At 33.3% G+C, this 66,273-nt stretch overlaps 3 protein-coding genes across 3 annotated transcripts; 2 read left to right on the forward strand and 1 right to left on the reverse strand.

Annotated features, from left to right (window-relative positions):
* Positions 1-1,671: 1,671 nt before the first annotated feature.
* Positions 1,672-17,623, reverse strand: LOC132713296 (peroxidasin homolog pxn-2-like). Its single transcript, XM_060695821.1, has 14 exons — positions 17,505-17,623; positions 16,081-16,386; positions 15,361-15,594; positions 14,607-14,646; positions 13,253-13,362; positions 12,399-12,506; positions 9,713-9,814; positions 8,165-8,339; positions 6,372-6,491; positions 5,713-5,898; positions 5,124-5,324; positions 4,508-4,662; positions 3,658-3,760; positions 1,672-2,493 (listed from the first exon to the last, which is right to left on the reverse strand). Exons 2-14 carry the CDS (start codon positions 16,370-16,372, stop codon positions 2,448-2,450), a joined length of 1,872 nt encoding a protein of 623 aa, XP_060551804.1. The 5' UTR covers positions 16,373-16,386; positions 17,505-17,623; the 3' UTR covers positions 1,672-2,447.
* Positions 17,624-19,004: 1,381 nt separating this feature from the next.
* On the forward strand, positions 19,005-27,354 carry LOC132713297 (heat shock 70 kDa protein 13-like). Its single transcript, XM_060695823.1, has 7 exons — positions 19,005-19,160; positions 21,290-21,379; positions 22,746-22,851; positions 23,348-23,495; positions 24,118-24,337; positions 25,162-25,332; positions 25,975-27,354. The coding sequence occupies exons 1-7, from the start codon at positions 19,136-19,138 to the stop codon at positions 26,520-26,522; spliced, it is 1,308 nt and encodes a 435-aa protein (XP_060551806.1). The 5' UTR covers positions 19,005-19,135; the 3' UTR covers positions 26,523-27,354.
* A 6,439-nt stretch (positions 27,355-33,793) lies between these two features.
* LOC132713298 (cytochrome P450 2B1-like) lies at positions 33,794-49,663 on the forward strand. The gene is made up of 11 exons (XM_060695824.1): positions 33,794-34,065; positions 36,316-36,475; positions 36,990-37,211; positions 38,163-38,283; positions 40,943-41,047; positions 41,479-41,602; positions 44,437-44,590; positions 45,834-45,970; positions 46,390-46,486; positions 47,179-47,388; positions 48,092-49,663. The coding sequence occupies exons 2-11, from the start codon at positions 36,340-36,342 to the stop codon at positions 48,271-48,273; spliced, it is 1,488 nt and encodes a 495-aa protein (XP_060551807.1). The 5' UTR covers positions 33,794-34,065; positions 36,316-36,339; the 3' UTR covers positions 48,274-49,663.
* Positions 49,664-66,273: the final 16,610 nt, after the last annotated feature.

Consider the following 66,273-nt stretch of genomic DNA (forward strand, 5'->3'; position numbering starts at 1 on the left):
TGTTATATGAATTTGGGGGAGTTTATGTCGACCTTGACATTAAATGTTTGCGTCCCCTTGACCGTGCTACAATAAAATATTCTTGCATTCTAACACCGGAACCTTTCGAGCACAGTGCAATGCTCTATAAAATGCCATATATTTTAAGTACCGCTTTAATGCTGTGCAGGCCAAAACACCCTTTCTTCAAACAATTAATTGAAGCACTTCCAAAATCAGCATATTTAAGTGACGTCATTAAAAGTACCGGTCCATTATTCTTGACACCTCAATTCAACAAATATATAAAGAGTCTGCAATATAAGGACATCAAGCCAAAACCATCAAGTTGGAGTAATACACCGTATTTTTACAATAATGTTCCCTCAAACGAGCATAATGACGCACTTTTTGTAGCCAATACACAATATTTTATGAGTGCGTACGACCCTGGACAAACGAGTTTCTTTCAAAGTTTATGTTATAGAAATAACAATGGAAATGACATTGTGAATCGCGGCTGTAAATTATGGAAGAGCAAACGAACAGAAGGTTTGCAAAACCCGTTTGTTTTTACTGACCATGACTGGAAACATTTATATTCAATAGATATGTCAACTCAAATGATTTCTATACAGACATTAATTCCGAAGATAAAGGAATTCAAAAATAAATAGATAAATAGACACGATTAAGAACGATATTGTGAAAATGATATTACACGACCTGTCAAATTGTCAAAAATGGAAAAACCTTAAAGAATGTAACAAACGGCAAAATTGATAATTGTTGTAGACTCGAATTAACTAAGCCTATTCATGGACAGAAGCGGAAAATACAAGCTACCGTCCACGCACCCTAGCGCCGGGTTTAGCGGAATTCAATATTTAAGCATGAAAATGGTGAAATTCGGAAATTATAAACATCCGCAGATGTGTCGATATTATTCAATTAAGATATACATGTATATTAATTAAACAGATATAGGGAAGTGTAAAAAAGTGAGGCTGTTTCTCCGAGCCTCATAAAGTTTTATGTTGTACAAGCTAACTCAAGACAGTTTGTTTTAGATTTTTTCTACTACATATAAAAAGAGGAGTATTTGTTATGACAGTGGTATATTAGGGAATACAGTACTATGGGGTTATTATGCATTGTTGAGTACTGTTAAAACTATATTGGACGAGGAGGTAGCCGAGCTCGATATAGGTTTTGCACCTATGTACAAGTCCAATAGAATCAGTATTGTTCTCAACCATGTTTAATGACCTCTTTATTTCACGTCACTCTTTTTGCCATTTTGTCAGAACTTTGTAGCTTCAATTGCAATTGGAATTTGATAAAGATTTTTGACTCTCCAAAAATAAAAACAAGGCTAGATGGGGGGGGGGAAGGGGCGATATGGAAAAGATATGAACCTTTTGGACTCAGGAAATGAAAATGAGAATAATAAGGGGTGTAATATGGATTTGATATGGACTTTGTGGACTCTAGAAAAAAGGCTAAATTGATAAGATTGGATCCAATATTGATTTCTATTATGACATCACGTGATGCAAATGCTGAAAATGCATTGATTACATTTCATAAGGTGTGAAATAAATGTAACCCTAACACTACTCACATATATACAAATGTACATGTATATTAAAAACAAACAGACACGCTGCGATTACAATATTCTATATCGAAATGAAAATTCAATTAATAATAAGAATATTTTAGAGTTCATATGTTTATTTTATCTTCAAATAATCTTAATTATAAGCTTTAACAAAAGTTTAATGAAAAATTAGAATAAATGCCGAGGTTATGCCAAAATATATTGAGTAGTCAGTTTTGCCATTTTACTATCCCGATTTACATTATTAAAGACCCATTATGCTCCAAAAATGTTATTATTTTTATTCCTCAAAAGCATTTATTTTATTGTTATGTTATAGTGTCAAAAAAAGTTTCTTCTTGATAAATTAAGTGAATCATCTTTGGTTCTGTTGCCTTTTAGCAATTAATACCCTTATAGTGATTTAGTATTTGTGTGGAAATGAAAATAGTACTTTGTTATTTTGTTACTGTTATATTAACTATATCCACATTCAACATTCGTTGCAACTTTCTTCATTTCTTCAGGTGAAAAGCATCTAACGTGCTCTTAAATCATTATTTAAATGTAAAAAAACAATGTGTGCCCTTTCTAAAGAAGGTAACAAATATTCATTTATGATGCATAATGAGTCTTTAAAAAGAGCCTACCTAGAACTGATAATAGTTAATAAGATAATAGTAAAGCTCAGTATTGCAATTTTACATTGCGTATCGATAATACCAAATAAAACCTAAAATGTGCTTTGAATATAACAACAGGGGAAAAAAGAAGATATTCCTGTTTCAAACTTTTTAACAGACACAGTTAGAGAGAGTTTCTGGGAGAAAATCGTTGTTTGCTTGTTTGCTTTTTCCCTCATTCTTTACCACAAGTTTAGATCAACTTCTGGAAACGAACTGCAATTAAGCCTAAAAGATGAAAAGAAAATATACAATTATTAACATCTAAGTGTATGTTTTTTGGTGGGAGGGGTAGGGTTAATTTAACCTTAACTGTATATTTATAAGCGACATGAATTTATTCATAAGTAACATGAATTCTCAATAACTCAGGAATAAATTTGACTTAAACACGTCATAATACACGTATAAAAAGTCAATATAACTCTAGCAAAATCTTTTGCGCAGACTATTTTGGATGGTTTGATTTTAAATACAATATGTACAACTGGACACGGTACATGCAAAAATATTATACAGGATTCCTAATGAAAATATTAAAAGCGGAAAAAGAAAAGTAATAATTTAGAATTGTCAATGAAAACCAAAATCGGGTTTAAATTTCGGCATGGAATATACATGTATATAAACTTCCGGTATAAATCTGGTAAACCCTTGCGACTTTCACACAGCGCATGAAAAACTCCGATTTAAAAATGTATTTTTATTCTAAATAATAAGTATAACACTCCGCTGCTTTCAACATTGTGTGAAGTACAGACCGAGCCGACTTGCTCCGAAAATTTATATTGTACAGAAAATCTCTGACTACACACAGAGTAAATAAATTAATAACAACCAAAACAACAACAACAGAATAAAAGTTGATGCAATTAGTTAGAAGAAACTCTATCAGCAGTCATTATTGAAATTTATCTTTTCAAAGACCCTTACAAATCGCGGTTATATTTAGAATGTTTCTCTTTGTCCATTAGTTACGTGGCTTTGTCGGTGGTTTTACTCAGGTGCGGGTTCGATTCCCCGACGGTACAGGCCATTTTCGTTGTGATTGATCAAATACATTTGCTCTGGCATGTACAGAAGTTATCAGCTCTTTGCGGAAATGAAGGCACTAGTACCGATAAATTGCTTGACAACCTGCCCAGCAGCGATGTGGTGGCTAAACTGGGCTCTGGTGAACTAAAAGCGGCTTACTACCGAGGTACCAAGAGTAAACTACCAACACCAACAACCTATGGTCTTCCTCCACCAGTAAAGCTTGATTGTCGCCATCTGCCTTTTACTGTGTTGGTGCGACATAAAACACAAATAAAAATCCACAATCCGGGTTAATGGACCGTAGTTAACTTACTTATGTCTCTTTAAAAATAAAATTATAAAATATCGTCTCACCATGTTGATCCTGTATTGAAGACATTTTCTGGCATTTTTGTTACCTTCAAGTTGTCACATAAGATCTTTCCCAAAGATACCTTTTTAATCTCTGCTAATTGGTCTACAATGCAATGAAATAACGATTGTGACATCCATTGACAAAAGTCAATATATCGGGAAGTTTTATATCACCCTTAAAGTGGATTTGTCTACAATGGGCACATTCTTTTTATAAGTATTTCAAATATTGATCAAAACAATAGAAATGTATCATTTTGATATCCCTACAGTATACAATATAATCCAGAAAAAAAATGTTTATAGAGTTTAAAGCAAATTATTATGAACATTTATATGATGAAAATATTAATATAAATATGTTGTCCAAGAATATTTTATTGTCCTATGTATATAGATATGTAGTATTGGATCATGTATCTCACAATCACCAAGATCATTTATATATATTTCTTCCATGGTTTGTTGTCATTTTGCAATGACAATCGGTAATGCCTCGTTACCGCCCTTCGAGCTAGATATTCCGATCTGTACCGGCAGCCGGTGTAAGATCCTTATAGTATTGCATTCTCTTTTATTGTATTGTAGTATACGATATTGTACTATTTTGTATCATATCGTATCGAAGTATGTCTTGCGCATTGTGTACTGTATTGCATTGTTATATATTGTATTGTAATACGTGGCAATATATTGTATTGTTTTGTATTGCATTACATTGCATTGTATTGCATTGTTTTGTAATATTGTATTGTATTGTTTCGTCTTGCCTTGTCTTGTACTGCACTGCACTACACTGTATTGCACTGCATTGTGTTGTATTGAAAGTGTTTTGACCGTTTGTACTGACCTTTTGAAAGCCTTGATTCGTACCAGAATCTGTCGCCATTTCTGATGTTTGCAAATTGTTTGCCTATCAAACAGGATTGGGTTGCTCCGGATAGTGAAGTTCCGATTACTTTTTCAGTAACAATACCTGTCCATAAATCTATGTCACGTGGGTCTCTGAAAAAAGACTTGTGGCGCTTTTTGTCTGTTTGCTTTGTTGGGCATTATTTCAGGCACGAGCGGGCACATGTGTAGCACCGCCGACCTTCCGTTAACTAGTTGGGTAGCTTCCTGGACATTAAAAACCTGACGGGTTTCGAAACCACAGCAATGTGTGGCCAGTGATGTAAAATTATTTTGTTTGTGTTCTCGTAAAACCTAACTTAAACATCATTATTACATATAAATTGATTGATACTGACCATATCAGTTCAATTTAAAGACTTACGGCTATCAGAAGAGAGATAAATTGAAGTGAAGAAAAGTCCTTAAACATGCTAAAAATAGTAAAAATGCATTGGAAATGCTATACCAAAATGTTTGATTATGTGTTTGACCAAGTCAAAATAAATTATTTTACGAATATGTTTTATGAATAAATATTTCCACTAATATTATACATGTATACGGATACTTACGCATAAACTGATTTTAGCTTGTCAATATCACCCTGGTCATGTGTACTCAACAGATCAGACCATTCTCTGGCGTCTCCAAGATCACAAAAGGACCTGAATTGTGTGTAAGACGGCGTGCCCCACTCTCGCCCTCTCTCAATATCTAGGGCTGCTAGATCTACCGCTCCAGGAAATTTGTTTCTTGAGGCACCATTCATCATGCTGGGACGAAATGATAAAAAATAAATATATCTTTTTTTCGACGTTAAAAATATTCAATTTCAATTTTAATCTATTTAAAATAATATTCAATTTGTATAATTTATAAAAACATGAGCAAATCAAATATTCAAACATAATTATAATAGATATAGGTCACTGCTGTGCTTAAGTATAGCGCAGACATTTCATATGTTTATATTATTCTTTAAAGATTTTTTAAATGAACATATGTTACAAACATCTTCAGAAACATTATACAATGTATACAATTTCCGTGAATTCAATGTTGTTTCTTTTGTTTTGTTTTTGTTTTGTTTTTTGTTGGAAAGCGTAACAGTTGCCATAAAAGATACGTAGGATAAAGTTCAATTCATAACCATTTTATTACCCGTTTACATAGGGGCATTTATTCAGTGAAAATCCAAGGGATATTTCGTCCACACCATGGTATCTGTTGTTAAATACATTAGATGGATCGTGGAAAACATCTTCTTGATTCTTGACATCAGTGGTAGTTGCAGACGATTCGGTTTCCATGGCAAAATGAAACTTCGCTGGCATCAAGTTGTGAAATCTGCATCGTACAATTAACATACATATATTCATCAAATTAATGAAAGTGCATATGTCTTAAAAAAATATTTGATATGATATTCAAAAGGAGCATATATGTTTATTTATTTGTTTGTTACTTTGATTGCTTGAAATGATCGATTAAAAGCTTATGTCATCAAAAACTTGTAAAATAAGAGTAAGAAATTCAAAAAAAAAAAAAAATACGTAATAAAAATGATGATGATAACACCTTAACAAGAAATCAGCATTGTGTAATGGACTTGTCCAGCTTTGAATTTGGAACAGTCCATTTAAAGGTGAAGGTATTTCAATATCAAAATATAAATATTGAACGACAATATTCTAGGGCCTGGTCAAACAGCACGAATATGCAGTCAGATCTGTCCCTGTAATCTTGGACAGTCCCAACTGTAAAAAGCAAGGTCTAATTTCTTTCGATTTTAGCGGGGTAAGGTTTGAATTCTAATTTACCTGTAAGCAATTGCGAATGCTTGTATAATAGTAGCGTCGGTGGCTGGGTCATACTTATGTGCATCAGATAGTCCATATTTTGTCATGGTACTATCACTAAGCATTGCTGGCAACATCTCACTGAAAAACAACAACAGACAACGTAATAACGTTATAATCTCGGTCTCGTTAGTCTCGCGAGAATAAAACATTGTCACAATACTTACTCTCACTGTTACTTAAAAATATTGACATAAAACGTAAATTTCTCTGGTATACGGTTAATTTTAAACTTTCATGGTACCTCTTTCAACGGATAAATATATTATAAGTTAAGCATCAAAATATCTGTTCCTATTCCTGTAACATTTACATATGATAGAAAAAATACCACCCAAAAATAAACAAACAAAATGTAACAAACACCAACATATTAGTAAATGTTCAGGTTTCATCAGTATATCTTACTTAAATGTTCAGGCTTAATCAGTATATCTTACTGAAATGTTCAGGCTTAATCAGTATATCTTACTTAAATGTTCAGGCTTAATCAGTATATCTTACTTAAATGTTCAGGCTTAATCAGTATATCTTACTTAAATGTTCAGGTTTCATCAGTATATCTTACTTAAATGTTCAGGCTTAAGCAGCATATCTTACTTAAATGTTCAGGCTTAATCAGTATATCTTACTGAAATGTTCAGGTTTAATCAGTATATCTTACTGAAATGTTCAGGCTTAATCAGTATATCTTACTTAAATGTTCAGGCTTAATCAGTATATCTTACTTAAATGTTCAGGCTTAATCAGTTATATCTTACTGAAATGTTCAGGTTTCATCAGAATATCTTACTTAGATATTCAGGCTTAATCAGTATATCTTACTTAAATGTTCAGGCTTAATCAGTATATTTTACTTAAATGTTCAGGCTTAATCAGTATATCTTACTTAAATGTTCAGGCTTAATCAGTATATCTTACTGAAATGTTCAGGTTTCATCAGAATATCTTACTTAAATGTTCAGGTTTTATCAGTATATTTTACTTAAATGTTCAGGCTTAATCAGTATATCTTACTTAAATGTTCAGGTTTCATCAGTATATCTTACTTAAATGTTCAGGCTTAATCAGTATATCTTACTTAAATGTTCAGGTTTCATCAGTATATCTTACTTAAATGTTCAGGCTTAAGCAGCATATCTTACTTAAATGTTCAGGTTTCATCAGTATATCTTACTTAAATGTTCAGGTTTCATCAGAATATCTTACTTAAATGTTCAGGCTTAATCAGTATATCTTACTTAAATGTTCAGGTTTCATCAGTATATCTTACTTAAATGTTCAGGCTTAAGCAGCATATCTTACTTAAATGTTCAGGCTTAATCAGTATATCTTACTTAAATGTTCAGGTTTCATCAGTATATCTTACTTAAATGTTCAGGCTTAAGCAGCATATCTTACTTAAATGTTCAGGCTTAATCAGTATATCTTACTTAAATGTTCAGGTTTCATCAGTATATCTTACTTAAATGTTCAGGCTTAAGCAGCATATCATACTTAAATGTTCAGGCTTAATCAGTATATCTTACTTAAATGTTCAGGTTTCATTAGTATATCTTACTTAAATGTTTAGGCTTAAGCAGCATATCTTACTTAAATGTTCAGGTTTCATCAGTATATCTTCCTGTAATGTTCAGATTTCGTTAGTATATCTTATTTTAATGTTCAGGTTTCATCAATATATCTTACTTAAATCTTCTAGTTTGATCAGTATATCTTACTTAAATCTTACTCAAATGTTCGGTATATCTTACGTAAATGCAATATGTTGTATCTCGGCTTCAACAACTCGTCTTGTCTCTTGAAATATTTTTTCGTCAGTCCACTCTGCGTATTTTGAACCCAGGATACTGGCTATTCTATTATGCTCTCGAAGAAATGCGGTATGCAAAGATGTTTGACTTGGATGTATATTCGATCGTTTGTCACCTGTAATATAGGGACAGATACTAATCAGATATAAAGAAAAAAAATCACTTGAAAAAAAATGAAGTAAATTAGCTGTTACGTGGTATTAAAATAGCGCAATTAAAGTTTATGCAATTGTTTCAATGCATGTTCAACGTTGGTATTTGCTAAAGTATTAATAGCGTAACACACAGTGAATTTTAAAACCGAACACCAAAAGGTTCTAAGCATAGTCATTTTATGGGTTTATTCTTTTTTGCACACATTTTTGCAACTTTGTAAGTCAAGTTAGTTAAAAGTTTATTCAATGAAATGTGTGATATACAGTTAGCCAATGAATGAAGAAAATGAAAGAAAAAAAGAAAGAAAATGAATTTCGAAAATGAAAAACTAACACCCGGCCCAATCGACCTAATGTGTGCCCTGTATACATACAAACATATATAACCGAGTGCCCTGATACATACCAACATATATAACAGAGTGCCGTGTATACATATCAACATATATAACAGAGTGTCCTGTATACATACTAACATATATAACCGAGTGCCCTGTATACATATCAACATATATAACCGAGTGCCCTGATACATACCAACATATATAACAGAGTGCCGTGTATACATACCAACATATATAACAGAGTGTCCTGTATACATACTAACATATATAACCGAGTGCCCTGTATACATATCAACATATATAACAGAGTGCCCTGTATACATACCAATATATATAACAGAGTGCACTGTATACATACCAACATATATAACCGAGTGTCATGTATACATACCAACACATATAACCGAGTGTCCTGTATACATACCATCATATATAACAGAGTGCCCTGAATACATACCAATAGATTTAACAGAGTGCCCTGTATACATACTTAGATTTATAACCGAGTGCCCTGCATACATACCAACATATAAAACAGAGTACCCTATGTACATACCAACATATATAACAGAGTCCCCTGTATACATACCAACATATATAACAGAGCACCTAGTATACATACAAACATATATAACCATGTGCCCTGCATACATACCAATATATATCACAGAGTGCCCTGTATACATACTTGCATATATAACCGTGTGCCCTGCATATATACCAACATATAAAACAGAGTGCCCTGTATACATACCAACATATATAACAGAGTGCCCTGAATACATACCAACATATATAACAGAGTGTCCTGTATACATACCAACATATATAACAGAGTTCCCTGTATACATACCAACATATATAACCGTGTGTCCTGAATACATACCAATATATATAACAGAGTGCCCCGTATACATACTAACATATATAACCGAGTGCCCTGCATATGTATCAACATATATAACCGAATGCCCTGTAATAACTCATACCTGCTTCAAAACAAAAACCTGGCGGATTTGTGTTGCATTCGATATCTATCGGGTCTTCGTTCGATTCTGGCATGAACTCAGCCGTTGATGTTTTCAGAAAACCTTTATAATATAAAAATTTAACAGTTTAACAGCTAGTGCATAAGATTACACAAATTACAATTTGCTTAAAGTTGAACAAGAATAATTTTAAGATTTGAAAATAGGGGGAAAAAGAAGAAAAGGATCAATGTGTACGTAATTCAAAGCGGCTTCAGGGAATATAAAAAAAAAATAGTGAAATACACAATAGTTCTATTGGGCTGTTGGCTCCAAATGATAAAGAACATTCGAAACACCTCGACAATTATTCATAAAATGTCCTTATCCGAAGACTGACGAAAAGGGCCAAAAAGTTGCGGTTGGATCAATAAACATTTCTTGCATGTGTAATGGATTTATTGATATAACTTAATACAACTTAATCTTACAAATGTAAAATACAAAACATTTTCCTGCAGCTCCTCTCCAGTGGAAATCATTTCAAAGTTTATTTACAAATTATTTTCATAATCGGTATTATATCACTGAATTTTATCCAAATTTTAAAGATCAGCTTTCCATAGGAATAAAAACAAGAGGGCCATGATGGCCCTGGATCGCTCACCTGACACAACCGCATCCAAGCATCATGGCCAAGTTTGATGACAACTGAGTCAAACATGTGACCTCAAGTGTGTTATAAAGATTTTTCCATATTTGGGCAATGTGACCTAATTTTTGACCGAACACGACCCATATTCAAACTTGACCTAGAAATCATCAAAACAACCTTCCTGACCAATTTCCAGGAAATTTGGATCAAAACTGCAGCCACTAGAGTGTTAAAAAGAGTTTTCTATTTTTAGCTCCTGTGACCCTAGTTTTTGACTGGACATGACCAATCTTAGCACTTGACCCAGAAATCATCAAAACAACCTTCCTGACAAATTTCCAGAATATTTGAATCAAAACTGCAGCCACTAGAGTGTTAACAAGCTTTTTTCTATTTTTAGTTCCTGTGACCTAGTTTTTTGACCTGAGATGACCCATCTTCGAACTTGATCCAGAAAATCATCACAAAAACAACCTTCCTGACAAATTTCCAGAATATTTAACTCAATACTGCAGCCACTAGAGTGTTTACAAGCTTTTTCTATTTTTAGCTCCTGTGACCTAGTTTTTGACCGGAGATAACCCATCTTTGAACCTGACCTAGAAATCATCAAAACAACCTTCATGACAAATTTTCAGAATGTTTGGATGAAAACTGCAGCCACTAGAGTGTTAACAAGCTTTTTCTATTTTTAGCTCCTGTGACCTAGTTTTTGACCATAGATGACCCATTTCAAACTTGACCTAAAAATCATCAAAACAACTTTCCTGACAAATTTCTAGAATATATTGATGAAAACTGCAGCCACTAGAGTGTTAACAAGCTTTTTCTATTTTTAGCTCCTGTGACCTAGTTTTTGACCAGAGATGACCCATCTTCGAACTTTTGACCTAGATATTATCAAAACAACCTTCCTGACAAATTTCCAGAATATTTGGATGTAAAACTGCAGCCACTAGAGTGTTAACAAGCTTTTTCTATTTTTAGCTCCTGTGACCTAGTTTTTGATCGGAGATGACCATCTTCCAACTTAACTTAGATATCATCTAAACAACCTTCCTGACAAATTTCCAGAATATTGGATGAAAACTGCAGCCCCTAGAGTGTTAACAAGCTTTTTCTATTTTTAGCTCCTGTGACCTAGTTTTTGACCGGAGAATGACCCATCCTCGAACTTGACCTAGAAATCATTTTCAAAACGAAGAACATCTTCAACTTCCTGACTAATTTCCAAATAATATTTGGATGAAAAACTGCAGCCCTAGAGGTGTTAACAAGCTTTTTTCTATTTTTAGCTCCTGTGACCTAGTTTTTGACGGAGATGACCCATCTTCAAACTTGACCTAGATATCATCAAAAACAACCTTCCTGACAAATTTCCAGAATATTTGGATGAAAACTGCAGCCACTAGAGTGTTAAACAAGCTTTTCTATTTTTAGCTCCTGTGACCTAGTTTTTGACCGGAGATGACCCATCTTCGAACTTGACCTAGATATCATCAAAACAATCTTCCTGACAAATTTCCAGAATATTTGAATGAAAACTGCAGCCACTAGAGTGTTAACAAGCTTTTTCTATTTTTAGCTCCTGTGACCTAGTTTTTGATCGGAGATGACCCATCTTCGAACTTGACCTAGATATCATCAAAACAACCTTCCTGACAAATTTCCAGAATATTTGGATGAAAACTGCAGCCTCTAGAGTGTTAACAAGCTTTTTCTATTTTTAGCTTCTGTGACCTAGTTTTTGACCCGAGATAACCCATCTTCGAACTCGATCTGTATTTCATTGAGACAAACATTCTGACAAAGTTTGATGATGATCCAATCAAAAATGTGACTGCTAGACTGTTAACAACCCAATTGTTGACGACGAACGACGCACGACGACGGACGCCGGACATAGCCCCATCACTATACCTCACCTTGACGAAGTGGTCAAGGTGAGCTAAAAACATGATTCTTTCACACCCCGTGTGTATGGTGTTTTCCTTATTTTTTCTACCCCTGTAATAAGTAAATGTAACAATTTTGCTTCTCGAGTTGTTTTACCTGCCACAAAAGAGCGGAGAAGTTTTTCTTGTTCGTCACTAGAGCCGTACACTCCGCTACCATCAATGTAGGCGGTTACTTCATTAAATTGGTTTTGGAAACCTGAATCTGAAAAAAATAATTCAAAGGTATATTATTGAAGCAAATTTATTATACAAGTATACAATAGTATAGATAAAAACACACTTCAGCATAAAAGGAAAATTAAGCCTTGAAAATGCATATCTTTTTTTTTCTAGTTTTCTCAAGCTTTAAATCTCTGGGGTCCTGCTACAGTTTATATTCTTTCAAAACAGCGTATATTATGTTTAATGGATAAATACATAAATAATAGGTGTATGTGCTGGGATTAACAAATATACAATTTATTTGGATTGTGTTGTGTTTGAAGTTCCACAACTCAAGCAACTGTTACACGTGTGCTGATAATTTGGTCCAGATTCTTCTTGTTGAAACAAATATGTGTATGTGGAATGAGAATGACTGTTACCCTGAAACTTCTTTTGCTTTCTTTTTAGAGGGGGAAGGGGCACCAACACACAATAGGTCATTCTTTACTGGATTATCTTTTTTTCAGACACGAACGGGCAACGTAGTAGAACCACCAGCGTTCCGGTTTCTTCAAATGAAAGAACCCAAAGTCCCTGTCAGGATTCGAACCTTATGCGGTGAAGGGCAATTTTTTTAAATTAACGACCTTAATCAAATGAGAGTGTTCGAATCCTACTATGGTCAAGGATGACACAAGAAATGATAAGTACCCGGAGCTGAAATCAAAGGTGATCAATACAAGTTTGAAACAACCTGTTTCACGATCCAGCTAAATGAATATTTTTATAACCATAACTGTTTACCGTCGTTACACTGAAAAACTGTTTGCGACCGCCTGGATTCCATACAATGTCCAACCTCAAAGAAACTGTCATTGTCACTGGCTTGAATTATTAATGGTAAGCAAAATCCGCTGGAAAAAAAAAAGAAATAATAATAATAATAATAATAATAATAATAATAATAATAATAATAATAATTTGATGTTATAACTTATAAGATTGTTGTGTTGTATTGATAACCTTCATCGCCTTTCAACATGTATAGACAGTAGACATTTTATTTTGTATAGCCAATAAGGACACAAACATACAAAATAACGAAGTTTATGACATCAACATATATACACTTTATCAACAATCATCAAATGTTTGGAAAAGATCAATTTTGATCGATAAAAAGAATACCAGCCAATTTTTTTCATAGGTAGTTCCATAATGTATATTTTCATATCAAAATTATGAGCCACTAACTTAAATATCTCTTTACTATGTGACCAATAATGTATATTCAAATGACTCGAGAAAGTGCTGGATTTTCCCAATGTAAACTAGTAACTGAATAAAATGTTCAATTAAGTACAGAAGATTATCTGGGCAAATGAATATCTTTATGAAAATGATATTAAATGCAAACGAAACATTATTGCGCGTATTTCTGTTTCCATTTTATATAATGTAACTAAATGGAAAGTTAAAAAGTCCAAATATGATAGTCAGAATTTAAAACCCAATGTTAGATTTCAAAATAACCATATTAGCCGCGTCATGACAAAACCAACATAGTGCGTTTGCGACCAGCATGGATCCAGACCAGCCTGCGCATCCGCGCAGTCTGATAAGGATCCATGCTGTTCGCTTACAAACCCTATAACAAGTAGAGAAACTGACAGCGAACAGCATGGATCCTGATCAGACTGCGCGGATGTGCAGGCTGGTCTGGATCCATGCTGGTCGCAAACCCATTATGTTGGTTTTGTCGTGACGCGGCTCAATTATCTTTAGCTTATGGTTAATTACGTTTTTATTAATTCCTGGAGGCATGTTGTCCGCCAAATTATATCAAAGTAATATCTGTTATGTCTTTATATAAGTTGTGGTCAGAAAATGATTTTATTACGCAAGGTAAATAAATGAACGTCACAAAATGGTAAATTGTTTACAGTTAGATTGACTTTTAGATTAAATACATGTTAATGTCATGTACTTTCCGTAAATAAACCGTCTTATTATTTTAAAGATTGAAATAAACTTAAACAAACTATTATGAAGATGGACTCTTAATTTTGATTTTAACAGACATTTATAACATTTTAAACATACATGTACTTCACTATAAAAATGTTTTATTCATGTAAATTGAATGTATATAACTTACACTGGTTCTAAACAGCAATCAACGTTTTTGCCAACGGTGCCTGAAAAATAGTCACACTATCTGATAATTAAAGATTTAGTAACTTTGATCCTTCTTCAGCTTACTCTATTATGTAAATAAACATTTGAGCCGTGTCACGACAAAACCAACATAATGGGTTTGCGACCAGCATGGATCCAGACCAGCCTGCACATCCGCGCAGTCTGATCAGGATCCATGCATGCTGTTCGCTATCGGTTTCTCTACTTGTTATAAAATTTGTAAGCGAACAGCATGGATCCTGATCAGACTGCGCGGATGCGCAGGCTGGTCTGGATCCATGCTGGTCGCAAACCCATTATGTTGGTTTTGTCGTGACGCGGCTCATTTCTACTATTTGAGAAAGCATCAACAGTAAAAAACTACTTCGTGGGCTGATTATTTAGCCAATTACTAGGTTATTTTTAAAGGCGCATTTCCATGTGTGCATGATTGATTTAGAACACAATAAACTTTATACCATTAAAATGTATTTTATCCAAAAAAAATCGAATATTTAAATCAACCATATTCAACCTGCTGGAAGACAACGTAATTAGTCTATGTCACCAGTATAGAGCCAAACCAGCCTGCACCTCAATGTTGTCTAACCATGCTATACACTGCTGGCTAACTTAGTTTAAATCTTCAACTTGATACCCCTAAATTGATAATGGACAATTCCAAAAATGGAAACTGGACAAGTCCTTTGAAATTCAGCAGGAAATATTATTACCTTTAGGGGTGTTTGTTATGTCATGGTCAATAAACTGCATGAAATAAAACAATGCCAAAGACGCGGCCACGTCGTTGTCGGGTTTGACAGATGGGGTAGCATGGACTGCGTTACTAACACTGCGTGGCGTTGGTAATGGAACGCGCTCTCTCTTCTGTCCTTTTTTCTTTGAACCCTTTTTCTTTTCATTTTTCTCTGTACCGGCCACACTATATTTCCTTGGTTCCCATTTACCTTTAATACGAAGTGTTATTCCACTTACTTTTGATATAAATAATGTATAAGCATATTCTGTCAGCTAATGATTCTTTTCTGGAGTACTATGTATAGTAATAAAATTGCTTCTTATTATAATTATATCATTTCTTATAATATTACTGTGAATATTTTAATCATTTGATGGCGGATTCCATGTAACACGTATATCTTTAAATATGTGCAAAAAGAAAAATGAAAAATGAAAAAGAAGAAAAGAAAACAATAACTTACAAAACCCAATAAACATACATTTGAGTCGAAAATGACAAGCACTTAAAAAATGCCACCAGAATTTAGCCAGACCGTGAAGTATGACCTGGCAAGCTCATTTCTTTTTGTATTTTGATATTGAAATCCCTAAATTTTCAAAAGAACTGTTCCAAATTCAAAGCGAGGCAAAATCATATCACAAATTCAACAAATAAAGGATTATTAAGGAAACGAACACAAAATGATACATACCGTTGGCATACGCGTTTGTAACCACACGAATATGTTGTACACCGGCATTTCCCCATGAAAAATTGTCCAAATTGTTACATTGTCCGGAACTCATTCTATACTCAGTACCATCGATGATTTTTCTATTTGCAGCATTGTTACAATCAACAGAAATCGAGCAAAAAGAGTCGACAGGGACCTTCGGGGGTTTGTCCTTTTTGCATTCCTTCTTTCTACATTTTTTCAACTCCACGTCAGTAATCAAAACTATTAGAATCAGACATACAAGCGGCATGCATTTTGCTGACGTCATCACTTCACTGAAAGCTGACAAATTTTAGGCATAAACCAATTATGTATTTGCAACTACATATATTTACTTATCACATAGCCATGCAGCTTCATCATGAAGTATGAATAATTATTGTTTAGAAATAGAGGATATTCAAGTTTTTTCTTTTCTTTCTATTTTTTAAAATGCGAAATTTATTTTCATTGAGTATGACGATAAATATTTCAAGAGTTGCGCTAGACATGAGTGAAATGTGATTATTTTCATACCAAAACTGTAATTACAGAATGTTTTTGACGTAACAATTTGAAAAACTTCTATTTTAGAAGAAAGTAGTCCTGCAAAACACAAGTAAAAATATGTTTAACTGTTAAATATGTCGGTAGAAGGAATAAGATTGAGAGTGAGTATACTTAAGACTAAGATTCATTGTAATTCAAACATCTAAAACTCTCTTACAGTAAATAATGGTAAAAATGTGAGCCGCGTCACGACAAAACCAACGTAGTGGGTTTGCTCCCAGCATGGATCCAGACCAGCCTGCGCATCCACGCAGTCTGATCAGGATCCATGCTTCGCTTATTAACCCAATAACAAGTAGAGAAACTGATAGCGAACAGCATGGATCCTGATCAGACTGCGCAGATGCGCAGGCTGGTCTGGATCCATGCTGGTCGCAAACCCACTACGTTGGTTTTGTCGTGACATGGCTCAATTATATTGTTTTCTCGTATCTTTAGCGCATTAAGGCATGATTAATTGTCTAGAATTGAAGCTCGTATTTAATACTACATGTTCATGTATAACGCTGTCGAATGGCAATATTATTTTATTATTATTTTTATCACATTTACCACACCTATATACAAATGTACGTAATGAATTAAAAAGTTTCGAACTTTATTGCAGGTGTTTTTAAGGACAGTTGATATAAATAGGTTTGAATTCGTGTTATTGCCTTTCATTGGTAGTCTTTTGAGGCGAAAATGCGGAAACACGGAGACACAACAAAATTTGATTTGTCGCCTATTCATGTGTACGCATTTCAGATTTTATTTCGAAAAGGAGAAAAATACGACATGGCGTTAAAAGCCACCATGGTAAAGATTTAATTTAGAACAGTATTATCAAAAAAAAAAAAGTATTGTCTTACCTTTAATTCTTTTTTTCTGCTCTACAAGTCCGTCTGTTTTTCAAAAGTGCAATACTTCTTAAATAATAATTATGTTTTGATGAGGGCGAAGCAATATATATGTATTGACTGCGTTGTCTTTTCGCGTGGTTAACCCGATACTAAAAATAGTATGTGGTCAATTCAGCAGTCGTCATTTGAAAAACAACATAACTGTTAATTAATGTGTGGAGATAAAAATCTACAAAGTTGTTTATTATTATTTTGAGTGAAAATTTTCTTTTAAGGTAAACATCCAAGTTAATAGTTACAGCTCACGAATTATATTCTTTAGATTTCATCATAATATTTTTGCAAAGTATATACAATTTTGTCTAGATGCTAGGTGTCCTATCTCGGCACATGCATTTGAAATTTACTTTATTTCAGCAGGAATTCATTGCAGTGAAACTGAGCGGTGCCGGTCCGCTAAACGTAAAACCGGAGACATATTGTTGTTTTCGAGTCTTTGGGCTGAATTGATGATTGTTTTACTGAAATCAGTTAGACAGGCAAACATGGAGGCAGGCCAAAGAATATAGTTTTGGGGAAACCATGTTAGTAAACGATGTTTCTACAATGGACTCAATTTCGTTACCTTCAATTTGTATAAAGCATCTTCGAGGCAGGAACACAGGAAAAATTGAACAACTTTAAAAACGAAATTTAATCCACTCAATCAATTGAAACTATTTGGTATAAGCAATAAAAGTCAGTTTTTCAAATGTAAATTCTTCGTAGCCACTGTGTTACTCTTGAGATGAACTGTTTTAAATAGAGATATCACTTCTGCAGCTGCCCCACGTTAGCTTCATGTTTCCTTTGTTACGTTTTTTAGCACAAAAGATCTTACTTGTAAAAATAATATAAGTTTACGCGTTTTTTGTGTTTTTTCCTCCTTAAGATCTGTCTAAGTTTTAGCAGAGACACAGATACGTACATCTCTGGTTTTAGCACGGATTTGTAATTAAAGCCGCGGTTTTAGTAAAAGCCAAAGGGGTACGGCTCATTGAATGTTCACAAAATATGTATTTGATGGTAGAAAACATTTATCCTAAGTCAGAAATGAATTCTAAGTACATTCCCATTACACTATATACTAATATATAGACAAGGGTAACAACTCCCATAAGAAGGTGTCTATGCCCAATCAGGATAGTGTAATGGGAATGTACTTAGAATTCATTTCTGACTTAGGATAAATGTTTTCTACCATCAAATACATATTTTGTGAACATTCAATGAGCCGTACCCCTTTGGTAAAAGCTAATTAAATAAGCCGTACATTCTTGGAAAAAGTTATGTCAAAAGTGTTTTTTTCCCCCATTATTATTAGAAGCTATATCTGCATTAGCTAACTAATTTAATGACATACGATAAGTTATAGTATATCCCAGGTAGACGTAACACTGCTCTACTATAGCAGACGGGCATACGCAAATGGTTTCAGATACCGACAGTTATCATACACAGTTACGTCCCTTTTATCTGAGCCGAAAGACACGTCAGATTTTACTTCCGGTTATTCATTACTGACAGCTGTTTGTTTTCATCTTTATTTTGGGCAATTAATTGGGCTATGATGTGAATATTAAAACTAACATACATTCGATATGGGTTCTACATTTATAATTTTAGGTAAATATTATCAAATTTGTATCTTTTATTGAGGATAACGATGATTTTAACGAAAAAAATATGATTCGCACCTCATACGATTCGACCCAACGTTAATGACGATTTGTACCGTGTAAATGACGATTCTCAACACGTTATTAAAATTGTGTAATAATTATTTTCTTTAAGGAAATGTTTAAAATGAATGTTTATTGTTTTGTTCTAAGTTTACAGTAGAACTTCTATGAGTCGAACTTCGATTAGGCAAACTTTTATTAGTCAAACTTCTGTTGGTCTATTTTCTCGATATGATGAAGTAAACTGAAAGTCCTGATTTTCTCCAATGTATTCTTTATAAAAACCAGTACTTGAGTCGAAAATTTATGTGTCAAATTTTTCGATGTGTAGAAGTTCTAGTGGTCAGTATTGAATGAGTCAAGTACAACTTACCATAAATAAAGTAAAGTCCTTCGATTAATTTGACAGCTTCGATTTGAAGATACATGTATTTTTCACACTTTAACTGCCCGTGAAGATGATTTCCGTACAACTTGTGTGACAGTTGTTAATTAAACAACCCTGTGTTCAACTTCTAACATGCCTTTGTACATGTATGCGTTCACATGTGTGATAGAATTCTCCAATTGTTATCACTTAAATTGTTGTAGTTGTATTTGAAAATAGACAGTTTGAGAATTTCCAAATTCAACTTGATATTATTAAAAATTGAATTTTTTCTTGATAAAAAAACCCCAAAACATTTCATGATTTGGTGATGAATTGGTAATCAACATAGACTTAATTTTTATACTCAAGTTTGGTTAATCAGACCATCCAAACACATCAATATTTAAAAGGCTTCTAATGGTATAGTTGGGCCTTTTTATGCCCCCACAAAGTGGGGAGCATATAGCGCTGCACTTGTCCATACGTTGGTACGTCTGTTCTGCTGTACGTCTGTCTGTCCGTACGTCCCGAAATCTTGTGAACGCAACTCCTCTTAAACCGGATGGCAGATTTTGCTAAACTTCCAGGGATGAACAACCTTAATGTGTAGATGGTCGTAAAGGAAGGAATTTTTGCTGTGACCAAATTTAACAGAATTATGGCCCTTTGTTGATTTTTTTCACTATATACTATGTAGAAATTTTGTGAACGCAACTCCTCTTAAACCGGATGGCAGATTTTGCTTCAACTTCCAGGGATGAACAACCTTAATGTGTAGATGGTAGTAAAGGAAGGAATTTTTACTGCAGCCAAATTTAAAAGAATTATGGTCCTTGATTTTTTCACTATATACCATATAGAAATTTTGTGAACACAACTCCTCTTAAACCGGATGGCAGATTTTGCTTTAACTTCCAGGGATGAACAACCTTAATGTGTAGATGGAAGAAAAGGAAGGAATTTTTGCTGTGACCAAATTTAACAGAATTATGGCCCTTGATTTTTTCACTACATACCATATATATGTCGTCAGTGGGGGCATCCATGTCCTTTGGACACAGTTCTAGTTTGTTTAATAGTTAATACAAATGTCACAGGGTGAGAAAAATGTGCAGCCTGACCGGGACTCGAACCCGGAACCCAAGGAAAACCATACAACGGCTCTACTGACTAAGTTATCTGGCCACTTACACATCTTCTCCCCTAAATAGTGAACTGTTCTTAACTGTGACATACTCCCCTGCTATATTGAAATTCGTCCTCGAATTTCACAGAGTTACAGAGCAATGTGCAGTCACGGCCCCACGTTGGGCGCCAAATGTCACAGGGTAAGAAAATGTGCAGACTGACCAGGACTCGAACCCAGGACCCTCAGAACACTGAACTGTGGCTGTACTGACTGAGCTATCATGTTGTTTATACATCATCTCCCCTAAATTATGAACTGTACTGAGCCCTGACACAGAGGATTGTGAAAGTCTTATGCCAGTTGGCTTTTGTAAATTTCTCTAGCATTGTTTCCTAAAAAAAAAAAAAAAAGAAAAAAAGGAAGAAAAAAAACATCTCTGAATTATAAATGCGACTAAAGTCAATAAAAAATAAGTATTTTTGTACAGCCCCATATAGACTTTTTTCCATACCTTTGCTATTATGGTTTATATTAAATGTGTTATATAAAATTATTGTTTAATTTTCTATTGAAGGAACATCAGTCCTAGCTGTGTTACTGGCTGGCTACTGGGCACAGAGATATCTTCCTCCACCTAAACCTAAAATTGTAGGGATAGATCTGGGTAAGTTTTTATTTGCATTAATTGGAATGATTATATTAAAGGCCCATTGTGCCTATAAATGATTTTTTTTTAATGTTTGGTATCCTGTGTTATAGTTTCCCTTAAGTTACTCATAGGTCATTTATTACCTGGACAATCTTTTGCTTCTGTTTCTTTTTGGCAATTAGTAGAAATATAGTAAATCGATATTGGTGTATCAACGATCTTTGTTATCAGATTCCATATCGATTCCATTTTTTAAATATTGAATATCAAATGCACATATATTTCTAGCTAAAGAGACTTTAGTGAACAGGTTTTACAGTACTAATAGACCTGTTTACTATTGCAAAACATCAAAATAAAAGCAACATGGAAGCCAGAACTAACATATTTCAAACACTTTCTTTTTTCTGAAACAAAAACTGAAATCAAAGCCAAAGTTACCTCCCAGTGTCTCTAACGAATGCTGCCGAATTTCGTTGTAATCTTGCACGTCTGCTAAGTGGGTGTCAAGACCCCTAATTCAGATTTTAAAAAGGGAAAATGCCCAGAAAATTATCGTCGGTGTTTCTTTTTAAAAATTATGATTACAAAATGTTAAACTTTAAATAATTATTCAGGTTCTAAACACTATAATTTGCCAATTTAACCCTGGTTTACTTGGAACGGCAAGGACGTATGTAATAGCAGCAACAACAACAAAATTAAAATGGAAAAGGCTTTAACTTTATTGCTACTAGTCATTAGTTGTCATTTATAGTTATATAATAAAAAAGAAACAAATTGTTCAGTTTTCATAGTTTATTTATCTTTTTTGCATGTGTTTAAATATAACTGCATAGTCAGTGTTTTTACAAAACATTAAAAAAGACTTGAAAGCTAAAATTTTGCCTGGCAATTGATATATCGCTGTATCGCCAATAATTCCTTACCGATATATCGATACAAAAATCCTTATTGATGACACCTGACACCTGACACAACATAGCTCAGCCAGGGCTTTAGTTAAAGGGGCTCTACTGATGTTTTTTGACATGATGGGAATAGAAATAAATTTTTCGAAATTAATAATGTTCCATTTGATATAGGTCAAGACCAATAACTTACTATATTTTTCTGGAATTATTCTAATTTTTGAAAATGACCCAAAATTGGATTCAAAGCAGGTCTAAAATTTCACTTACGATCTTCAATTTATTTATTTCTGTGTATATAATTATGCTTTGCATGTCTTTCTATGTAAGAAATTAGAATTTTATGTCTTTAGGCTTTTGGACATCAGTAGAATCCCTTTAAAATATTATCAATTGATCAAGCAGCTGAGTGTTTCTTGTACATTTAAAGCTGATGATGCAATACTTATTATTCTCATGCTACTTTTCAGGTACAACATTTTCTTGTGTTGGAGTATACCATGCAGTTCTGGGTACAGTAGATATCCTAGAAGTACAGGATAAACACAAATGTATACCAAGTGTGGTAGCATTTAGGTATGATCATGATCAACTTGCATCTTGGTTAAATTTCTTTATTTCTTTCGGTCCATGATTTCTGTAAAAAAATATTTACAGGGGTGTAAGGAGGAACTACATGCCAATGGTTAATAAGTAAAAGGAAAGTAAAAGTAAATGTTTTTCCAATCATTTTCCATGTCTAAATTTTTAGATATTTGAATTAAAAAAGTTACATTACGATATGCATAAAGTCACCATTTTGTTAAACTAGTGTGTTTGTAAAATTAAAGTACATGTACAGTTTTGCTCATCTTCTGTGATAATTGATCCTACTGGGCTTTTGTCTCCCACTGCTGATTCAGAAGTCATGTGGGATTAGCAGTTAGTCGCTTGCAGAGAAATTTGAAATGATGGTTAGTAATCAAGACAAGCCGGTAGGTGAAGGGACTGCCAACAAATTACCAAAAATGTGTAAAAATCTGTCTTAAAACCTAAAAAGCATGAATACTTATTAAGTTTTACTTGTATTTAGTCCAACAGGTCAAGTGCTTGTGGGATATGATGCTGTTGCTCAAGAGGAACACAATCCTGACAATACCTTATATGATGCTAAAAGGTTCATAGGTAAAACATTCACTGACTCAGAGATAATCCAAGCACAGAAACAGTACCCATTTAAGGTGAGATTTTGATTTGTTTACAAATTAGGGCAGTAGCCTATTCAGAAGTACATTGTAGTATATGTTAATTCCCTTAAAAGTGCATAGATTGTGGATTTTGAGTCTTATTGCAATATGTCACAAGCATGTTATTTCATATGACATCAGTGTTGCTTATTCTAGGGAGCAGATGAAAAGTGATTAAACTACTAAACACTTTTTTTTCCTGAATCAATTTGTTATAAATATATTCAAGATTGAAATGATTATTTGAGTGTTAATTGACTACATGTATGTACTGTATGTATGCATAGCTCTAAATGTTAATGATTTATGTACATTTATGAAGCATATGGCAGCAGTATAGGGGAATAGTAACAATTAACTTTCCAAATGTTATTTACATATTACATTTTGTATTTTTGTGCCATTTAAATTTCATCTACCCTGTTCACCAGTCATTATTTACCTGCAAATGATGAATGGGTTTTTTTTAGACTTAAAAATGGACAAGTTCATTTGAAACATATAGCATAGGAAGGTTTGATGAATATTTTGACCAAGAAAAAAAACACGCTAGATTGTTATATGCTATTTTATCATATTAATCATATTGTATTTTTTATCCCCTAATTTTACACAGTTAGAGGGAGATCAGGATGGTCTAGTTCATTTTGTTGTAAAGGTAAATGGATCATCAAAGATACTTTATCCTGAAGATGTTGGCGCAATTATAATCAGTACATTACGTGAGGCAGCAGCTAACAACCTTAGTGCACCTGTACTAAAGGCTGTTTTGTCTGTCCCGGCAGAGTTTGATGCAAGACAGAGAAATTATACAAAGAAGGCAGCTAATTTAGCGGGTATAGTAACTTTAATTTGGTTATCTAAAGATTCCCAGTTGACATAGATAGTACTTTTTAAGAAAATTAAATGTTATTCTTACCTTATTTAAAAAAAGTGCTAATATGTAAAAAACATGTTTAAAGGGAGTGGTGGCTTAGTGGTTAAGGTGTCTACCTCTCAACCTAGTTATTGTGGGTTTGAGCTCAGTTCTGGTTCTCATACCAGGGTGCATGGTTGTAAGGAGTTTTTATTACCAGTTCAAACTCAGATCTCAGGTATTTGATTGGTCAGAAACCAGCACAGAATATATATTGACCAATGAAATTCCTGAGATCAATTATAAACTTAGGAAAAAAGTCTGACCGACTGTCATATAATGCAGGTTAGTTCCTTGAGGCAAACTCATGAGTGTTTCAAATATGCAACAAGCTGTTTCAACTATCAAACTTAAATAAAAATGTTTATTTTTGTCATTTGAATGACCACTCTTAGTAATAAGAGATGTACATAAAATTTAGTACTGTTATTTTTAGCTTGTCTGTCTCGAAGTAAAAGCGGAGGTATTATGATGGCTGTGCCGTCATTGTCGTGGAAAAATGTAGCCTATTACTTAGACAGTTTTAAAGATATGAATATGAAACTAGGAATGTTTGCTTATCATGACAAGGTGCAGTTGTTAGACAAGGGGCATCATTCTGAAAGCTATTTCATTGGGTTATGCCCCTTTTTAACAAAGATTTTTTGTCAAAAGTGGTTATTTTTACAGATGAATGTTAAAACAGCATGCGATGCTCATGTTTGATTGATAATATTTAATAAATAAGATTTTATTGTTTCACAGGTTTAGAGGTATTAAGAATTATCAATGAACCTACAGCAGCTGCCCTGGCATATGGTCTTCACAATAAACTGGGACTAGAGAATGTAATTGTGGTGGACCTAGGGGGAGGAACTCTGGATGTCTCATTGCTAAATGTTCAAGGAGGAATGTTCCTTACACAAGCTATGGCAGGTGAGAAAGGTTGATTTAACCCTTTACCTACTGGAAGTTAAAGTGATAAGTCTTTGTCACCAGAATAAAGCCAGGCCAGCCTGCATTTCCATATTTTGATTATTCGAAGAATAGGGAGAGCTATTGTACTTGTCTTGGCATCAGTGTTAGCATCAGCATTGCCTTAAGACTTAAGTTTAGTTTTTGCATGCAAGTAGGTATCGCCAAAACTACTAAAGGGAATGGGCTGTAACTTCACACATTTGTTCTATGTGATTATCTAACATCATGATGGGCACAGATTACCTTTTCTACAGATTTATGTCCCTTTTCTCACTGTCCAGCACTGAGAATAGATGTGAGTGCTGTCTTATATAGACAGTTCTTCTTGTATTTTGATATTGAAATACTTTTAGAAATGGGCTGTTCCAAATTCAAAGCTGGGCAAGTCCATTTCACAAATTCCACAAGTTATGGGTTAATGTTTTAACTGTGAAATACTTTAAAAAGTTATCAATAAATATAGATGTAACTGTATTATAGTATATAGGTTAAAACAGGACATGGGAAGTAGGCTAATATCAGACTTATTTTTCTTGTATGAAATTTAGTAAAACAAGAAAAATATGCATGTTTCAATAATTTGATTTTTTCAATATTCAGGGAACAACCGACTTGGAGGTCAAGATTTCAATCAGAGATTAATGTCTCATTTAAGAAAGGTGGTTGAGCAAAGGTATGGTAAACCATTGACCGATAGGGAGGACCTTCAGGGGTTATTGTTACATGTCGAAGACCTCAAGGTCAACTTGACACGAGAAAAAGAGAGTGAAATAATGTTAACTCTTCATTCATTGACCGGAAAAGATAAAGATATAGTGTTCAGTGAAAAAATAACGAGAGATTTATTTGAAGATTTAAATAGTGATCTATTTAATAAGGTTCTAGAGCCTATTGAGATTGTTTTAAAAGCCGTGGATTTGACTATAGAAGATATAGATGAAACTATTCTAGTCGGAGGCTCTACAAGAATTCCAAAAATAAGAGAATTAATTGAAGTGTTTTTCAAGAAAGCACCGATTACGTCAGAAGATCCTGATCTTGCCGTTGCTACAGGTGTTTCTATACAGGCAGGTATTTTAGGTGGTATGTGGCCTTTGACAGTGAGTGCTGTAGAATTACCAACACGGGTCAAGAAGATTCATGTTTAAGTCAGCATATAGTATTCACTAGTCTAGAGCTGTCATTGATAGAGTCATTACTGGTGTATGGTCGATATTTTTCTGCCGATCAGTTATTGATACACATCAAAAAAAATAAAATAATTTTGATTGATTTACCGGGGTATGCCTAGAAATTAGGAAAATTCACCCAAAACATATTGACAAGCAGGTGTCCATGTCTGAAACTATGATGTAGTAACATCATAATGGACATACTGGTATTTTAGCAGTAATACAAAAAAAGTCAGAAAAAATCATGCAAAGGGCATTAATAATTATTATATGAACAGGATTTTTATTTTTTGAAATCATTGAAATTGGTATGAAAGTGAATAATAAACAAGTAACTATAAGCAATTATGGATATATTGATGTATTATTGATATTTAACATCTGATATTGATATAAATATATGAGCCGTGTCACGACAAAACCAACATCCGCGCAGTCTGATCAGGTTCCATGCTGTTCGCTATCAGTTTCTCTACTTGTTAAAGGGTTTGTAAGCGAACAACATGGATCCTGATCAGACTGCGCGTTTGCGCAGGCTGATCTGGATCCATGCTGGTCGCAAACGCATTACGTTGGTTTTGTCGTGATGGGCTCATATAGTATCAATATGCTTGCACTGAATCAGTGACAGCTCTAGTATCTACAATATAGTTACTGCCTAGAATGATGTTTTTAGAAATATATTTAAAATTCAAGTAAAAATGTTAGAAATTAAAGAAAATATTCAGATATAAATACAGAAAGTATTATGTTGGTCACATTAAGTGTAGTTTCTATACATTGTAGATTTTTTGCTGATATTTTTCAGCACATTGATTGTTCAAACAATGTACTTCGGAAATCGTCACTTTTTTGTTACTTAAAAAAAAACCCCAATGTATTTCTGATAAAAAAGCATTTATTGAAATATCAGTTTTGATATTTGTTAGGTAGATTAATATGTAATTTTGTTGACAATTACAATGATAACTTGAGATCTTTAATAGAAATAATTATCTTAAATTTTAATTTTCTTTTTTTCAACAGTATAATTGTTAACCATGAGCATTTAATCAAAATATTTAAGACTTTCATAATTAAAATAAGAAAAGAAATATTTACAGATTGTTTTTTAAAAAAACTGGAAAAAGGGAGATCCCTTGAGACCAATAAAGCAAAGTTTTAAAGTGTAAATTGCAGACTCGGTTTGACTGAGTCTGTTCATGACAAACAATGGATGAATTGATTTCTTGTATCAAACATGTCTAATACAGGTTACTTCTATTGAAATTGTTTTCTGAAAGACGCATTTTAGTATTTTGGTATGGATGTCATAATACAAGAACTGTATGTGTAAAAATATTTCACCTAGTGAGAGTTTTCTTTAGTCAGTACATTACATGCCCGTGATGCTTTTGCGACTCCATTAAAAGGTATTGCACGGCCTTGCATATATTTTTATGTGACATCATAGAGTACATGTAAATACCAGCTGAATGCCAGCATGACACTATATGCGTGTGAATAAAATAATGACTGTGTCTTCTGTAAACAGTTTTTTTTTTTTGGGTATGTGATAACTAGAATATTTTATTTGTGTAGATTCATTATTAAATTTATTGAACTCATTGAATAAATTAAAATGATATAACGCTCGCCAAAGACTTGGATAATGTAATTTTATTCAACTTGTTTAATCAATTCAGTATTAAACCTACATTCATTCAGTATCCTCTACTTATAACAACTGTAGAATTTCTACAATCTGTCAGCAAAAAATGCTTCATTAACACAATGTTTTCTTTGTGCTCATGATACGTACTTAATTTATTTGTTAGGTAAATCTTTGACCACATTTGTGACATTGTTTTTCAAATAAATGAATTACAGATTGTTGAGAATGAATTTGCATATAAGTATCTAGTCTTAAATTTAGAATTTCACAAATTTATCTAAATTTTTCATGATTATAGGCTCAAAGACCTCCATCCTGGTAGTGTGTTAAGGTGTTTCAAGATACTTCATTAAGGTAATACTGTCAGATACAATTTACTGAAAATATTTAAATTTTAATGATCATTATTAATTTTTTTTGCTGGAAAATTTGAACAATTTGAATGTAAGGGCATGATAGATTTATCATATCAAAGTCGTTTCTGTTCTAATTGTAAAACAAAGAAGACATGTGTTCATAAACATCTTGTAAAAAGGTCACTTTAATTTTAGCTTTAATGACTTTTGCCATATATTGCCACTATCTTTTTTTAATGTAACTTCCTTACATTTGGTTTAAGATAGCATAATAATCTTTTTTAAAACAGTTTTTTTTGTTTCTGTATTATTTAAGTTGTCAGAATAATTTCAGTTTTTATTTGAAATAACACAAATTTGAATATATGCTGCTTTTAAGCATTGACTACAAGACATTTTTTTAACTTTTACTTCTCTGAATTGATTTTTCGATTTTTCAGTCTTGATAAAAAACATTCATTATTTTTAAGGAAAGTGTCCATGTTAATGTATGACTGTACTGACTTATAATTGTATTACTGTTCAGACCACATCAGATGGCACAGATGTGCCGACTAATCTTGGTCTTCACTGGTAACATTTCCCCGGTAGTATTTTCAGTGCTGCCAGCAGATTATAGATTATATAAATTTGTATTTTTGCACATTTTTTATACTTATTTCATTTGTATTTCAATAGAAAACTATATGAAACGTTTTTAATTGTTCTAGATAGGATTTTATTATGAAATATTATATTTAGAAAATGTTTTTTTTTTAAGATGTATTTTCTGCTGTTTATACTGGTGCTAGAAAAACTTATCTAACATCCCCCTGTAAGACAAGTCACATGCTTTAAATGCTATTGTTTTCTGTACTGTACAATTATTTATTAAGGACCAGATGCCAATATCACGTAATAAATGAGTTGGGAGTTTAGTTCACTGTTGAGAGTTGAGAAATGGTGTTATTCCGGTCTGCATTAATGAATGAACTGACGCCAATGAACTTGTCAATGTATACTACATGTATAAGAAACAAGTGCTTGAAATGAAAATGATAATTTTTGAAATTTCTTCATGGAATATTCACTTTTTACGCATTCTTAAAACTTTTCATGTAACATATGACACCTTTTAACCCCTTTAATGTGCTGTTTTTGTACTTGTTTTGCCCTGCTTTATATTTGGTGCAGTCCATGTAAGATTTAAGGGATTTATAAGAATATTAAATTACAAAAAATGACTTTCCAACAGTATAGAGCCTAGTCAGACTCCACAGACAGCTAGGTTGTTTTTATCCACTGCTTAAATCGAGGCATGTCTAACCTTTCCTTTGTGAGAATCATTTTTACTTTTTTAGCTTGACTATTCGAAGAACACGGATAGCTATTGTATCCACCCTTGTGTCAGTGTCACATTTTGGTTAAGTATTTGTGTGCAGGTTTGTGTCTCCAAAACTACTTAAGGGAATGGCATGAAACTTCACACACATTTTTGAACAGGAGGTCACTGTCCAAGTCCCATAACTCTTACATGGATTTTGACAGAAATATGGCCCTTCTTATACTAAGAAAATTCTACAATATGCAGACTCTTGTGCACACTGTCCTAAGAGAGCTCTTGTTATATGATTTCTAGATATCTTTAGTAAGAATCTTCATGATCACATGACTTGTTGTCACATGACATATTGTTTTGAGGCTATTTATATTTTGTTGTTAATTACATTTGTTATTGTTATATTAATGAATATTGTTTTGGTATAAGCTATTTATAAATGTTATGTGGATATGTTATGTGGTGTTTCAAACTTTATTTATTATTAACATTAAAGGGTATAAAGCTATATCTCAAGAAATATTGCTATATAATTTATCAACAGTAAAATTATATAGTTAAATAGTTCAGTTATCTTATGATCAATTCTCAAAAGTGTTGTAACATCGACTGACTCTGTTATTGAACACACATGAATAGTGAATGTTAACAGAATATTTTTTTCAGAAATTTTATGCTGCTATTGTAAGTGGGGATAATAGTCTTTTAGAAATGATTTTTAACATGCGAAATTTGCTTTTATGTCAATATACTACCATATATTTTTTATTCAAGCATCATTGAAGTATTCTTAAATTAAACAGTTCAAACATTGATTTATTGCAGCAAAGATAATATTTATATAGCTTTATACACTTTAAACCCCTTAGCTGAAATTCTAGCAATAGAAATCAAGGTAAAGGCCAATCAGGAGCAGTAATTGAACATATGAAATATCATTCAGATAATAAATAAATTGAGATTTTTGGTGACATTTCACATTAATTGCTATTTTTAATGATTTTTTTTTAGCCTTTGTGACCATGTAATTAAAGAAACTCCACTGAGGTCCAAAAGCCTAAAAACATAAAATTAGAATTTCTTACATTGTTCAACTAGGTTACTTCAAACAAAAAGATATGTAAACGATAATAAAAAAAATATACTCAGAAATGAATAGAAAATCATTTTTTGTACAATTATTAGCCCGATTTGGGTCATTTTTCATAAGCAGAGTGAGCAAAATGATCTGAAATTTGGAATACAAACTATTGGTCTAGACCTACATCAGATGGAACATTAATTTCAAAGAATTATTTCCAGTTCCATCATGTTAGAAAACCTCAGTGGAGTCCCTTGAATAGTCAGCTGATTTGGAATCACTTGGTCCTCGCTGTCAATGATTTAAAACTTGACAATTTAGACTGGATTCTTTGATGTAAGAAAATTATCAAAAAGTTCACAGACTGTTGTTGGTTCATCTCAGGTGGACATAATTAAAACAAAAACAAAACAAAGAACGAGCACAATTTACATACATTATATGATTTTAAATTTAAGAATTTTTTGCACAAGGTCCATCATTTGTAGGTTGTTTTTTTTGCTTTTAGAAAATGGGAATATTTTTGTGTTATTTCCCTTTTATATCTTTTGATATATTTTGGTGTTTAACAGTTTCATATGTAAAAAAAGTATTTAATATAAATTTATTAATAGTACCCAGTCATATTTTAAGAGATAGACCCAGTCATATTTTAAGAGATAGTTTCTATTAACATTTACACAGTTTTTTTTACAGAGTTATTCCCCTTTGTAAAACATTTTTTTGCCAGTGTTTTATATTGAAGTTCTGTGTCCACAAGAGCTGAATGTATTCACTTAAAACCACATATTTCTCCAGGTTTATACTTATAGGTCATTAACCACGACCCGTAACTGTGGCATGAACTTTTAACTTAATTATACCCCTATGTGTAATTGACTTTATGGCTCTTGTTATAATATCAGGCTGTGAAAATAGTCTAGCTGACAGCATTTGTTTTTTCACTCTAGTCAGTTTTGTAGTATTATTTTAATACTTGCATGACAATTTATCACAATTTATGAGTTGCTTACACATGAAAAATTGTCTTAGCTATAAACTGGATAGACAATTATTAGTTTGCCAAGGTATATTTGATATTCCTTAAATTTCTTTTGATTATGATATGTTTAGCTGAAAAAAGATATGTTCCTTACCATACCATTCATGTATCTGAATTGTCAAGGGATATAACTGCAATTTGTCTTAACTATTTCAGTCTGCATACAGTGATCTCCCTTACTTTCTATGTTACAGTATTGATAAGGGGAAGCCTGACAGTTTGTCTATGTTTATTGGGCGAGAAAATTTAGCCAATTCAATATATAACTTTGAAGTATTTAATTGTTATGTTTACATATTGGACAGTTGGTAAAGGATTTTCTCCACGACTTGAACATGTGTTCAAATATCTGTGATTCAGGTGATATTTAACATTCCTATGATAAACTTCAAACTCTACAAATATTTGTCTTGTTATTTATTATATACTACTCAAAGTTTGTTAGGGATCGCTTTATATTTGTAAGCCCAATGTAAGCGATTTTAATGACATACCTGACCTGTCCAGTAGAAATTGATTTTAAACCTGTACGTGGTTTGACATCAACGTGAATAGTAGTACCCATAAAAGACGTACGCCATCGGCATGTACCTTCATGTACTCAAACTTTGCTTGTGCATAGTAACTTTTATTTTAAATCAAGCATTGGGTACGGATTACTAATGGTTTAGTGGGATAGGGATGCTTGAGCCTGGGTGTTCCCAACGGCATTCGGCAGGTGTCCTTGGGTGTCCCAGAGCACTGCTGCAAGGATGTGGGAAGGGTTTCGAACTCCCGGAATTGTCAGGCATAGGCATGGTTGTGATTGGATCACAACTCGGCTTCAAGACCGTTTAATTGTCGCCCAAACTTGACGTAAGCACTTTGTTACCGCTACTGCCTTGCAAAACGACTTCCTGCATTCCTGTGGCATGAAACCAACCACATCCAGCATCTCCAATGGGCACGCACTCCCGTCAGATAGACTTTGAATGACTGAACCCCAGTGCTGTTCACTGACGAATTCAGATTTTGTGTGCACTTCACTGATAGGTATGGAGATTTCCCACCCGTATGCGTTGCTAAACATGACCGTTTTTTTTTGCGGGGGCTCAGTCATGGTGTGTCAGCGGGTATTAGTATGAAGGAGAAAATGGACTTGTATATCGCTCAGAACGGCACATTGATGGCGGCATGATACATCTATGAGATCTTAGATGTAAATGTAAGCGAAATTCAGGCACCCAAAAAGCCTAAATTAATTGACTTTCCGTGTTATTCCGAATTATTGCCCTTACCTATTTCAACCGTTGTTCTACTGCAACAATTTGTCGGCCTTTTCCTTTTTTGCGCAAAGCTGATGTCAAATGAATACATTTTCAGAATCACAGAAAATATTTTAACGTTTCAACCGTATGCTAGCTAAAACAATACATTTTTTATTTAAATAAAAAAGCGAGGCATTGACTGAAAATTAAAGAACAATCCGCCTGTCTGTCAGTGTCTGCTACACCACAATATCCACATAATATAACAAAAAGCTATCAGAATTTAAAATTTTACTTTAATACAATTATTTATTTTGTTGAATTTTGTGCCGTATTTCGCGTGATTTCAATGACCTAGAAACTCGGTGAGAATACTCAGCGACAAATCTTGGATTTCATCAATGCTTGTTTGATTTTGAAAGCAAACGCATTAAGATTGTCAAGTAAACACATACTGAAGTGCAAATGTACTTAACTAGCGGTTTGTATTTACCAAAAAGGTGATAGCAAAATAATACCAGCGTTAATAAGTTCAAAAGGGAGAACGTTTTACTGTTGTGATAAATACTGAATTATGTAACTTTATTAAGACTTTTTCGCATTTTGCAATTCTTGTTGAAAGTGATATCTTTTAATATCTGTAGAGGTCAGGTTTATTTCCTATGTAAACAGAAATTGTAGTGTTCACACTACTAATGCAATTGAGGTCATTCAGGGATAATATTTATTTACGCTTAAAGTTGAACATATGGAACGGTTTTTATTTGATATAAAAGTAAATTTCAACACGGATAAACAAAGTGTGCACATACTATCGGAGGGTAATTGCTAAATTGCTAATTTTATGAAGTTTGATTCATTTAAATTTTTATCAAATATTAAAATAAGTGGGTGTTTTTCTGTTTCTTTTTAGAATTTATAACAGAATTTATTATAAAAAAAAATGTTTTGCATCCTCGGACGATTACATGTGTAGTTTCAAGTATGTTTCTTTATTTTCTATTCAAATGTTTACCAACGTTTAAGCATTTTTAGACCTACTACCTAGTTGAGGAATCCTCCCCACTTTGTTATGTTTAACAGACTGCCATCGACATAGAATTTAGTTATGTAATCTTTGACCTATACAGGGATAAGTTATACGATTATATTTATAGTTTGTTAAGATGAAAATAATCATAGTAATAGTACCATTGATAATTATAAATAATGATAGAATTCCTCTTTCATCATTCAGTGAACAGATTCCAAACACAGATACTTGTGATGTGGAGCACAAAATGCTTTATAATAATTTAGACAGTTTTTCAAAACAGCGTATCTATAGACCTTTTTACATAGCAACCGATGTTGCATTTTGCGCATGCGCATTCTGCGTAGGACTACATTTAGCGCAGTTGAAGGCTTTCAAAGACGTGATTATAAGTTACGACACCCAGAAAACAAATATTTTAAGATGAATAAAAGCGGAACGTACTTTAAACGTGAATTGATATTCATTACAGCTATACAAAATTAGCAGGACTAATAATTCACTGACCAAATGTCCTTCGTTCAAGGTATCATTAGATGACTTTTTTCATCAGTAATTGAAATTAAAACAGCAGGGTGTTAAAGATAAATTTTATTACCCATGTATTACATAATATTACACAATTGGTATTCCTTTGAAAGTGGATTGGCAAGGCGGTAAGTGTCAAACAGATTGACACGTGACCGGTTGTTATTTGCCAGCTAGTTTACAATATCATTCAACCGGGACGTTTTAGTACCATGACATAGTTAATCACTTAAAATTATGAAAATAGTAATTTAAGTAACTTTTATTTATACCAATCTCATCAATGTTTTTCAATTTTGTGAAGTGACAAAAAGTGTACGTAACGTGCATTTTCATGTGTTACGATGAAACGGATAAAATGTGTGTTATTTTACCACCCATCTTAACTTCTTAAGAGTTTGAAAAATGATTTAGATATATTTATGTGACTTAAATTATTTCTGTTTGGCATCACAGTCAAGTTGGATAAAGTATAAAATTAGGTAAACTGAAAACTTAAAATGCTATCTGATCCGACTTATTTTCAGAATGATAATTAACTTCGATTTTATATGTTATAAAACTTCTTTAGCTTTTATATGAACGATTTCAACAATTATATATATATATATATATATCCACATTTTTTATATTATTATAATTATATCAATGTCAGGTCCGTGATCGTAAAGGGGAATTCTTAAACAATCGTCTTTTCCATGTCTTTTTATGGTAATCTTATGACAAAGCTATAAAGGTATCTTTTGTGTTTATATTAAAAGCTATTTTATATGATTTTCTAATTTTTACCTTAAATTAACTCGGAATTGTCTATGAATTTCTACTACATTTCTATGTAGGGCGCTTTCTTTTTTTGCCCTATGCAGATTGCGCATGCGCGAAAAATACTACTTCCGATCAATTTTCATAGCAACGGACCGCGTCGTTAAGTTTTATATGTCCTGGGATTGACAAATACTCGTATACATTTTATTTCGAATTTTAAGAGCTTCGCACCCCAAGTTTCTTTGATTCGAAATACTAAATGTTATTAATTTTACTAGAAGTTAATAAAGAAATTCACGACTGGACCCTTAAAGTCATTGCAAAATTGTAAGATTAACGGCGAGCTAGAAGACGTTTTTTACAGTACAAGAGAGATTTGCATCAAAGTTAGGAGTTGGGGTGAATGAATATTATAATATGACAAATGAAAGTAAAAATAGATATTTATTTGTATAGACCGCAATAGAAATGTCATCTTGTTTAAATTATATGACACATATACTGACCATTTACTTAAAAGCGTTTATATGCTTTTATATATGACATTTTGTTGACCTACTGCCCTCATGTCAAAGTTGTGAACACATAATAGTAGTGTCTTCTCACAGTTGTCGTCCCTTGATGTTTTTACGTCAAGTAGCTTGGCTATAGTTACCGGACCTAAATACGAAGTTATCCGAGTTTGTACGACTAGAAAGACAATTATCGAACCTTTTTGGAGATATTTTTATGTTTGTTCTTGCAGGGTTGAAGAACGACGGGAAGTGAAATGGATTTTATTCAACTGTTATTCGAGCCAGTATATCTGTTGGTGGCTGTGATAGTTGTGTTGAGTTTCTTGTATATTTTCAATGGAAAGAGATACACTAACCTACCCCCGGGACCTAAACCATTGCCCATTATAGGTATGGACTTTTTTCTTCAATTTAAAACATAATGTTTTTGATGAAAAATTGAAATCACAGATTTGTCGCTTAGTATTCTCACCGAGTTTCTAGGTCATTAAAATCAGGGGTGTCACGGATTTCGAACACGCCCTTTTACTCTTTCTTCTTGATAACATTTCGTTTGAAATGTTCTGATCAAATAATGGACATGTAAATGTATATATTTCTGATGAAGTTAAATGGAAATGGTTTTCTTAAACATATTGTACTTAAGAAATATATGGTAATTTATAAACTTAATACTGATTTTAATGAAAGAGATGACTGCCAATTTTATCAGCAATTAACAATTTACAGTAATTGAAATTCCTTACATGTAATTAGAAACCCGGCATTATTTCATTTCCACTCTAACATTTACGTATCACATTTACAATTTAATATACGTACTCTGTAAGTTCTAAACATTATTGACAAGTTACTAGATTTCGGTTTCACAGTTGACTATGTTTTTATGACTTTTTTTTCAAAGGTAACATATTTGATGTCAGAGGGAAGGGAGCACTGTATGAAGTTGCCTTAAACTTACGGCAAAAGTACGGAGACTTGGTTAGGCTACAACTTGGCCCGAACAGCAACGTTGTGCTAGTTATGGGACAAGAGAAGATATTCAAGGCAGCTGTCACGATGAACGAGTCGTTTAAATACAGACCTACAAATTTCTTTGTTACGAATTACATATTCAATAACCAAGGTAAGTTACTATGGACTTACAGCGCTGAATATAGTAAGAGTAAGTGCGTATGGAATTTTTAATCATTTAGTTTAAACCTGTTTGCCTCTAGATAAGCCAAAATATTTCAAAAAAAGAAAAAAGTAAACAGAGTCAAGGTTTAAGTAATGATTTACGTAAATGTTATGTGCAATTAATGACTGATTTTACAATGTTTATCACCATCTTTCTAGTGCGTGACTAACGAAGTGAGGGCTATTTTTTTTGAATATTTTGACCCTTGTTTTGGTAATTTACGTGAATTGTAACTACCGTTTACAATGTATAGATTAATTTCTTTGTTCACTTCACAATATTTTACTTATAAATACATTTTCAAAATTTTCATGAAAATTATTATGAATCTGGAGGCGTGCTGCTTTAATGGACTCAGGGGTAGCTTGTTACCGTCCATGAAAAGACTCAATTAAACCAAACCTGTGACATTTTCAATATTGACGTTTTGAGCGTTCTTTTTGGATTTTTTTTGTCGCTTTTACCATAGTCTTCCAAATAGAAATATTTAAAAGACCCTGATTTTACCTAACATGTAGTTGTTTTAAATCTGTCAATATGTTTTGTGTAGATGATAGAATACCGCTTCAGTCGGTGCTCGGGGCGTGAGAGATATTGTAACTTTTTTGTTATCTCTCATGAACAGACTTTCTCGATTATTTGTTTTTGTTGTCATTGTTCCTTGGGATCTCCAATTTTAGAATATAAATAATACTTCATGGTGGAAATTTATATCTTTTAATTAATTCATTTCTTTATAATGTTCAGCTTAATACAAATTTGTCTTTCTCAACTTACATGTACTTAATAAAAGTTAAGTGTTTGGGTTTAAATAAGAGTTTGACATTCTTTATTTAATGAAAAAAGCAAATTTAGAAGAGTTTAGTGAAAAAAACCTGTTTGGCATGGTATTTGCAGGACTTGTTTTTTCGAATGGTGATGTCCATGCTACTGTCCGAAAATTCACACTGAACGCATTGAGAGATTTTGGAGTTGGGAAAAGAAGTATCGAAGGTCGAATTCAAGAGGAAGCAGTTATGTAAGATCATTATTTTCCATTTTATTTGCGGGATTTTGTTTAAGGGAAAACAACTTGATTCCGTACGATCGGTTGAGAATAACAGTTCTTATGATCAAATTGACTGGCATTGTAACACCGCAAAACGTCCGTACCGCAAAACGTACGTATATATGGACGTTTTGCGGCGCATATCGTCCACATTTTTCTGACGTACATTTTGCGGCAAAAAGGCATGGTCCTGCCGCATAACGTCCAAATTTTTAAAATTCATATAATTTTCGTTAATTTTGACCAGTTATTATCAGGTGTTATTGTGTGTTAATTTTAGCTCACCTGAGTATGCGCCTGTCTGTCTGTCCGTCCAAATTTAGCTTGTTACCACTCTAGCATCCACATACCCTAAGCAATATGTCCAGAGTTATCTGTCATTGAATTACAATATCTGTTATATTTCACATTGTTACCACTCCAACGCTTTCATTTCTTCTTCAATCTTGACAATTTTCAACAGAATATCTATGACAATAAAATCTCAACAAAGTTAGATTATAGGCTAAATCTAACCAAAAAAAAAAGAAAAAAAACAACAAAAAACGCACTATATTTCACCTTGTTAGTGCTTTCGTTTCTTCTCCATCCTTATTTTTATACAGAATATGTATAACAATAAGGTCTCGATAAGTTCATTTATGACCTAAAACGACTGAATATGTCAAGAGTTATTTGCCTTTGAATAATAAAGATAAAGACATATTTTGAAGTCAAATTATTGAATTGTGATAAAACTGCCATTTCTTTGTTTTCAATGATCAGATGTCATTCATACATTTATGACAGGAGGGACATCTTGAATAGTTCAACTATAACATTGACCTTGAAATGACCTTGACCTCAAGGTCACTATTTTGCATAAATTTTGTCATTTGCAGATATTTGGATATTGATGACCATTTAAGACATAGAATTGAGTACTGATATCTGTTACCCAGATTCTGACCAAGAACATGAAATGTACTTGCTTTTTATTTGTAATATTCAATGCTATCTGCCATTGACCTTTAACCTTTCTGCTTTGTTCAGTTATAAAATTACATTGTTCAATTATAAAATTAGTTCTCTCGCTTAAATATGATTACGCTGTCAAAAGCCCCCATCCATCCGTAAAAATGAACGGTAGAACCAAACCTCCATAGTCAACAAGAACACAAAAAATCATTCCCACTTCTTGATGCAATTATATGAAAAGCTATTGTCAAAAGCGAAGCTTAATTTTAATATTTCATTGTCATTCACTCAGTCCAATCCCCGGTTCGTCCGTCCGTATAGCCGTCCTTTTCTGTATGTCTATAAGATTACATTTATTTCAATATCATCGTTTTTATATCTCTGCTGCTGCTGCTGCTGCTTGGTTCCATTCCATAAAAAAATTTATTCAAAAAAAATCCTCGGCTTAAGCAAATTTCTTTTTTTTTTTAATAAAAAAAGTCAGAATTATATAGGATCACTAAAATATTGCACTTTAATGTTTATTTCGTCATATCTTTACCTGAAACAATATGAATGTGACAGAACCAATAAAAGTAACGTTTATAATGAATTGATTTTAATACAGAAAATATGGACGATATGCGACGCAAAAACACACTCTCGCCGCAAAACGTACCAAGTACAATATGCACCGCAAAACGTCCACATGTGAACGATATGCGACGCAAAACGTCCACACGGGTACGTTTTGCGGTACGGACGTTTTGCGGTGTTACATGGCCTTTTTATTGTGGCATTTGTTTATGTTATATATACATGTATACAAACAACCGTCTATATAGGGACATATAACCTGTCTAAAATCTTTATAACTAATAATATTATATGTTATTTTGGTTTTGGAGTGATATATGTGGATATATTACCTGTTAAGATTTTATATCACCCGAGCCGTTAGGCGAGGGTGATATTTTATCTTGGCAGGTAATATATCCACATATATCACTTCAAAACCAAAATAATAATTTTATTACCCTTCCCCTGCCGAGTTTAGACGATTTTTTTTAAAAAAAAATCATTGCTGTTTCAAATGAAACGTCGAAATAAGATTCCCTTTAGGGTACCTCTTCAACAGTTAAAAAGTGCTTTTAAATCGGAATTTACACCGCGTAAAATCGAACCGTACGCGCATCACCTCAGCGCATGTTGTTTACAACGTTGGGTACCCAACGGGGAAATTTAGTGTGTATATTACCCGTCTGGCTCGGTTATATCAATTTCTTTCGGGTGATCAATATCCAATCAAAAAGGCGGAAAAAAATCTGGAAGGGTAATAAACATGCATGTGTAAAGTGATTGCAGTTGTTTTTCCTCTTTGACTTAGTTTTGTTTTGTAGATATATCATTTAAGTGCTTTAAAGATTTAGCAAATTTACTCTTTATGTGTATCTAATATTTGTCCAGGGAAATCAAGATTCCTTTTTTTTAAATTTCGTTTACCCATGATCATAGCTTCTTCCGTTTGATATTGAACAAGAAACGTGAATTGCAGAAGAACAATATGAAGTTATCATGGGTTGCGTTAAATTGTAATAAAATCGATTTTACACGACATTCAATACAAATTATTTCAATTATTTCTAAGAATAAGCCAATTCTTTAAAATTAATACTCTATATGTCATTCACAGTTTAAGTGAAGTTTTAGAGAAACTAGATGGAAAACCAGCATATCATCTCGATACCTTCAAAATGGCCGTCGCAAATATTATCGCAGGGATTGTCTACGGAAGCAGGTACGTGCCGGCCATTATTGTTTAAGCTTCGGCTAGAAAATAAGTACAGGGGCGTATGTAATTACAACATAATTTAAAAGTTTTGCTGAGCTATTTTCTTTTCCTAGACAATACTTGCGACCTTAAAATGTTTGAAAAAGAGTGATATAAATATATTTGTTAGGTATTGAAAAAATGAATACTCACACTACGTACATACCATCAGAACAGAGATTTAGAACTTTACCAAAAACGTCATACTCCTTAACATAATAATATTTGCGTCTTTATTGCTCCTATTGTACTCAAAATTAAAAGGTAAAATTCTGTATATTTATTTCGAATTATGTTTTAGTACTTAAATAATAATATTTTTTTCTATCATATATTTTTTAGCAAAGCGGAACATAATATATGTAATTGTTTTTTTCCCTCACTGTTTTCTCTTCTAGATTTGAATACAATGATCCGACCTTTACGGATCTGATTCACAAGGTCGATGCAATTTTCAAAGAACTCAGCCTGTTTCTTCCTGAAAACTTTTTACCCATATTAAGATTTCTTCCCGGATCCAAGGTAAGAGTTTGTATTGTTATGAAATATACGTGTATTGATACAATTTATGCCAGTGTTAACTAATCTAGATATATATCGCGAAAAGATTACAGAAACGTAATTGTGATGTTAGTAATATACATTAAATGCTCTTTACCCCAGCGACTTAATATTCGCGAAATAAACGGTCACTATGACTGCGCGAAAGTTTGTCTCCGCGAAAACGCCATCCTTATGCAGGCATCACACTGTCCCGAATTTGGCATCAGATTGACACACGGATAAGGAAATGTTCAAATTCGGATCTGATCGTTATCACATCGTGCCATTCGTGAGGGCATATTTTGCCATCGTATGATCCCCGGCTGAATATTACAAGCTCCGGCAGCAACTTCGTGAGCGGTTTCAAAATGTTTGGCATGCCAAAAAATTGCACGAAGACATTGCGAAGGTTCATTTTCGTGTTGAATTCGTATGCCAATTTTGCCCTTCGTAAGGCCGTCGTGAAGCCATCTTGTCAAATCGTGTAGTCTCCGTCTTTTCTTCGTGTGATCATCGGTGCAATCTGGCATTTTTAGCCCAAGAAGACAATACGATGTAAACACGAAGATTCCCGATAGTTCCCGATAGTCTTAAAAAGGGTACACGACTACTTGAAGCCCCCGCAATACCGTCGTGTCACCATCGTATTTTGGTAAGATGTCATCGAGACGAAGAAGGCAATTTTTAGTGGCCCAAGCGTTGCATGTTTATCATGGTGGACATATAAACGCTAGACCATCTTCCTCATCTGTCACTCTTGCACATCTCTACATAGACATCAAAAGCTTCCAATATTTGCAATTAATTTACAATTATTTTCAGCTTATTTCCTGCAGAATTACATGATGAAGCCCACAGGCCCATCTTGGGTGGCATGATAAAGTTTTATCAAATATGATAAACAAGATCAACAAGGAAAGGTAGCGTTCAATGAACGCAACCCCAACACGACCCAGCAACAAGAACCAAGTAACACAAGAGGACCCCCAGAAAATCGGACAGGGCGCAAGATAGAGCACGGATAGGCTTATCACTTTAATGATACATAAGACGAAATAATGGTAAACAACAAGGAAATCAAAGAAAACAAATTAATGATTGACTTATTAAACTAGAGGAAAAAGGGAAAATACTTACCGTAGACGAGAACACAACAATGGACACCGACAAAAGTGTCACCAAAACAGTATGAAATAACAAAGACATACATCTAAGGAACAAAGAAGGGCACCGCCTTGGACCGTTCAGCAGCATAAGTACTACTGGGGAGTTTAAACCGGTTAATGGTGCACCAAACCTCACTCTAAGCCCACCATGTTCCTATAAACGAGACGGTGTAAATAAAATGAATCCCCGCCAAGTAAATTTATAACAGTTGTTATGGTTTCAAAAGGTAAAATAAGTAAAACACCGAAATGATCATGTAGATACATATAGATGAATACCCATATCACCATAACAAAAGTACTCAATATTTTAAAGGAAGAAAAAAGAGTTACAAAGTAATCACCTACAAGGGCCAGGACGAAGCAAGGCAGAAGATGAACATTAAGGCAATTCAGTCCCAAAGGGCATAAAGAACTGTCCATCATAGAGTATCCCACTTGGTCCGGCAGATGTAATCAAAAGAGGAAAGGACCAACTGTTAAAGTGTTGAACACTAGGCATGCGGTATATCTAAAAAAGTAGGGTCAAAACCTCTTTTTGTTAAACGTTTAATAATTTTAGTAAAGGCAACAGAAAAATTACAATGACCAAAGATCTTGCGAAGTTTGTAAATAACATCTCCATTAAAATCATTTTTGAATCACTACTGAATTTTGAGATTAAATCAAAGTTACGATTGTAAAATTTTGTAAAATATTTGCGTAATATATAATAGCGGTAGCCCTGTTTGAGAAGCTTGCTAGTAAAATATTTCGCTTGTTAAAATCCTTCACGTTGCTAAAACCTCTAGCGAATCTAATTTACTGAGATACATATACCCCGTCAGATAATGCATGCCGTACGTCTCCATCTAAATGTGGATAGTTTACTATACCATAATCAAAGTCATCACTTTTATCATAGATTTTTGTGTGAATAGAAGTGTTTTTGATAGTAATATTGAGAGCCAAAAATAAAGTTTAAACGTAGTTTTATTAGCTCCAAATACTATCTGCAACTGAAATTTGCCGTGGTTGGCCGTGGGTTGTATACCACCCGAAGGTGAAGGCCACTTGACGCCTTCGTAACCGCGTACGAAGGCATCGTACTCAAAATACGACGTCGTGTACCTATCCTGTGACCTTCGCGTGTCCTGCTGGTAAACTTCTTGGTACAAAATTGCATCTTTTAGGTGACTTCATGTGTGTATCGGATGCCATCGCGTGACCTTCGGTAGGAATCGTGTGTGGCTCGGATGCGATCGCGTGACCATCTGTAGGAATCGTACACGTTTCGGCTGTTGAGAGAGACTGTCGACTGTCGACCAAATTAAAAATTCCATATTCGTATGCCCATCTGGTGTCAATTTCGGGACAGTGACGCCTGCATTATGAAAATCGCGAAATTTTGTTTCCGCGAAAATTTCTAGGAATACAGTAAATATATAAACTTAAGTCTTGGCAGTCAGCCGATTGTTGCGTTTGTTATAACAAAAAAGTGTTCATAACCTGATAAAGTGAGATATTGCTAAATAGCCCAAACAATGAAGGATAACGATTATTCAATTCCACTCATTCCAACAAAGAACCCGACTGATAACATAAAATTGAACATGAAATGTGTTAAAATTAGCTTCATCATTAATATTATTATGTTTATATTTTCAGATAAGCAAAGTATTTGGTATTTTCAAAAGTCTTGAAAAATATGCCAAAGGTCGCATTGAAGAACATCGGGAAACCTTTGACCCCGACAACATCCGGGATTTTGTTGACTTATTTTTAAAGAATGAAGGTGGAAATGGAGACGACGCTATTAATGGTATGTGTTTAAGCCTTTAACAGTCTTCTAAGTGACGTTTTCAGCTCTCCAACATTATCGTCATTTAAAACAGAGTATATTCCCTTTTATTCAAAAGCCACCGAAATATATTTTCTATGATAAAAGAAAACTTCAGATTTCCCACACACGTCTGAGGACCAACTGTAGCTCTTTGGTTCAAGACCTTTTTCCTAAGAATATCATACCATCGCCTCTTTACGTCTGTGGACAAAGGGAAACAACTGGTCACATTTTTCACGACTGTCCTCTTTATAAAAACATGATAAACTGTATAAGCACGTACTGTCATGTTTCACTAAATATCATTCTTTTTGGTGACACGGCACTTGCAGACCTAGAAAATGAGAAAATATTTCTTTCAGTTCACAAATATATTGAAAAATCGAATCGCTTTGACACTCTAACAATTATCAACTATCATTAAGAATTAAAGCACAGGTAATTTTTTTCTGTCGTTTTTCCCTCTTTTTTTCTGCCTCATTATTTTTCGTTCATCTGAACTCATCATAAGTCTTATTATGCTTTTTTGAAAAAGAATTGTTCTATATTTATAAATCTTTTTTCGATATAAGTTGAAACACATCAGTCTTTTTAATAAACAAACGACAATTCCTTTCGTTTTATTTTGCACATATATTTATTGTACATCGGGAAAAGACTTCATTAAGCATTATGTTGCTTCTATTCTAGTCTAATCATTTTTGTATTGATGGTAAATATCAGGTATGTAAATATGCTTATGTGAGGAATGAAATATGTTTAAACCAATGGAATGTGTTATAAAAAGCTATACAAAAATGCCTAATTTTAAACATGCTATTATTTTGGACCAAATAAAATAATAATGCCTAATACAAGACGTTTATTTAAGAATTTTTTTTAAAGATTATTTTAGTAAACACATGTTTAACAAGAGATGTTGTTATATTTTGTGTCATATTTAAGCATACAAATGTCTTGCATAAGACGTTAATATACGTTATATCATATATTTTAGCATGCAAATGTTTGACATAAATATTGATGATGCTTTTAATCTACCGAACTTCTTTAATGCCTAAAACTTTCCAAAAATTTCAATTTTAGGGATATAACTCAGCCGACAGTATACAGTCACACTACTTTTAGGATGCTTAGCGCTATACTAATGGCAGAGGCTAAGCACTTTCGTTTCAAGCGGGATGTTTCAAATATTTTTCTATATATGTACATATTTATTCAGAGGCCAATTTATTCCGCCTGATTGTCGACCTCTTCAATGCTGGCACCGACACTACAGCCAATACCATGTCCTGGGCAATCATTCAACTAATAAAGAACCCAGAAGTCCAGAAAAAATGCAGGAAAGAAATTCTTGAGGTAGATTTAATAGACACTCTTAGTAGTCAAAGTATATACACTGACACAGATTATTAGAATTATTATATACTGACCTTAGATTAAGGAGGCTTGTAATGCTATTTTAGCCAAATTAAGCGCATTAAAAACTGTAGAATTCTTAAAGAAACAAACTATACGATAAAATACACTTAAGTTATGGTGTCAGGGTTATGCCGTCTCTAAAGAATTGAAAAATCCATACACTTTAAACTTTAATTACAAAACGGGTATGTTATATACCATTCCACTTAAAGCCAAGGAGAAAATAACAAGTGTTAATTTTCCAATGTGGATTTGGTTTGCTTCTGCGGAAAAAGTGTACATAATAAAACAGTTGTTTTCTTGTTTCTTATTTCTAGTATTGTGTTACCTAAGCGGAAGTTGATGCTATTTTTCAGGTTGTAGGTACAGGACGAAGCATAAGTCTAGATGATAAAAAAGACCTTCCATATTTACAAGCTTTTCTTAACGAGGTCCTGCGGTATAGTACAATTGGTAAGTATGCATACGAAGAAAAAGTATATTCTAAAAAATGGACTTCAATACAAAGATTATTTGTTTACATTTTAGATAAGCGTAAATAATTAAAATTCTTCACGAATTTTGAACCAAACTAAGACCTAGAGGAGAAAATTACAACACATGAGTTAAGGTCAGGATAAAGAGGAAGCTGAAGTTACGGTGTCTGCCACTGATTATAGGGAATGTTGGCAGAGTTAATGGGTTTGCGACCAGCATGGTTCCAGACCAGCCTGCGCATCCGCGCAGTCTGATCAGGATCCATGCTGTTCGCTACCAGTTTCTCTACTTGTTATAGAGTTTGTAAGCGAACAGCATGGATGATTTTGTCGTGACGCGGCTCATATGTCTTCAGCTATGGATTTTGATAATTTCTTAATACTTTAGAAAAAAAATGTTTGAATAATATTAATGTTTTGTCTAGGATAGAAATATTTTGTCTGCAATTAAGATCGCTAACTTTAGTTGCCCTTCTTTCTGTTGGTTCGAACCAAACCAGGGACTTCGAATTCTGTCTTGGAAGGCCGGTTGTTGTTTTTTTACTCATTTGTTAGCTGGATTGTCGCCATATGACTTTAATAATGAATACGTTACTTAAAATAAAATAGAATTAATTCAAATGTATTTTTAGTTCTATCTTTTATCCAAAATTTTTGTTTTTATCACAGCACCACAAACGGTTCCCCATTCTGTAATAGAAGACACAGAGTTTGAAGGTTACACCATACCTAAAAATAGCGTCGTAATATTCGTTCTCTTCACTATGTTGATGGACAAAGACAAGTGGGGAGATCCGGATAATTTCAGACCTGAGAGGTTCCTGTCTGAAAAAGGCGAATTTGTTCAAGACAAGGAACATTTTGCACCTTTTAGTTTGGGTGAGTACTTATGATGATTTAGGCATTAACAATTATCATATGACGCCGGAACAAGAAAGATGATATTGGCTAACATTGGGTGTTTCAAACTTAAAGCAACAGCAAGAATCAAAACCCCCTACTGCTGCGTAGAAATAATTCAAACCTATTTAGTCGCCTTTTACATCACGCAGTGATAAATGGTCGCCGCCATTCTCGCGCGCAACACTTCAGTCACAAGTCGAAAAATATTAAAAAACATAATAATGAAAAAAAAATGGAAATGATGTTACTCTTGATTACTTCCTTTGCGTTACGAAATTAATGTTATACCAACAAATACACATGATTGTGACCGACATAATATATTGTCCATTCATGGAAAGATTACTTTACTAATAAAAGCTTCCAAGAAGGATGTTTCAAAATATAATAAATGTAAATGTGTACTTTATATCTTCCAGCAAGTTTTCCTGCACACGCCATTGTTAATTTTGTGTGTGTTTAATGAAAAGTAACTATTATTTTCGCAAGAATAGTTCATATATGTAATTCTTTCTAAAATTCTTATGTAAAATAACTTATAATTTAAAAAATATATACGACATTGCCCTTATTATGCCAAACCAAAAAATATAAGAAAGTAACACCTATTGATATGCAAACACTTAAATATGAATTCTCTTAAACTCATGTAATATCAGCGATTTTTTTTATTCCATAGGTGGAAGGTCATGCGTTGGCAAGTTCTTGGCAAAACAAGAGCTATTCATATTTCTTGGAACACTGATACAGCGGTTTGAGTTCAAATCTCCACCCGGAAGTCCTCCGCCATCAATACGAAGAATTCAGACGGGAATAACCAGTCAACCTGAAAAATATGACATATGTGCTGTACCATATTAAATCATTGAATCGTAAAACATAATGCTATGGTATCGGTGGTATACCATTAAACCATTGAGTGGGATGTTGTGTTACCACATCTTCATGTGATAATATCGTAATGTAGATAGCTTAATCTCGAAGCATTTAAATATTTTTAATATCTCAATTTTCAATACATTTCCACTGGGAGATTATATAAAATAATGGAAAATAAAAAATCCCTCGAGAGTTGCAGATCAATTTGATTGAGTCTTTTCGTGAGAGAAAATGAGAATTGCACGATTCTTCGCGCACCCTAGCACCGACAGGCATAAGCAGTAAACTTAATATAGATTTGAAATTCAGTCGAGAATTAATAATAATGTTATAATCATTGTGTGTTGTTCATTCTCAATAAGTCAAAATGTGTAATGTAATAGTTATAGTCTTATTCAAGCCCGGCTAACTTTCAATTTGAGCCGCGTCACGACAAAACCAACGTAATGCGTTTGCGACCAGCATGGATCCAGACCAGCAGTCTGATCAGGATCCATGCTGTTCGCTATCAGTTTCTCTACTTGTAATAGGGTTTGTAAGCGAACAGCATGGATCTTGATCAGACTGCGCGGATGCGCAGCCTGGTCTGGATCCATGCTGGTCGCAAACGCATTACGTTGGTTTTGTCGCTAAAAGCGGCTCATTTTATTTTGACTGTAAGAAAATGGTGACGTATTATGAAGACAGGCTTATTAGCGAGACAGGCTGATTCTCGAATTTTTATAATATTTAATCTTTAACACAATAACGTATATGTATTGGAATCTATGATCCTTAAGGATTTGCAAAAATAAAACAACACCGAACTGTAGAACTGTAGAAGTCTAATTATTTAAATAGATTAAAAGTCAGACAAAAAGATGAAAAAAACGTGATGTTATTATTGATCAATGCATATAGAAAAATACATCAGTTACATGACAATTTAAATGTATGACCTCACAGTTTTACAAAATACGAAAACTAACCTCTTGTTCTTGTAGTCTTATTCAAAGCAAAGATCTGACTTATAACATAATGGTTTAAAGCCTTCAAACCGCAATCCTTGTTACGTATAGTCTCTTCTTTTTTGTACATGTCTATATAGAATGAATGCTACGATTGGTTTGTTCCGGCAGCCGATCCAATTGACCGGTTTTCTTGGACAACCAACCTGACATTTCCTACATGACGTTAGGTCTGGTGTTTAGCTACTTGTTTTCATTTCTGGTTTTGTAAATTATATGATTTATATGAAATGTAAGCTTAATTAACGTTTTGTTTGCTTCCATTTTGTGATAGTTTATGATATACATGACTATTATTAAACACGTACACTTTTATTGTCATATATGATTTGTGAGTAGAATAACTAAATAAAAAGTAAATTTATGGAATTTTGTCTGTATGAAATGTAATTCATTTTACATATACGCATATATTTCGGTTCAACGTCTGTAAATTTTACTTGATTTATCAAAGACGAAAATGTTGTTTAATGTCCCGAATTTGTTTCCCTTTTTCATTTCAGGAACGTTGTTTCAATACGCACGTTTCTTTACGGAAAAGAAACAATCTTTGATAGTAGTTAAAATATAATATGTTTTTAATCATATTAAGATAGAATCAAATATACATGTATTGAATCGTTTTGGGGTCTTGAGTCTTTTTAAAGTATATAAACCTACATATATGTATCACCCGCTATGTTGGGTGTACAAGTCACTGGATGATTTAAACATTTTTAAATCTTACTTTAAATGAAGCATTTTTGGGTGCATAACCATGTGTGTTACATAACAGATATTCTGTGCTCACACACACGTGCCGATTTTGCGTTATCGTTAAATTTGGTAATATTTCATAAGACATGCTTTATATATTTACGTGATGTATTAGATTTCATCTGAAAAAATACCTTAAATACGGCGCTAATGAAAATAGATATATTGCTTTTATAGTATCATTACTGAACAAACATTTGCAAACTCTGTTGTAATAATAATATTTTTCTCACTGAAGGCTGCTTTTTCTTAATCTGTACTTTCGCAAAAATTCAGTTTGGAACTAACAGGTCATTTGCAATATCTTATATCTTAAAGCCTCCACTACAAAATTCGAAAACATAACTTTTTTAACCGTTTATAACTTTGATAAAAATATTTAATAAGACATAGCTTTTATATACATGTATATAGATATATACAATATAATAATATGTAAGATTTCATCTGAAAAAAATACTCTTAGCCTGGAATCCATACATCTTCGTATATGTGCTTTATATATAAATCATTTTTTGCGCACGCACACAAACACTTCTTGCAAATCTTTTGTTGGTATGAGTTAGCGTTTTTTCTTCATCAGAAGCTGCTTTTCTGTAAGAGTCTGTGGATGTTTCATTACAATGAAGGGCCCAACATATTCAGTGGAACAAGGTCATTTGCAAAGAAAAAGAAAAAGATTGTATTTAACCTTTAAGAACGCTCAATAGGGCAAAATCAGAAAACTAAAACTTTATGCAACAATGAATGAAAAGTTCCACTTTAGTAAATGAATCATAAACAACTTAAAACTTATCTATATTGATTATAGAACACGATAGAAACCCATCTTAAATCTTAAATGAAGAAAACATCAAGCATGTTAACGCTTTAATTGTGCAAAGACCAAGGTGCACATGGAGTATCTATCATTTTGAGAAAATGCGTTATGCTTACGACATTTTTTTTATCTTATTATCTATGGTGGTTGATTTGTGCAATTCGTGCTATCCCTCCGCGACCCCACCAAGCGAAAAGTCGAAAATTAACAAGTTAAAATGGTGGGGGCCGGGAGCGAAACGTCGCTTATAAGCGAGGGCGCGGGGAGCGTGGAGCGAGATTTAAGAAATAAAACGGCGGGGCGGAGCGAAAACTCGCTAATTAGCGTGTTTTCGCTTTGCGCCCCGCCATTTTAACTTTTTAATTCTCGACTTTTCGCTTGGCGGGGTCGCGGGGCGAAAACATGCTAATGAGGGGTTGCGCTGGGCGAAGTTTTATTTACTAAACTTCGCCCCGCGCCCTCGCTAATTAGCGACTTTTCGCTCCGCGCCCCCGAAATTTTAGCTTGTTAATTTTCGACTTTTTGTCTGGCGGGGTTGCGGAGCGAAAACACGAATGGCGCAAATTAGTCACCATAATAATTATCGCTATTTTTTGTTGAGTCTTACGTCGCACCAACACAGAAGAGGTACAATGGCGACTTTCCAGCTTTAATTGTGAAGGTAATGTGACACGTGCATTATTTCAACCAGAATACAACCGTCCTTTAGTTAGTGGTAAGGAGCAAGTGGTTAGAAGACAGCAACCTTTATCACTCAGCCACGGACGCCCATTGACCGACAGAATTAAATTTTCTCACAACACTTCATAAAGTTACACTGTTTCGGATAACACATTCACACAATAAACGGTTAAAACCCTACTTGTTCATCGTCCGTTCAAAAGTATTATCTGCAAAATAACATTTCTTACTTTAAAAAAACAATAGTGTGACCATTGATTATTGCAGTAGTTTGTCCGCATATTTCCTATTTTTGCATAAAAAATAAAAGTAAAATTTGAAATAAAATATATAATTGTGAAATACAATGCCAAGTTCTGATCAATCTTCATCTGGATTGGAACACCATTATGGCCCTTATTTCACAAAATTTAGTTTAAAGTTTCAGACACAAAGCATTGTTAAACGGTTAAAACCCCTACTTAAAATACATGTATATTAGCAGCATGACATTTTGCCCCGTATCTATATTCTGTTTTCATATAGTTTTCATTTGAATTAAAAATATAATGTAACAAAAATATTATATAACACAACTTTTTTAAGAATTGACCATAAAATAATTGCTACAACTTTTTCTTTTTAATTTTGAAAAATATTTCATTTAGTTTAGTTTCCCAACCTACTTCGATGGTATCAAATTTTTATAGAAATATCTGAAGGCACTATTTTTTCAGACCGTTATTTTTTTATATGAAATTGCTCATCAGCAAACTTATTTAGAACTTATAATGCTGGCGCCAAGAGACCTAGACTAGCGCAGGCCAAGATCATTTTGCACATCCGTATTGTTGGACTATAATCTTGTGGAATTTGGTCATAGTGTATTTTTTTCACCATGATTTTTTCCATACGCTACATTGTGACCAAACCATTGATGTAGAATACTGAGAACTTCAGACATATGACATCCATGGACCTTTAGGTTTCTTCATATCCTTCTGTCCTACAGTCAATTTTGACCAAACCATTGATTAAAGACACTGAGAACTTCAGACATATGATAACCATGGACGTATGACTTCTCTCCTACACTCCATTATGACAATCACATTAAGGACACTGGCAGCTGCAGCATACATAGTTTTATATATAAACGTTTAATGTTTTATTCTGAGCGTAAAAAAAAGGCGTCATGTCATGGTACCGATTTTTTTTGTTTAAGGATTGGGTGTTGTCAAAGTACGAAAAGTAAGTACAAGACAAAAAGCCCCAAAACTTTCATGGATGTGTATACTATGTACGTACAATATGGAATTCACATAATTCATTTCTGTTCAACTTGCTACTGTAAAAATCAAACTTTCGAAAATGTTTACATCCCTTTTAATATTGATGAACATATATATTATACAATGCAATGGATATCTATAAACGATTTTATTGCTAAACAAAATAAACTTAACCTATATTTTAAACACAAAGTTCTTTTTTCTTATAATTTCTGCATACAATTAAATACCAAGATATATTGCTTGACCTTAATGTATCAAACTTGTAAGAGATACATGAAATGTTAAATGTTTAATGATCCATCAATTCTCGACATGCCAACTGAGTCAAAATCACTGAAATCAACAATAACAGAAACGGCAATATCGTCGATCGCCTGTCGCTGATGTGGCGTTCTCATATTTATAATCACCGATGTGAAGTTCTCTTATAGATTATCGCCGATGTGAAGTTCTCTTATAGATTACCGCAAACGTGAAATTCTCTTAAGGATAACCTCCTATGTGAAGTTCTCTTATAGATTATCACCGATGTAAAGTTATCCTACTGATAAACGCCTATGTGAAGTTCCCTTATTGATTATCGCCGGCGTAAAGTGTCACCTTTACGGATGAACACCAATGTAAAGTGCTCTTATGGATACATACCGATATGATTACTGACACCTATGTGAAGTTCTATAACTGATTATCATCGGGTTTTAGTTCTCTTATGGATTAACACCTATGTGAAGTTCTTTAATTTATTATCGCTGGCGTGAAGAACTCTTACGGATAACCACTGATGTGAAGTTCTCTCATGGATAATCTCCGATGTGAAGTTCTCCTACTGATAACCGCCGATGTAAAGCTTTCTTTTTCAAACTGATTATCATCGATTTGAAATATCACCGATGTAAATGTCTCTTACTGAAAGATTTTCTCTTACTGGTAAAAGCCGATGTGAAGTTGTGTAACTGATAATTGCAGCTGTGAAGGTCACTTGCTGATGATCACCAATTTGTATTCTCTCACTGATTTAATCGCCGAAGTAAAATTCTTTAACTGTTACACAGCTTTAAGAAGTTATCTCACTGATTAGCACTAATGTTAAGTTCTCACTTACTGATATTCAACTATGTGAAGTAACTATTGTCTTACTAATTATCTCAGATGTGAAGTTTTCCATCTAATTATCTAGCATGTGGAATTGATTTATAATCTTCGAGGAGAAGTTGTCGTCACCGATGTGAAGTTCTTAAACTGGAACACACCGATGAGAAGTTCTCTTCAGATAATCGCCGATGTAAAATTCTTAAAATGAAAATCGCCGTTGTGAAGATTTCCTTCTGATTTTAATCAATGTGATGTCCTCATACTGATTAACACTGATGTGGAGTTCTCGGACTGATACTCGGCGATGTGAAGTTGTCTAACTGATAATCGCTGATCATGTGACATTTTCTTACTGATACTCGGCGATGTGAAGTTGTTTTACTTGTAATCGCCGATGTAAAGTTCTAGATTTATTGGTATAAGCAATGTTAAGTTGTCTTCCTGATTTATTCTTTTTAAGGTTTACTTACTTACATTGTTTTATCGCCAATGTGAAATATCATTACTGATTATCGTCGATATAAAATTATTTTACATTTCTTTGCCTTTGTGAAATTCTCTTACTGATTAACGCTGATGTGAAGTTTACTTAAGTTTATAATTACCGCTTATTATTATTTATAATGTCATTTGTTCTCCACTAAATGGCATGGCGCGTTCGTTGTCCTCTTGCTGTACGTGGTCTTATTCTTCTGTCACGTGTATCTATCGTGGAGACGACCATACCGTTTAACTTATCCGAACATTTTGACACGCGCTTATCATTGATAGGTTTACCTGCAATTGCATTTTCGATATCCCTGTCTAACATCTCTAATGCTCTCATGTTTGAATCTGATGGAAAGGCTGCTTGTCTAATACGATCATAGATGAAAACGGGATGATAGTCTTCACTTTCCGGGGCCATGTGTCTACTCCATGTATTTATCACTCCCCAGTTGTAGGTTGATTTCATAAGTGGTGGGCCTGCGAATATTTTTGGTGGAACCATTCTTGATTCACTTTTTAGTTCGGAACCAACATTGGAATTGTTAAACTTTGTAGGATTTTTGCTGGCATCGTTGCACGGGCTATTCTCTTTAATATAAACTGGTTTTGTATCACAAGGCGTCATATGCTTTATTTTCTTATTTAAATTCGACAATAAAGATTTTTCGTCTGCTGTTGTAGGAACCCAGCCTTTCATAAGGAACAAAGAAGAGTTGTCCCAGAAGTAATAAAGAATCCGCTCAAAGTCGGGACCTGGTTCTTTGAAATCTTCACTTGGAACTATATACATGTAAAGAAACATGTACTGACCTACAGTAAGAATCGCTCCATCTTTCGGCTTCATATCTGCAAAATTTGCAAAATCTTTCCGGGGTACAATAAAATTAAATTCTCCTTCGACTTTCTTATTCAATTTCCATATCGCGTTCGAAGATCCATTTTCTGCAGGCCGTTGGAAACAGCTTCTGAACAAGTTCAGTAATGTCGGCGGCATTTTATCTGTTCCCTAAGCGAACATAGAAGTTTTTATTTGTGGTAACGACGTCAACTGTTTTGACGTTGCGACGTTGACAACGTTACGTCACAGAGGCAGAGGGTTATAGGTCACGCTTCTCTAAATGCCATCCAGTGCCGTACTTGAAAAATAAGGTAGCAAGTGATTTGAGTTTTATTTGTGTACCATGAAAGGTAATGTTACTTTCCAATTATAATATTTAATATATAGTGGATATTGAATAAGTGAATGTTCAGTATTGAATTTATTGAACCAACTGTATTCTATATATAATATTCTATTGATCATATATCCAAAACAAGAACTGTATATGGTTTATTATATTATGGTGCAGTGCTATTATTTAGGATGTCCTTAACGTTATGTTTGAATAACGAAAATGACATCACGTCAAAATATATGCACGGCCGTTCAATATCGTAATTTTTAGAACATGTTTGTGATAAAACTAGTAAAGGTATACAATGTGTGTTTGTGTGAATAATCATCCTGTTTATTCTAATTCATCATTTATATGACACACATCTTATAACTTATTATAACGTTTAATATACATGTACAATGTACTATCGGTACGCAAGTTTCTTAAATCTTCGTAAAATCATAAAATGAAAAGAATATACAAGCCTGTCATTAGGCATGGTGTTTAGCTGCTTGTTTTCATTTCTGGCTTTGTAAATTACATGATTTATATGGAATATACGCTGAATTAACGTTTTGTTTGCTTCCATTTTGTGATATTAAATGTTATATATGTAAATTTTTAAACACACTTTTATTGTCATATATGATTTGTGGGTAAAATAACTAAAAATAACTATAAAATGTCAAATAGAAACAATCTTTGAAAGTAGTTAAAATAAAATATATTTTTAATCATATTAAGATAGAATAAAATATATATCTATTTAATCGTTTTTGGGGTCTTGAGTCTTTTTAAATATATAAACCTACATATATGTATCGCCCAGTCATATAAGGTGTACAATTGCAAGTCAGTGGATGATTTAAATTTTTTCAAATCTTGTTTTAAATGCAGCAGTTTTGGTTCCTCTGTTTGTGTGCATTACGCATGTGTGTAACATAACAGATATAAAAACGTAATTTAATCGTTTACAAAATTCATAAGACAAAGCTTTTATATACATGTATATAAGACTGGGGACTGAGCGCCGAGCGCCGAGATCCGTAGATGTAAATGCGCTTCATATGAGCCGCGTCATGACAAAACAAACATAGTGCGTTTGCGACCAGCATGAATCCAGACCAGCCTGCGCATCCGCGCAGTCTGATAAGGATCCATTCTGTTCGCTATCAGTTTCTCTACTTGCTATAGGGTTTGTAAGCGAACAACATGGATCCTGATCAGACTGCGCGGATGCGCAGGCTGGTCTGGATCCATGCTGGTCGCAAACCCATTATGTTGGTTTTGTTGTGACGCGGCTCATATATTGAGCATTTCGTTTGCACACGCACGCACGAGCGCATATGCACAAACCACTTCTTGAAACTCAATTTTTGAGTTAGCATTTTATATCTGAAGCTGTTTTTCTGTAAGAGTCTATGAATGTTTCATTACGACGAAGGGTCAAACATATTCATTGAAACACTGTGTAGAGGGTCATTTGCATTGAAGGCCCGTTAAGCTTCAGAAATGCTAACATTTTTATTTCTCAAAAAATGTTTGGTATCTTTCAACAGTTTCCAAAAACATACTCATTTGTTATTTACATGCATTATCTTTAACATCTTTAGTTCTGTTGGCAATAAGTATAATTATAGTGAATTAGTATATTGTGATGAAAGTCAAATTACTACTTTGATTAAATGCTACCTTTACGACACATGACATCATGTTCAGCGCTACCTTTTCAGTCGTTAAACATCTAACATGTACTTAAGCAATTATTGTAACATTATTAAACACCCGCTTGACATTTCCTAAGGAGTTTAAAAAATGATATGAATTTCCGAGGCATAATGTGTCTTTCAAAAAAAGTGTATCAAACCTTATAGAAGAACAAACGCGGCAAAATTAGAAAATCAGAAGTTTATGCACATTTAATTATTATCTTAAAATAAAAAAAATGAAAAGTTCCTATGTGAAATTTATCTTAAGCGTTTAAGTAAATAGATCATACACAATTTAAAACTTGTTTATATTGATCATAGAACACATTAGAAACCCTTCTTTAATCTTAAATGAAGAAAATATCAAACATGTTAACGCTTTCATTTGTGTAAAAACAATGGTGCACATGCATGGAGTACCTATCTGCGTTTTGGGCAAATGCCTTATGTTTACGACTTTTTTTTTATCTTATTATCGCTATTTTTGTTGAGTTTTACGTCACACGAACACAGTAGAGGTCCAATGGCAACTTTCCAGATTTAATTGTGAAGGTAGACACGTGCATTATTTCAGGCACGAGCGGGCACCAGAGTAGAACCTATAACGTTCCTTAAGCTAGCGGTAAAGGACAAGTGATTAGAAGTAAACAACCTTAATCACTCAGCCATGGACGCCCATTGACTTCCAGAATTAGATTTTCTCACAACACTTAATAAAGTAACACTGTTTCGGATCACACATTTCACACGCTGATCATTGTTAAACGGTTAAAACCCTACTTGTTCTTCGTCCGTCCAAAAATATCTTCCCGCAAAATAACATTTCTTATTTCATGCTTTCCAGTGTTTTATTGACATATATCAGATGATTATATTCTCATAAACAACTAGTGAAATTTATAAAATATGATTTTCACTGTAGCCGGACTATATCTAAATGCGGATGATAAGAAAATCAAAACTAAATGGAATGAAAGGCAGAAATAAATGCTGTCATACGTAAATTTTGCTTCTCTAGGAAAAGAAAATCGATGTCATCATACATCATGTTAAAAATGTAAAAAATTTAGAGAAATTTAACAGAACTACATTTCAAAATCGATGATGAGACGTCATGATGTGATGCAAGCTCCACGCAGTGATCTCCCCTTAATTCTTCGGCGTAGATCTCTGCCACCAAGGTCCGATATATCAGAATTTCTGATATACTATATTTTTTTCAAAAATTGTTTTATCTACTGCTTTTATCTATCAGATAAGTTTTTTATCATTTATTTAACAATGTTTATGAATAAATAAATAAATAAATAATATGAATATTTAAAAAAAATATGAGAATATTTTCTACCGAGACACTATTTTGATATTTTATATTTTTTAGCTTTTGAATTTATTTTTCGTTATTTTGTATACTTTTGATAATTTTTTGATAAACTATATCGATCGTAGGAATTAAAAGTTAAAAAATAAAACAGAAAGAGAAAAATGACGTTAGATTTATTTTCTATGTAACGGTCGATATTAACATTTGAATTTCGACGTTACGTCATGTGACTTCAATCATCATGTGACGTCTTTGAAGGCAGTGATTACAATTCTGCCAAGGGTAATCACTGTGAGGAGTTTGGATGTGATGATGTCACAAAGGAGAATGCGCGACGTTACGCGGCAAAATCAGTAAGAAAATACTTATAATCACTTAAAAAGCATGGAATAAAAAGAAAATTTAATTGTTTTACATATAAGATTAAAATATATTTCATTCGTGAACACCAGCTATTCTATTTTCACTCATGTCTACGCCACTCGTGAAAATATTGCATCTGGTGTTCACTCGGTGAAATTCAATCTTACATGCAAAACAAACAAATATCAAATATCCTCTATTTACTTTTAAAAAACAATAATGTGACCATGGATTATTGCAGTTGTTTGTCGGCATATTTACTATTTTTTTTTTTGCATGAAAAATAAAGGTAAAATTTGAAATAAAATATATAATTGTAAAACATAATACAATGCCAAGTTCTGATCAATCTTCATCTGGATTGGAACACCATTATGGCCCTTATTTCACAAAATTTAGTTTAAAGTTTCAGACACAAAGCATTGTTCAACCCCTATTTGAAATACATGTATATTAGCAGCATGACATTTTGTCCCGTATGTATATTCTGTTTTCATACAGTTTTCATTTAAAATTAAAAATATAATGTAACAAAAATATTATATAACACAACTTTTTTAAGAATTGACAATAAAATAATTGAAACAAAATGTTTTTTTTGTTTTAATTTTGAAAAATATTTCATTTCATATAGCTTTTCTTTTTAATTGTTACCTTAGTTTCCCAACCTACTTCGATGGTATCAAATTTGTATAGATATATCTGAAGGTTCATTTTTTCAGTTTAATTTCTTTTTCAATGAAATTGGTCAGTAGCAAACTTATTTAGAACTTATAATGCTGGCGCCAAGAGACCTAGACTAGCGCAGGCCAAGATCATTTTGCACATCCGTTTTGTTGGACTATAATCTGGTGGAATTTGGTCATAGTGTATTGTTTTCATCATGGATTTTCCCATACACTACATTGTGACCAAACCATAGATGAAGAATACTGAGAACTTTAGACATATGACAACCATGGACCTTTAGATTTCGTTATATGCTTCTGTCCTACAGTCCGTTTTGACCAAACCATTTATTAAAGACACTGAGAACTTCAGACATATGATAACCATGGACGTATGACTTCTCTCCTGCACTCCATTATGGCAATCACATTAAGGACACTGGCAGCTGCAGCATAAATAGTTTTATATATAAACGTATAATATCTTCTTCTGAGCGTGAAAAAAGACGTCATGTATAATGGTACCGATTTTTATTGTCTAAGGATGAGCGTTGTCATTATACGTGCAGTAAGTACGAAGAGTAAATACAAGACAAAAAAAACCCCAAAACTGTCATGGATGTGTATACTATGTACGTACAATATGGAATTCACATAATTCTTTTCTGTTCAACTTCCTACTGTAAAAAACAAACTTTAGAAAAAATGTTTACATCCCTTTTAATATTGATGAACATATATATTATACAATGCAATGGATATCTATAAACGATTTTATTGCTAAACAAAATAAACTTAACCTATATTTTAAACACAAAGTATTTTTTTTTCTTATAATTTCTGCATACAATTAAATACCAAGATATATTGCTTGACCTTAATGTATCAAACTTGTAAGAGATACATGAAATGTTAAATGTTTAATGATCCATCAATTCTCGACATGCCAACTGAGTCAAAATCACTGAAATCAACAATAACAGAAACGGCAATATCGTCGATCGCCTGTCGCTGATGTGGCGTTCTCATATTTATAATTACCGATGTGAAGTTCTCTTATAGATTATCGCCGATGTGAAGTTCTCTTATAGATTACCGCCAACGTGAAGTTCTCTTAAGGATAACCTCCTATGTGAAGTTCTCTTAAAGATTATCACCGATGTAAAGTTCTCCTGCTGATAAACGCCTATGTGAAGTTCCCTTATTGATTATCGCCGGCGTAAAGTGTCACCTTTACGGATGAACACCAATGTAAAGTGCTCTTATGGATACATACCGATATGATTACTGATTCCTGATTATCGCCGGTTTGAAGTTCTCTTATGCATAAACACCTATGTGAAGTTCTATAACTGATTATCATCGGGTTTTAGTTCTCTTATGGATTAACACCTATGTGAAGTTCTTTAATTTATTATCGCTGGCGTGAAGAACTCTTACGGATAACCACTGATGTGAAGTTCTCTCATGGATAATCTCCGATGTGAAGTTCTCCTACTGATAACCGCCGATGTAAAGCTTTCTTTTTCAAACTGATTATCATCGATTTGAATTATCACCGATGTAAATGTCTCTTACTGAAAGATTTTCTCTTACTGGTAAAAGCCGATGTGAAGTTGTGTAACTGATAATTGCAGCTGTGAAGGTCACTTGCTGATGATCACCAATTTGTATTCTCTCACTGATTTAATCGCCGAAGTAAAATTCTTTAACAGTTACACAGCTTTAAGAAGTTATCTTACTGATTAGCACTAATGTTAAGTTCTCCCTTACTGATATTCAACTATGTGAAGTAACTATTGTCTTACTAATTATCTCAGATGTGAAGTTTTCCATCTAATCATCTAGCATGTGGAATTGATTTATAATCTTCGAGGAGAAGTTGTCGTCACCGACCAGTTCTTAAACTGGAACACACCGATGAGAAGTTCTCTTCAGATAATCGCCGATGTAAAATTCTTAAAATGAAAATCGCCGTTGTGAAGATTTCCTTCTGATTTTAATCAATGTGATGTCCTCATACTGATTAACACTGATGTGGAGTTCTCGGACTGATACTCGGCGAAATGAAGTTTTCTTACTGATAATCGCTGATCATGTGTAATTTTCTTACTGATACTCAGCGATGTGAAGTTGTTTTACTTGTAATCGCCGATGTAAAGTTCTAGATTTATTGGTATAAGCAATGTTAAGTTGTCTTCCTGATTTATTCTTTTTAAGGTTTATTTACTTACATTGTTTTATCGCCAATGTGAAATATCATTACTAATTATCGTCGATATAAAATTATTTTACATTTCTTTGCCTTTGTGAAATTCTCTTACTGATTAACGCTGATGTGAAGTTTACTTAAGTTTATAATTACCGCTTATTATTATTTATAATGTCATTTGTTCTCCACTAAATGGCATGGCGCGTTCGTTGTCCTCTTGCTGTACGTGGTCTTATTCTTCTGTCAAGTGTATCTATCGTGGAGACGACCATACCGTTTAACTTATCCGAACATTTTGACACGCGCTCATCATTGATAGGTTTACCTGCAATGGCATTTTCGATATCCCTGTCTAACACTTCTAATGCTCTCATGTTTGAATCTGATGGAAAGGCTGCTTGTCTAATACGATCATAGATGAAAACGGGATGATAGTCTTCACTTTCCGGGGCCATGTGTCTACTCCATGTATTTATCACTCCCCAGTTGTAGGTTGATTTCATAAGTGGTGGGCCTGCGAATATTTTTGGTGGAACCATTCTTGATTCACTTTTTAGTTCGGAACCAACATTGGAATTGTTAAATCTTGTTGGATTTTTTCTGGCATCGTTGCACGGGCTATTCTCTTTAATATAAACTGGTTTTGTATCACAAGGCGTCATATGCTTTATTTTCTTATTTAGATTCGACAATAAAGATTTTTCGTCTGCTGTTGTAGGAACCCAGCCTTTCATAAGGAACAAAGAAGAGTTGTCCCAGAAGTAATAAAGAATCCGCTCAAAGTCGGGACCTGGTTCTTTGAAATCTTTACTTGGAACTATATACATGTAAAGAAACATGTACTGACCTACAGTAAGAATCGCTCCATCTTTCGGCTTCATATCTGCAAAATTTGCAAAATCTTTCCGGGGTACAATAAAATTAAATTCTCCTTCGACTTTCTTATTCAATTCCATATCGCGTTCGAAGATCCATTTTCTGCAGGCCGTTGGAAACAGCTTCTGAACAAGTTCAGTAATGTCGGCGGCATTTTATCTGTTCCCTAAGCGAACATAGAAGTTTTTATTTGTGGTACCGACGTCAACTGTTTTGACGTTGCGACGTTGACAACGTTACGTCACAGAGGCAGAGGGTTATAGGTCACGCTTCTCTAAATGCCATCCAGTGCCGTACTTGAAAAATAAGGTAGCAAGTGATTTGAGTTTTATTTGTGTACCATGAAAGGTATGTTACTTTCCAATTATAATAATTAATATATAGTGGATATTGAATAAGTGAATGTTCAGTATTGAATTTATTGAACCAACTGTATTCTATATATAATATTCTATTGATCATATATCCAAAACAAGAACTGTATATGGTTTATTATATTATTTGCAGTGCTATATATTAGGATGTCCTTAACGTTATGTTTGAATACGAAAATGATCAACGTCCTTAACGGCCGTTCGTAATTTTTTATGTTTAGTAAAGGTATAATGTGGCGTTTGTGGTGAAGTAATCATCCCTGATCTTATAATTATTATAACGTTTAATATACATGTCAATGTACTATCGTTACGCAAAGTGTCTTAATGCACAAGCCGTCATTAGGCATGGTGTTTAGCTGCTTTGTTTTCATTTCTGGCTTTGTAAATTACATGATTTGGAATTACGCTGAACGTTTTTGTTTGCTTCCTTTTGTGATAATTAAATGTTATACATGTAAATTTTTAAACACATTTTTATTGTCATGTATGATTTGTGGGTAAAATAACTAAAAAAAAACTATAAAATGTCAAATAGAAACAATCTTTTGAAAGTAGTTAAAATAAAATATATTTTTAATCATATTAAGATAGAATAAAATATATATCTATTTAATCGTTTTTTGGGGGGTCTTGAGTTTCTTTTTTAAATATATAAACCTACATATATGTATCGCCAGTCATATAAGGTGTACTTGCAAGCAGTGGATGATTTTAAATTTTTCAAATTCTTGTTTTTAAATGCAGCAGTTTTGGTTCCTCTGTTTGTGTGCATTACGCATGTGTGTAACATAACAGATACTAAAAACGTTAATTTAATCGTTACAAAATTTTCATAAGACAAAGCTTTTTATATACATGTATATAAGACTGGGGACTGAGCGCACGAGCGCCGAGATCCGTAGATGTAAATGCGCTTCATATGAGCCGCGTCATGACAAAACAAACATAGTGCGTTTGCGACCAGCATGGATCCAGACCAGCCTGCGCATCCGCGCAGTCTGATAAGGATCCATACTGTTCGCTATGACAGTTTCTCTACTTGCTATAGGGTTTTGTTAAGCGAACAACATGGATCCTGATCAGACTGCGCGGATACGCAGGGTGGTCTGGATCCATGCTGGTCGCAAATGCCCTATGTTGGTTTTGTTGTGACGCGGCTCATATATTGACATTTCGTTTGCACACGCACGCACGAGCGCATATGCACAAAACCACTTCTTGAAACTCAATTTTTGAGTTAGCATTTTTATATCTGAAGCTGTTTTTCTGTAAGAGTCTATGAATGTTTCATTACGAGCGAAGGGTCAAACATATTCATTGAAACACTGTGTAGAGGGTCATTTGCATTGAAGGCCCGTTAAGCCTTCAGAAAATGCTAACATTTTATTTCTCAAAAAATGTTTTGGTATCTTTCAACAGTTTCCAAAAACATACTCATTTGTTATTTACATGCATTATCTTTAACATCTTTAGTTTCTGTTGGAATAATATAATTATAGTGAATTAGTATATTGTGATGAAAGTCAAATTACTAACTTTGATTAAATGCTACCTTACGACACATGACATCATGTTCAGCGCTACCTTTTCAGTCGTTAAATCATCTAACATGTACTTAAAGAAATTATTTTGTAACATTATTTAACACCCGCTTGACAATTTTCCTAAGGAGCTTAAAAAATGATAATGAATTTTTCCGAGGGATAATGTGTCTTTCAAAAAAAGTGTATCAAAACCTTATAGAAAACAAACGCGGCAAAATTAGAAAATCAGAAGATTTATGCACATTTAATTATTATCTTAAATTAAAAAAAAATGAAAAGTTCCTATGTGAAATTTATCTTAAGCGTTTTTAAGTAAATAGATCATACACAATTTAAAACTTGTTTATATATTTGATCATAGAACACATTAGAAACCCTTCTTTTAATCTTAAATGAAGAAAATATCAAACATGTTAACGCTTTCATTTGTGTAAAAACAATGGTGCACATGCATGGAGTACCTATCTGCGTTGGGCAAATGCCTTATGTTTTACGGACTTTTTTTTTATCTTATTATCGCTATTTTTGTTGAGTTTACGTCACACGAACACAGTAGAGGTCCAATGCAACTTTCCAGATTTAATTGTGAAGGTAGACACGCATGCATTTTTTTAGGCACGAGCGGCACCAGAGTAGAACCTATAACGTTTCCTTAAGCTAGCGGTAAAGGACAAGTGATTAGAAGTAAACAACCCTTAATCACTCAGCCATGGACGCCCATTGACTTCCAGAATTAGATTTTCTCACAACACTTAATAAAGTAACACTGTTTGGATCACACATTTCACACGCTGATCATTGTTTAAACGGTTTTAAAAACCCTACTTGTTCTTCGTTTCCGTCCAAAAAATATCTTCGCCGCAAAATAACATTTCTTTATTTCATGCTTTCCAGTGTGCTTTTATTGACATATATCAGATGATTATATTCTCAATAAACAGAACTAGTGAAATTTATAAAAAATTGATTTTCACTGTATTAGCCGCGGACTATAATTAAATGCGGATGATAAAAAAATCAAAAACTAAATGGAATGAAAGGCAGAAATAAAATGCTGTCATACGTAAATTTTTGCCCTTCTCTAGGAAAATGAAATCGATGTCATCATACATCATGTTAAAAATGTAAAAAATTTAGAGAAATTTTAACAAGAACTACATTTTTCAAAATCGATGATGAGACGTCATGATGTGATGCAAGCTCCACGCAGTGATCTCCCCCTTAATTCTTCGGCGTAGATCTCTGCCACCAAGGTCCGATATATTCAGAATTCTGATATAATACTATATTTTTTTCAAAAATTTTGTTTTTAATCTACTGCTTTTATCTATCAGATAAAGTTTTTTTATCATTTATTTAAACTAATGTTTACTAAATAAATAATTAAATATAAATAATATGAATATTTAAAAAAAATATGAGGAATATTTTCTACCGAGACACTATTTGATATTTTAATATTTGTTAGCTTTTGAATTTTTTTCGTTTTATTTTGTATACTTTTTTGATAATTTTTTGATAAACTATATCGATCGTAGGAATTAAAAGTTAAAAAAATAAAACAGAAAGAGAAAAAATGACGTTAGATTTATTTTCTATGTAACGGTCGATATTTAACATTTTTGAATTTCGA

This window comes from Ruditapes philippinarum, unplaced genomic scaffold (genome assembly GCF_026571515.1).
Source record: "Ruditapes philippinarum isolate M1 unplaced genomic scaffold, ASM2657151v2 ctg253_1_1_1_1, whole genome shotgun sequence".
NCBI lineage: Eukaryota > Metazoa > Mollusca > Bivalvia > Venerida > Veneridae > Ruditapes > Ruditapes philippinarum.

Coding starts and splice junctions, on each gene's coding strand:
- LOC132713296 (XM_060695821.1), bottom strand. CDS start 16,372: ATGACGTCAGCAAAATGCATGCCGCTTGTATGTCTGATTCTAATAGTT. Junction 13,363..14,606: donor GATTGCTGTTTAGAACCAGT/GTAAGTTATATA, acceptor TTTTTTTTCCAG/CGGATTTTGCTTACCATTAA. Junction 9,815..12,398: donor TCTCCGCTCTTTTGTGGCAG/GTAAAACAACTC, acceptor TATATTATAAAG/GTTTTCTGAAAACATCAACG.
- LOC132713297 (XM_060695823.1), top strand. CDS start 19,136: ATGGGTTCTACATTTATAATTTTAG. Junction 22,852..23,347: donor CCAAGTGTGGTAGCATTTAG/GTATGATCATGA, acceptor ACTTGTATTTAG/TCCAACAGGTCAAGTGCTTG. Junction 24,338..25,161: donor GAAGGCAGCTAATTTAGCGG/GTATAGTAACTT, acceptor ATTGTTTCACAG/GTTTAGAGGTATTAAGAATT.
- LOC132713298 (XM_060695824.1), top strand. CDS start 36,340: ATGGATTTTATTCAACTGTTATTCGAGCCAGTATATCTGTTGGTGGCT. Junction 38,284..40,942: donor ATTCAAGAGGAAGCAGTTAT/GTAAGATCATTA, acceptor TGTCATTCACAG/TTTAAGTGAAGTTTTAGAGA. Junction 45,971..46,389: donor GCAGGAAAGAAATTCTTGAG/GTAGATTTAATA, acceptor GCTATTTTTCAG/GTTGTAGGTACAGGACGAAG.